The following is a 72,089-nucleotide window of genomic DNA, read 5'->3' on the forward strand; positions in this document are numbered from 1 at the left end:
ACTGCCACAGAATCATCAAATAACTATTTCTTCCAAAAAAGGTTCTTAGGATAAAAAAAGGTTAAAGGTTGAATCATATCCCTCTGGAAAGAACCCGTTGGGAACCTTTTTTTCTAAGCGCAGAGAAGATGGAAGATGAGGGTTCTGTAGATGAGGGCTCTGCTCTTGCTTCACTTGAATTATGAAACTACCAACTTCTTACCTTTCTAGTATTGATTATCACATTTAGTCTTTCCACACTGTCAATCATAGAAACAGTGATGCAAAGAGTGAAGGAAGAGTTCTTACCTAGCACAGTCAGAAGTATCTCTGTAGTGTATGCTCCACTGGGGAAAACACTGAAGATACATGTGAAGGTGCCTTCATCAAACAGTCTGACAGCTGTTATTCTAATAGATCCAAGGTTTTCTGATGGGTTCCCAATAAACTGGACTCTACCACTCAATCCATTCGGTGCAATAAATTTAGTAGCCCCATTGGGATAAATCAGCATAAAATTATGGTTCTGTGTTTCTTCCCAAGTACTTTTCTGCCATGTTATCTGTTCGAGGTCCTCAGTTGTCTCTATCAGTCTGCAGGATAAGTCCACATCCTCCCCCTGTACCACAGTCCTGCATTCACCAATGACCCGTGTACCTGTAGAGAAAACACAAGCCTAAAAAACATTCCAGAAGATACCTGTAGAATAGATGTTTATGAACTCTAATAAACAGAGATGATAACTAAACTAGACCATTATTAGTATTTAGCTGTGCTTATGAACTATGATATCCTATTGATGCTGAAATGTGGCTATTGCAACAACAAATGTGCCAATTACTCAATCTTTGACCCTAACCCCATTTGGACAGCCATAGTCAGATGAGATGGCTAAAGCACGGACTGATCTGGGTCCAGTCTAGGCTGAAATTAGTTAGTGAATATGTTATTAGAACAATACGCCAAAAGCCCTGACTCTATATTAACACTAAATCAAGACTAAGATATTCAATACATTCCCAGATACTTGTGAATGCTCAGCATGTCTCAAAACTTACTGAGATAAAAACATTGTCAACTTACTGAGCTGATGTGTGTGCCTTATGTACCCTAAAAGGACAAGGACTACAGTTGAATGGTGGGATTGTGTGTTTGGTGGGTGTTACTGTCTTGCCTTGTGTCAATAAGAAGAAAGAGACAATTGGAAACCTACTTTCTGTATCCCTCTGGATGATGAGTAGAATCACACAGCTCAGCTTCAGTAACATGCTTTGCTCTTCTCATTGCTAGGATCAGAGGGGAAATGTAATTATGTAATCATATTACATTTTAAAATTGGATCTATTCATTGTTTATGTAAGACAATTATGTAGGCTGAGCTGTATGTAAAATAATGTTCTATGCAATAAAATGTATTCAAGCATTGCTCTGCAATCATCACTCTTTGATGGAGACTATGCACATCTTGCAATGAAGCCAAAACCTTTTCTCCAAAATAAACAACAACATTGGTCAGTAATAATGGAACAAAACAGATGCATCTGTAAATTTAAGAGACCACTAACCTTTGATAAATAGAAGTTCCTCTGCTGAAATAGCAGACATTTGTTTTTGACGTTTGTGCTGACAGAAAAATGTCCTCCTACTGTTGGAAAACACTAATTCAGTAAGCCACAGCAGCTATAGCACAATGGGATGGATCATGGATGAGACAGTCTAGGCTCCACCCCACTCGCAGACTCCTGGCTTTTCATAGGCTGTGTGCTTCCTCTTTGGAGTGAGCTGTATGACGCCCACCCCCCTCCTCATTCACTTGTACCCCTACCTGGCGACCACGCACCCCGCCTAAACAGCAGTGGATACAGCACTAGGCCTCCTACCCACCTGCCTTCCAGACCCAATCAGCTATACTGGTTATGAAACATGAAACATACACATAGTCCTCACTACAAATAAACAACAATGATGGGACAAAATTATGTATTTTCGTTAAGAAAAACATAGTTATAAACAACAACAGGCCAGAATCTGTATGACTTGGGACCCCCCTCTCTGATGATACACTATATACACTACAGTTCAAAAGTTCGGGGTCACTTAGAAATGTCCTTGTTTTCCATGAAAACACACATGAAATGAGTTGCAAAATGAATAGGAAATATAGTCAAGACGCTGGCAAGGTTATAAATAATGATTTTTAATTGCAATAATAATTGTGTCCTTCAAACTTTGCTTTGTAAAATAATCCTCCATTTGAAGCAATTACAGCCTTGCAGACCTTTGGCATTCTAGTTGTCAATTTTTTGAGGTAATCTGAAGAGATTTCACAACATTGCGTCCTGAAGCACCTCCCACAAGTTGTATTGGCTTGATGGGCACTTTTTACGTACCATACGGTCAAGCTGCTCCCACAACAGCTCAATAGGGTTGAGATCCAGTGACTGTGCTGGCCACTCCATTATAGACAGAAGGGTATGGCATAGCATTACAAAATGGAGTGATTGCCTTCCTTCAAGATCCCTTTTACCCTGTACAAACCTCACACTTTACCACCACTACAGCACCCCAGACCATCACATTACCTCCACCATGCTTGACAGATGGTGTCAAGCTCTCCTCCAGCATCTTTTCATTTGGTCTGCGTCTCACGAATATTCTTCTTTGTGACCTGAACACCTCAAACTTAGATTTGTCTGTCTATAACACCTTTTTACAATCTTCCTCTGTCCAGTGTCTGTGTTCTTTTGCCCATCTTAATCTTTTATTTTATTGGTCTGAGATATGGCTTTTTCTTTGTTTTGCAGGTACAGTTTAATGAAGCTGCCAGTTGAGGACTTGTGAGGTGTCTGTTTCTCCAACTAGACACCAGGGCCTCCCACTCCTCTTTCTTTTCTGGTTAGAGACAGTTTGGGCTGTTCTGACAAGGGAGTAGAACACTGCGTTGTACGAGACCTCCAGTTTCTTGGACAATTTACGCCTGATATTCCATACAAAAAACAGCTGTTTCCAGCTACAATAGTCATTTACAACATTAACAATGTCTACACTGTCTTTCTGATCAATTTTATGTTATTTTATTATTTTAAATGACCTCAAACTTTTGAACGGTAGTGTACATATTACCTCAATTACGTTGACTAACCTGTGCCCCCGCACATTGACTCTGTACCCGTACCCCCTGTATATAGCCTCTCTGCTGTTATTTTACTGCTGCTCTTTAATTATTTGTTATTTACATTTTTTACTTATCTATATTTTACTCAGCACTTATTTTTTTTAAACTGCATTGGTGGTAAAGGGCTTGTAAGTAAGCTTTTCACTGTAACGTGAAATTTGATTTGATTTATTTCAGACATTTAGCCCAGGAGTCAAATAAAGTATTTCAATTCAGGTAAACAATCATGTTCATTTTCAATTGTTTGGGAACATATCCCCAATCCCCCACATCAAACACCCCCACATTTTACAATTATATTTATTGTACCAGCCGTTATAAGCCTATTTTCCACAGTAGTACTTCAGGGTGTGGTACTTGCAATAAGCAAGGAACTGCACACAAGGCTGTGTTACGACTCACACCTGTACTTGGTCATCTTCCTTTGTTTCTGTCATCGGGTAGATGTTAGACAGACCTTGCAATGTCCTCCTTGTGCGTTTTCCTTGCAGGGTGGTCTGAGGGACATCACTTGGAAAGTGGTGTCCAGTGAGGTGTAGAGGATTGTCAGAGGCAGGACGGCCCCCAGTAGATGGACAACAAGTAGTGTGGTGGTCCTCAAGGAGCTGCTGCATCAGGTTTATCCTGTACTTCTGGTATGAGATCATCTGTCCTGTGACCTGCCGGTGAGCAATGTAATATTAGCATTCCCTTCCTGTTGGATCTCACTTTGCCACAGGCCCCTGTGTTCTCCCTCAAAAAGGTACAGGAAAAGGGTAGCGCTACTGTAGCAGTGTACCCCTTTCCGAGGTAAGGCTGCAGCATGATGATCACAACTGATCCAGATATGCCAAGACCTTCAACATGCCTCATATCTGTGCTGGTGCCGGTGTAGATGATCAGGTCCTGAACACATCCTGTCAGACAGTCACGTAAAACAAAGAACTTGACTCCAAATCTGTGGTGCTTTGAAGGGATGTATCGGCAGAATGCAAGCCTCGCTTTCCAAGAAATGAGAGGCTTATCAATGCACAAGTCCTTGTGATGCACAGTCTTCCAAATGCCCCGGTCAAGCTGTCCAGGACATTCCTCATTTTGTGAATGGGGTTGGCGAGGTTGGCAGTGGCATTGTTCACAAAGTGGAGCGCTCTCAGAAAGACAAGGATGTGGGACAGGGAGAAAAGCTTGGGGGAAAAAGGGGTCTGTAGCATGGGGTCAGGGGTTCAGTAATCTCTCACAGAGCCCTTCTTCACTAGTCCCATCAGCAGCACCGTGAGCAAGAAGGTATACATTTCACTGATTGTAGTGTTTACACATGTTGAGAGCATTCATTTTACGCCAAGGCCAGTCTTCTCTTTCAGTTCATGAGAATACCTGCAAACAAATATGCTCACAGTGGCAAGAAAAAGTGTGTGAACCCTTTGGAATTACCTGAATTTCTGCATAAATTGGTCATACATTTTGATCTGATCTTCATCTAAGTCACAACAATAGACAACACAGTCTGCTTAAACTAATAACACACAAACAATTAAATGTTTTTATGTCTTTATTGAACACACCGTGTAAACATTCACAGTGCAGGTGGAAAAAGTATGTGAACCCTTGGATTTAATACCTAGTTTTCCCTCCTTTGGCAGAAATAAACTCAAGCAAGCTGTTCAGGATTGTATCTTTTAGAGATACTTTTTAACCCTTTCCAGCTTTATGCAAGTCAAGAATTCTTAATCTCAGGGTTTCTGAGATCTCCTTTGTTCGAGGCATGGTTCACATCAGACAATGCTTGTTGTGAATAGCAAACTCAAATTTTGTGAATGTTTTTAGTGTTCTGGTGTGGCAAGGTTCATTTGGGCAACAATCATTTAAGATGTGAGCTTGTTTTAAAACAATATGTGTAACAGTATTAGCTGTGTTGTCACTGCAGAACGTTAACGTTATGTATCAATGCACTTGTATGTTAAGGTGTATGATTGAGTAAGCTGGCATGGACAAACTAGACTTTAGTACATTACAGTAGAGCACAATAGAGTACAGTATACACCACTGTATTCACATTTAATGTGATAACTGTACTGTACTATACAAATTAAAAGACCATTTCAGTATTTAGGACCCTAATCATATAAATGCCATGTTATAGAAGGGTGAAGACAAAAAAAATTAAAGTCACTTACCCGCAGCAGCAGTTGTCTTCCTTATATGGAAATAGTAACAAAGGCTCCAAAAACACAGAAATACATAGTACTTTAACAAGCTGAAAAGTTATCATTATCATGGTGCAGGTCTGTACTGTAGATGTTGTAGAAATTAAAATTTTGTAATTCTAAGCTTTATCTCCAATGATAAGTTTGGCCTTCTTGAGACAATATCTGAAATGCACAAACTACCATTTTATATTTTTATTTTACCTTTATTTAACCTTCAAAATCAATTAAGAACAAATTGTTACTTACAATGACTGCCTACCTACAGGGTCAGCCCCTGGAGCAAATTAGGGTTAAGTGCCTTGCTCAATGACACATCCACAGGTTTTTCACCTGGTCAGCTTGGGTATTTGACCTTGTGACCTTCTGATTACTGGAACAACGCTCTAACCACTAGGCTACCTGCCACCAGTTTCTTCACCATGAAAACGAGATGTTTGCAGCTTGTTAAAGGATTTCTGTGTAAGTTTTATTTTGCCAACTTGCACCAAATTTCCAGAAGATGCTCAGGAAGACAAACGCTGCTTCAGGTAAGTTACTCAACCTAGTGATTTTTGTTGTTGTTGTTGTCTTCACCCTTCTACAACATAGCGTTTATGTGATAAATACAGGTAAGTGTCCTAAATGCTGAAATTGTCCTTCAACTGCTGTAATAATTGTGACTTGGTCCTGTCCGGACTAACCATATGTGGGGTTGTAGCTCAAAAATAGCCACATTGTAGTTATATCATTATATGTATTATCTTTTGCTTGTGAATGCAATGTACAAATCATAGTCCAACCCTGTCTTTATTGTTTTTCACAAGGCCATCTAGTCCAGACAAAGTGTCTCTTGGAATGTGCGGCCCAAATTAGGATTTCTTATGGCAGACCTCCAGTTTTATTATGGTAGTACGGCACTGTTTCGGCTAGAATAAGGGAACTATTGATGAGTTGTTGGCTAAAATGTGGTTGCAAGGTGGGTTAATTCTGGCTGAGTTACGGCTACCGCATCTGGGCCATCGCATCTGGGCCACTGTACGAGCAATGCCGTCAGAGGTAAACCAAATAAAAATGTGATTCACATTTTCAAACAGTCCATTTAGATTTTCCAACGGGGCTATACATCTGGGTGATGTTTTATTCTTGTCTCGTTTAGCCTCGTTTCACTGCCCAAAATAAAATTAAACCATCTGGTGTTCAGCAAAATAACAACACAATGTCAAATACAGGTAAGTCTAGTCAAATAATTAACATCCAATCACATTAACCATTACTCTCTTGCGAGAATTCCACTAACGGTCCGTATGTAGCCTAACGTAGCTGCTGCTCATTCAGTTTGCTCAAAGATGGATTCATGTTTTAAAAAAGTAAGGCCTGCGTCTGTAGAGACACATACCATCTCAACTGGTACTACTGCTACTTTGTTCATTTTTAAATTGACCCTTTTTTTAACTAGGTAAGTCAGTTAAGAACAGGGTTGGCAGGTAGCCTAATGGTTAGAGCATTGGGTCAGTAACCGCAAGGTTGCTAGATGGTATCACCTAGCAGACAAGGTAAAAATCTGTTGTTCTGCCACTGAACAAGGCAGTTAACCCACTGTTCCAAGGACATCATTGTAAATAAACATTTCTGCCTAACTGACTTGCCAAGTTAAATATAAAAAAAGAACGAATTCACAATGACGGCCTACACTGGCCAAACTTGGATGATGCTGGGCCAATTGTGTGCCAACCACGGCCAGTTGTGATACAGCCTGGATTTGAACCAGTGTGTATGTAGTGACGCCTCTAGCACTGAGATGCCGCTCACTGCTGAGCTACTACCAGCAGTACTACACCTGCACCTGTTTTTTTTATTTTACCTTTATTTAACCAGGCAAATCAGTTAAGAACAAATTCTTATTTTCAATGACAGCCTAGGAACAGTGGGTTAACTGCCTGTTCAGGGGCAGAACGACAGATTTGTACCTTGTCAGCTCAGGGGTTTGAACCCTTCCAGTTACTAGTCCAACTCTCTAACCACTAGGCTACCCCAACGACACAAGTTCTTCTGCTTCCACGAGCACATCCAATGCTAGCATCAGTAATTCTACATTTGTTGATAGCCCAGCTAGCATGGACACTTACAGTTGTGATATTATATTTATAAAAAAAATATTATTTACCTCAAATCTGTAATCCTCCATAGAAGCTAACCAGAAGCTAACCAGAAGCTAGCCAGAAGCTAATCCAGAAGCTAGCCAGAAGATAGCCAGAAGCTAATCAGAAGCTAATCAGAAGCTAGTTAGCTTCTTTACTGGCTAAAGTTTGTGGTCATCAGCTAGCTATCCTTTAGCTCGAAAATCTATCGGCAGTTTTGTACGGCGCGGCTCGGAACGGAACATACCGGACCTATTTTTCTCTCCATGTCCCTGGATTTCAACCGCTAACTCTGGACATTCATACCTGTATCTCGCAGCTAGCTAGCTGCTATCTGTGTGACTATCGGCTTTCGTCGATTCCGGAGCAAACATCAATTATTCCGGAGCTAGCCAGCGAAGAGTTCCATCAATCACTCCTGGGCTACAATCACCTATCCGGACCCGTTTTACTGCCAACGTGGAGCCCCACTGGGCCTTCACAACTGGACTGCCGATGTTATCTACCCGAAGAAGTTATCTGGCTGGCTCCTCCGTCGCGACGTTACCTGAACCCCCTTCTGCAGTCCGCTAACCGTTAGCTGTCTTATCGGCTGCTATCTGAATAGACCTATCGGACAATTAATGTATTATTTTTTTTCTTTTCTTTTTCTTGGGCCTCTATAACTATATCTATAGTTTTTTTTTTTGTTGTGTGATTTGGGTTCATCCCCTCTACCACACGGAACCCCACTAATCCTACCGACGGAAACGCACGAGGTGGCTAATAACAGACCTCCATCCTATGCTAGCTTGCTACCGATGGCCCGGCTAGCTGTCTAAATGGCTGTGACCCCAACCAACCTCTCTACTCACTGGACCCTTTTGATCACTCGACTAAGCATGCCTCTCTTTAATGTCAATATGTCTTGTCCATTGCTGTTCTGGTTTGTGTTTATTGGCTTATTTCACTGTAGAGACTCTAGTCCTGTTCACTATACCTTATCCAACCTATTAGTTCCACCACCCACACATGCGATGACATCTCCTGGTTTCAATGATGTTTCTAGAGACAATATCTCTCTCTTCATCACTCAATACCTAGGTTTACCTCCACTGTATTCACATCCTACCATACCTTTGTCTGTACATTATACCTTGAAGCTATTTTATCGCCCCCAGAAACCTCCTTTTACTCTCTGTTCCAGACGTTCTAGATGACCAATTCTTATTGCTTTTAGCCGTACCCTTATCCTACTCCTCCTCTGTTCCTCTGGCGATGTAGAGGTGAATTCAGGCCCTGCAGTGCCTAGCTCCACTCCTATTTCCCAGGCGCTCTCTTTTGATGACTTCTGTAACCGTAATAGCCTTGGTTTCATGCATGTTAACATTAGAAGCCTCCTCCCCTCCCTAAGTTTGTTCTATTTACTGCTTTAGCACACTCTGCCAACCCAGATTTTCTAGCTGTGTCTGAATCCTGGCTTAGGAAGACCACCAAAAATTCTGAAATTTTAATCCCAAACTAAAACATTTTCAGACAAGATAGAACTCCCAAAGGGGGAGGTGTTGCAATCTACTGCAAATATAGCCTGCAGAGTTCTGTCCTACTATCCAGGTCTGTACCCAAACAATTTGAACTTCTACTTTTAAAAATCCACCTCTCTAAAAACAAGTCTCTCACCGTTGCCGCCTGCTATAGACCACCCTCTGCCCCCAGCTGTGCTCTGGACACCATATGTGAACTGATTGCCCCCCATCTATCTTCAGAGCTCGTACTGCTAGGCGACCTAAACTGGAACATGCTTAACACCCCAGCCATCCTACAATCTAAGCTTGATGCCCTCAATCTCACGCAAATTATCAATGAACCTACCAGGTACCTCCCCAAAACCAGGCACCCTCATAGATATCATCCTAACCAACTTGCCCTCTAAATACACCTCTGCTGTCTTCAACCAAGATCTCAGCGATCACTGCCTCATTGCCTGCATCCGTAATGGGTCAGCGGTCAAACGACCTCCACTCATCACTGTCAAACGCTCCCTGAAACACTTCAGCGAGCAGGCCTTTCTAATCGACCTGGCAGGGGTATCCTGGAAGGATATTGATCTCATCCCGTCAGTAGAGGATGCCTGGATATTTTTTTTAATGCCTTCCTAACCATCTTAAATAAGCATGCCCCATTCAAGAAATTTAGAACCAGGAACAGATTGGTTCTCTTGGTTCTCCCCAGACCTGACTGCCCTTTACCAACAGAAAAACATCCTATGGCGTTCTGCATTAGCATCGAACAGCCCCCGTGATATGCAACTGTTCAGGGAAGCTAGAAACCATTATACACGGGCAGTTAGAAGAGCCAAGGCTAGCTTTTTCAAGCAGAAATTTGCTTCCTGCAACACTAACTCAAAAAAGTTCTGAGACACTGTAAAGTCCATGGAGAATAAGAACACCTCCTCCCAGCTGCCCACTGCACTGAAGATAGGAAACACTGTCACCACTGATAAATCCACCATAATTGAGAATTTTAATAAGCATTTTTATACGGCTGGCCATGCTTTCCACCTGGCTACTCCTACCCCGGTCAACAGCACTGCACCCCCCACAGCAACTCGCCCAAGCCTTCCCCATTTCTCCTTCTCCCAAATCCGTTCAGCTGATGTTCTGAAAGAGCTGCAAAATCTGGACCCCTACAAATCAGCCGGGCTAGCCAATCTGGACCCTTTCTTTCTAAAATTATCTGCCGAAATTGTTGCCACCCCTATTACTAGCCTGTTCAACCTCTTTTTCGTGTCGTCTGAGACTCCCAAAGATTGGAAAGCAGCTGCGGTCATCCCCCTCTTCAAAGGGGGGGGGTCACTCTTGACCCAAACTGCTACAGACCTATATCTATCCTACCCTGCCTTTCTAAGGTCTTACCTTCTCTGCTATGCATTCTGGTTTCAGAGCTGGTCATGGGTGCACCTCAGCCACGCTCAAGGTCCTAAACGATATCTTAACCGCCATCGATAAGAAGCATTACTGTGCAGCCGTATTCATTGATCCGGCCAAGGCTTTCGACTCTGTCAATCATCACATCCTCATCGGCAGACTCGACAGCCTTGGTTTCTCAAATGATTGCCTCGCCTGGTTCACCAACTACTTCTCTGACAGAGTTCAGTGTGTCAAATCGGAGGGTCTGCTGTCCGGACCTCTGGCAGTCTCCTTGGGGGTGCCACAGGGTTCAATTCTTGGACCGACTCTCTTCTCTGTATACATCAATGATGTCGCTCTTGCTGCTGGTGAGTCTCTGATACACCTCTACGCAGACAACACCATTCTGTATACTTCTGGCCCTTCTTTGGACACTGTGTGCCATGCCATGCAACTCTCCTTCCATGGCCTCCAATTGCTCTTTAATACAAGTAAAACTAAATGCATGCTCTTCAACCGATCGCTACCTGCACCTGCCCGCCTGTCCAACATCACTACTCTGGACGGCTCTGACTTAGAATACGTGGAGAACTACAAATACTTAGGTGTCTGGTTAGACTGTAAACTCTCCTTCCAGACCCATATCAAACATCTCCAATCAAAAGTTAAATCTAGAATATGCTTCCTATTTCGCAACAAAGCATCCTTCACTCATGCTGCCAAACATACCCTTGTAAAACTGACCATCCTACCAATCCTCGACTTCGGCAATGTCATTTACAAAATAGCCTCCAATACCCTACTCAACAAATTGGATGCAGTCTATCACAGTGCAATCCGTTTTGTCACCAAAGCCCAATATACTACCCACCATTGCGACCTGTACTCTCTCGTTGGCTGGCCCTCGCTTCATACTCGTCGCCAAACCCGCTGGCTCCATGTCATCTACAAGACCCTGCTAGGTAAAGTCCCCCCTTATCTCAGCTCGCTGGTCACCATAGCATCTCCCACCTGTAGCACACGCTCCAGCAGGTATATCTCTCTAGTCACCCCCAAAACCAATTATTTCTTTGGCCGCCTCTCCTTCCAGTTCTCTGCTGCCAATGACTGGAACGAACTACAAAACTCTCTGAAACTGGAAATACTTATCTCCCTCACTAGCTTTAAGCACCAACAGTCAGAGCAGCTCACAGACTACTGCACCTGTACATAGCCCACCTATAATTTAGCCCAAACAACTACCTCTTTCCCTACTGTATTTAATTTATTTATTTTGCTCCTTTGCACCGCATTATTTTTATTTCTACTTTGCACAATCTTCCACTGCAAATCTACCATTCCAGTGTTTTACTTGCTATTTTGTATTTACTTTGCCACCATGGCCTTTTTTTGCCTTTACCTCCCTTATCTCACCTTATTTGCTCACATCGTATATAGACTTGTTTATACTGTATTATTGACTGTATGTTTGTTTTACTCCATGTGTAACTCTGTGTCGTTGTATGTGTCGAACTCCTTTGCTTTATCTTGGCCAGGTCGCAATTGTAAATGAGAACTTGTTCTCAACTTTCCTACCTGGTTAAATAAAGGTGAAAAAAAAATATTGCAAATATATATAAATAAAACAACACGGTTTCACATGGCAGAAGATGTTTTGAAACATTTACTGCTTCTCATACAAGTCAGTGAACTCTATGCATTACAGCTGGATGAGTCAGCCTGGCACAGCTCCTGGTACAGTGCCTTGCGAAAGTATTCAGCCCCCTTGAACTTTGCGACCTTTTGCCACATTTCAGGCTTCAAACATAAAGATATAAAACTGTATTTTTTTGTGAAGAATCAACAACAAGAATCAACAACAAGTGGGACACAATCAACAATCAACAACCATCATGAAGTGGAACGACATTTATTGGATATTTCAAATTTTTTTAACAAATCAAAAACTGAAAAATTGGGCGTGCAAAATTATTCAGCCCCTTTACTTTCAGTGCAGCAAACTCTCTCCAGAAGTTCAGTGAGGATCTCTGAATGATCCAATGTTGACCTAAATGACTAATGATGATAAATACAATCCACCTGTGTGTAATCAAGTCTCCGTATAAATGCACCTGCACTGTGATAGTCTCAGAGGTCCGTTAAAAGCTCAGAGAGCATCATGAAGAACAAGGAACACACCAGGCAGGTCCGAGATACTGTTGTGAAGAAGTTTAAAGCCGGATTTGGATACAAAAAGATTTCCCAAGCTTTAAACATCCCAAGGAGCACTGTGCAAGCGATAATATTGAAATGGAAGGAGTATCAGACCACTGCAAATCTACCAAGACCTGGCCGTCCCTCTAAACTTTCAGCTCATACAAGGAGAAGACTGATCAGAGATGCAGCCAAGAGGCCCTTGATCACTCTGGATGAACTGCAGAGATCTACAGCTGAGGTGGGAGACTCTGTCCATAGGACAACAATCAGTCGTATATTGCACAAATCTGGCCTTTATGGAAGAGTGGCAAGAAGAAAGCCATTTCTTAAAGATATCCATAAAAAGTGTTGTTTAAAGTTTGCCACAAGCCACCTGGGAGACACACCAAACATGTGGAAGAAGGTGCTCTGGTCAGATGAAACCAAAATTGAACTTTTTGGCAACAATGCAAAACGTTATGTTTGGCGTAAAAGCAACACAGCTGAACACACCATCCCCACTGTCAAACATGGTGGTGGCAGCATCATGGTTTGGGCCTGCTTTTCTTCAGCAGGGACAGGGAAGATGGTTAAAATTGATGGGAAGATGGATGGAGCCAAATACAGGACCATTCTGGAAGAAAACCTGATGGAGTCTGCAAAAGACCTGAGACTGGGACGGAGATTTGTCTTCCAACAAGACAATGATCCAAAACATAAAGCAAAATCTACAATGGAATGGTTCAAAAATAAACATATCCAGGTGTTAGGATGGCCAAGTCAAAGTCCAGACCTGAATCCAATTGAGAATCTTTGGAAAGAACTGAAAACTGCTGTTCACAAATGCTCTCCATCCAACCTCACTGAGCTCGAGCTGTTTTGCAAGGAGGAATGGGAAAAAATGTCAAAATGTCTCTCGATGTGCAAAACTGATCGAGACATACCCCAAGCGACTTATAGCTGTAATCGCAGCAAAAGGTGGCGCTACAAAGTATTAACTTAAGGGGGCTGAATAATTTTGCACGCCCAATTTTTCAGTTTGTGATTTGTTAAAAAAGTTTGAAATATCCAATAAATGTCGTTCCACTTCATGATTGTGTCCCACTTGTTGTTGATTCTTCACAAAAAATACAGTTTTATTTCTTTATGTTTGAAGCCTGAAATGTGGCAAAAGGTCGCAAAGTTCAAGGGGGCCGAATACTTTCGCAAGGCACTGTATATGTCCATTACGTTTATGGGGGTCAATTAAGGAAGACATCCTCTTCTGCAAACCATTGTAAACCAAAACAACAGGATAGGATATGTTTAATGTACTGGACAGCTTTCTGACATCAAATGGACTTTGGAGGTCAAGATGGTATCTGTACTGATGGCGCAAAAGCCATGACAAGGAGACATAGTGTAGTGGTAATGAGAGTGCAAGCAGTTTCTCCCGACGCCACTTGGGTACACTGCAGCATCCACCGAGATGCACTTGCTGCCAAGGGAATGCCTGACAACTTGAAAGACGTTTTGGACGCTACAGTGAAAATGGTTAACTTTGTTAAAGCAAGGCCCCTGAACTCTTGTGTATTTTTTGCATTAGGCAATGATATGAGCGGCGACCATGTAACGCTTTTACAACATACAGAAAGGCGCTGGTTATCATGGGGAAAGTATTGACGTGTTTCTTTGAATTGCAAGACGAGCTTAAGGTTTTCTTTACTGACCATAATTTTCACTTGTCTGACCGCTTGCATGATGATGAGATTCTCCCACGACTGGCCTATCTGGTTTATGTTTTTTCCTACCTAAATCATTTGAATCTAGGATTACAAGGACTCTCCGCAACTATATTCAATGTGTGGAACAAAATTGAGGCTATGATTACGAAGTTGGAGCTCTTCTCTGTCTGCATTAACAAGGAGAACACACAGGTCTTACTATCATTGTATGTCAAATGTGATATAGCGAAGCACCTGAGTGAGTTGGGTGTGCAATTACACAGGTACTTTCCCAAAACGGATGACACAAATAACTGGATTCGTTATTCCTTTCATGCCCTGCCTCCAGTCCACTTAACGATATCTGAACAAGAGAGCCTCATCAAAATTGTAACAAGCGGTTCTGTGAAAATTGTATTTAATCAGAAGCCACTGACAGATTTCTGGATAGGGCTGCACTCAGAGTATCCTGCCTTGGCAAATCTTACTGTTAAGACACTGATGCCATTTGTAACCAAGTATGATTCTCGGCCCTCACTAGCATGAAAACTAAATATAAGCACAGACTGTGTGTGGAAAATTATTTAAGACTCTCTCCAATACAACCCTACATTGTAGTTATGTGCATCCTTTCAAGCACACCCTTCTCGTGAACCTGTGGTGAGATATTCACCATTTTTGATGAACAAATAAAGTATTATATGTCAGATGGCTAAATAAAGAGCAAAATTATTATTATGTGTTCTGGTCCTATAAGAACTCTTTGTCACTTCCAGCGAACCGGGTTGTAACAATAACTAACACTCATTCTTATGTTTAATAAATGTTAATAAATGTATGGTGTGTGTGTGGCAGGCTTACAATGGTGGCAAAAAAACAACATTTGAGTGCGCTGACTCTGGTGCTTAGAGGGTGTACGCAGCTGGAGGTTGAATGTTTGAAGGGGTACGGGATTTAAAAAGGTTTGGGACGCGTTTCCTTCCTAAGCGGCATGGTCCCATGGTGTTCATGCTTGCGTACTATTGTTTGTACAGATGAACGTGGTACCTTCAGCCGTTTGGAAATTGCTCCCAAGGATGAACCAGACTTGTGGAGGCCTACAATTTTTTTTCTGATTGATTTTCTGGTTGATTTCTTTTGATTTTCCCATGATGTCAAGCAAAGAGGCACTGACTTTGAAGGTAGGCCTTGAAATACATCCACAGGTACACCTCCAATTGACAAATTATGTCCATTGGCCTATCAGAAGCTTCTAAAGCCATGACATAATTTTCTGGAAACTTCTGACCCACTGGAATTGTGATACAGTGAATTAAAAGTTAAATAATCTGTCTGTAAACAAATGCTGGAGAAATTACTTGTGTCATGCAAAAAGTAGATGTCCTAACCGACTAGCCAAAACTATAGTTTGTTAACAAGCAATTTGTGGAGTGGTTGAAAAATTAGTTTTGATGACCATATTACCTCAATTAGCCCGACTAACCGGTGTCCCTGTATATTGACTCTGTACCGGTAACACCTGTATACAGCCTTGCTACTGTTATTTTACAGTAATTTTACTGTTTTATTTTCTTTACTTATCTGTTGTTTACCTAAAACCTAAATAATAATACCTAAATACTTAAAACTGCACTGTTGGTTAGGGCTTGTAAGTAAACATTTCACTCTACCTGTTGTATTCGGCGACGTGACAAATACATTTTCATTTGATTTGACAATCTGCAGAGCTGAGAAGGTTGTATCCCCCATATAAATATCATTCTGTTGGTTGCAAGAATTTTGAATAATAATTTAAATAAAAAAAATCAAAGTTTTGAATCTGATGTAGTTTTGGGTATCAGTTCATAAACCATGTGCATGGAATTGGTTCGTCAAAAATCTCTTCCCAACTATTTAGCAATCTATATAAACACCAGTGTATATTTTGTATACTGTATAATGTCTGAGTGTTGGAGTGTGCACCTGGCTTTCCGTAAAAAAAAATTGTACATTTTTAAACAAGAAAATGGTGCAGTCTGCTTCGCTTAATATAAGAAATTTGAAATTATTTATATTTTTACTTTTACTTTTGATACTTAAGTATATTTTAGCAAATACATTTAGATGGATACTTAAGTGTGTTTAAAACCAAATACTTTTATACTTTTACTCAAGTAGTATTTTCACTTGGTAACCTTCACCATTACTTGAGTAACTGTCTATCAAGGTACTATACTTTTACTCAAGTATGACAATTTGATACTTTTTTCACAACTGATGATTTGAAAAAGTTGCAAAAAAAAGGCAAGCTGTGTCATGACTTACTGCAGAAATTGGGCATCATTCCTAAGTGATAATACATCATTCACATGTGATAGGCTATTCGTGTCCCCATCAGACTGTTCTTAATTGAGTGTCATCTTTACATATACTAAATAATATAAGTGTGAAAGTAGTTTTTTATTTAGAATGGACCATTATCATGCACCTGTCTCGGGAACAGTGGCAATGGAGAAAACAAAATGTCATGTATTTGCTTAAATAGAAAAGGGAGGACGCTTTTCCTCTGGTTAATTTTCATGGCATTCAGGTAGGCTATACTCCTGTTGTAAAACGAAGCAATGTGCTTAATATTAGTAAAGTTGATAAATGAATACAGTAGGTCTAGCCTAGTGGTGGAAAAAGCACTAAAATGTCTTACTTGAGTAAAAGTAAAGATACCTTAACAGAAAATGACTCAAGTAAAAGTGAAGGTTACCCAGTAAGATACTACTTGAGTAAAAGTCCAAAAGTATCTGGTTTTAAATATACTTAAGTACAGTGTTAGAAAAGTCCTACATCGTCATACTTGAGTAAAAGTACAAAGTAAATGCTTTACATCAAATTCCTTATATTAAGCAAACTGTGTTCATATTAATTTTAATTAGGGAGAGACAGGTGCACACTCCAACACTCAGACATCATTTTCGGGCTCCCAAGTGACGCAGTGGTCTAAAACACTACATCTCAGTGGTAGCGGCATCACTACAGACAACCTGGTTTGAATCCAGACTACCGTCATTGTAAACACAAATTTGTTCTTAACTGACTTGCCTAGTTAAATAAAGGTTAAATAAAAACACATTATTTGTGATCATAGGCAGAAGGGATGACAAAGCATTATATAGGTTCCATATTCTGTCCACATTCTGTCCTGCTAGAGCATTCTAAAAGTAACGAGTACTTTTAGCTCAAAGGGAAAATGTATGGAGGAAAATGTACTTAATTTTCTTTTGGAATGTAGTTGGAGTAAATTTAAAAGTTGTAAAAATATGAATAGCAAAATAAAGCACAGATACCCCAAAAATCTACTTATGGCTGGGGGCCAGTATTGAGTAGCTTGGATGAATAAGTTGCCCAAAGTAAACGGCCTGCTCCTCAGTCTCAGTTGCTAATATATGCATATTATTAGTAGTATTGGATAGAAAACACTGAAGTTTCTAAAACTGTTTGAATGATGTCTGTGAGTATAACAGAACTCATATGGTAGGCATAATCCTGAGGAGAAATCAAAACAGGAAGTGAGAAATCTGAGCTTGGTATGTATTCACCACAGTTCCCATTGAAATCCCCTTGGAATATTAATGATGTTGCACTTCCTAGGGCTTCCACTAGATGTCAACCATCTATAGAAATTTGAATGAGACTTCTACTGTGTTGTGGGACTGAATGAGAGCAGAATCTATCAGGTGACTGGCAGTCAGCCATTTCCTGATCACGCGCATTCCTCATGGTATCCTCTTGCGTTCCATTGCTCATCAAGACACGTTGTCCGACGTAACGTTGACCAGAATGAGCGTTTGGATATGTATACCAAACGCGCTAACAAAATGAGGTATTTGGACATAAAGAACGGACATTATCAAACAAAACAGGCATTTATTGTGGACCTGGGATTCCTGGAGTGCTTTCTGATGAAGATCATCAAAGGTAAGGGATATATTTATCATGTAACTTCTTGTTTATGTTGACGCCAACATGGCGGCTATTATGACTATTTTTCTGAGCGCCGTCTCAGATTACTGCATGGTTTGCTAATTCCATAAAGTTGTCTTGAAATCGGACACAGCGGTTGCATTAAGGAGAGGTATATCTATAATTCCATGTGTATAACTTGTATTATCAGCTACGTTGAATGATGTGGTTTTGCAAAATCACTGGATGTTTTTGGAACTAGTGAATGTAACGCGCAAATGTAAACTCATATTTTGATAAATATGAACTTTATCAAACAAAACATACATGTATTGTTTAACATGAAGTCCTATGAGTGTCATCTGATGAAGATCGTCAAAGGTTAGTGACCAATCTTATCTCTATTTGTGCTTTTTGTGACTGCTATCTTTGGTTGGAAAAAATGGCTGTGTTTATTGTCGTTTGGTGGTGACCTAACATAATCGTTTGTGGTGCTTTTGCTGTAAAGCATATTTGAAATCGGACACTGTGGTGGGATTAACAACAAGATTACCTTTAAAATGGTATTAGATACATGTATGTTTGAGGAATTTTAATTATGAGATTTTTGAAGTTTTGAATTTGGCGCCCTGCACTTTCACTGGCTGTTGTAATATCATCCCGTTAACGGGATGTCAGCCCAAAGAGGTTTTAAGTAGTACTTAAAAGTGTTTGTACTTAAGTACTTTACACCACTGGTCTAGCCTATAGAAAGCTGATGGGGTCCTCACTATTTTTAATAGAGACCATCAAAACTCTGTTTTCTCATGCAATTGCATAGCCTATAGAAATATTACGCAATATGAGTTAATGGGCTCTCATTAAGTGTTTGATTAGATTTTTGATTACCTTTGCAATGATGTCAAAGGGATTTGAGGGACAGTAGTGTGCAGAGTACCAAAGAGTACCAAGCAGTAAGCACGTTTGGTAGGCTATTCATGATCTAAATGTGATAGAAATGCACACCTATTTAGGCGAGGTGCTGGCTAGCGGAGCAGAACACCTGAAAAATTAGAGGAGAGCTGCACACTCTAGGAGCTCAGATGCAATAATTTGATTACCAACGTTTCGACAGACAAGCTGTCTTCATCAGGGTATAATGACCAACACTGTGGGGTGACTAGTTTATATAGTGTCAAAGGACACACACAGGTGTCTGTAATCATGGCCGTGTATGGCCTGATATCATTGGTGAATGAATAACATACGATCATAGATACAATTTGGCCACACATGTGCCCCATTCTTCCTAACAGAGCTGGTGTAACTGAGTGAGGTTTGCAGGCTTCCTTGCTCGCACACGCTTTTTCAGTTCTGCCCACAAATCATTTTCGATAGGATTGAGGTCAGGGCTTTGTGATGGCCACTCCAATACCTTGACTTTGTTGTCCTTAAGCCATTTTGCAACAACTTTGGAAGTATGCTTGGGGTCATTGTCCATTTGGAAGACCCATTTGCGTCCAAGCATTAAAACCTCTTAAGGATCCGCCCCTTTTTTCAATTTTTGCCTGAAATTACATACTCAAATCTAACTGCCTGTAGTTCAGGTCCTGAAGCAAGGATATGCATATTCTTGGTACCATTTGAAAGGAAACACTTTGAAGTTTGTGTAAATGTGAAATGTAAGAGAATATAACACAATAGATCTGGTAAAAGAGAATACAAAGAAAAAAACAACTGTTATTTGTATTTTTTTGTACTATAATCTTTGAAATGCAAGAGAAAGGCCCTAATGTATTATTTCTGCCCAGGTACGATATACATTTTGGCCACTAGATGGCAGCAGCGTCTTTGCAACGTTTTAGACTGATCCAATAAACCATTGCATTTCTGTTCAAAATGTTGTATCTTGACTCCCCAAATATGCCTAATCTTTTTATGTTTAAAATTGTGCACTCTCATCAAACAATAGCATGCTATTCTTTCACTGTAATATCTACTGTAAATTGGACAGTGCAGTTAGATTAACAAGAATTTAAGCTTTCTGCCAATATCAGATATGTCTGTGTCCTGGGAAATGTTCTTGCTACTTACAACCTAATGCAAATTGCATTGTTTGCGATTAGAATTTTGATGCCCAAAATGGCGGAGCAGTAAGACGTGTTTGTTTTCATCCCATGTAAATATGATATTTTTTGTTGTTAACTTTCACTGCTATGCGGATGACACACAGCTGTACATTTTGATGAAACATGGTGAAGCCCCAAAATTGCCCTCGCTGGATGCCTGTGTTTAAGAGATATGGAAGTGGAAGGCTGCAAAAGTTCGACTTTTAAACTCGGATAAAACACAGATGCTTGTTCTAGGTCCCAAGAAACAATGAGATCTTCTGTTGAATCTGACGATTAATCTTGATGTTTGTACAGTCGTCTCAAATAAAATTGTGAAGTACCTCGACGTTACTCTGGACCCTGATCTCTCTTTTGACGAACATATCAAGACTGTTTCAAGGACTGCTTTTTTCCATCTCCTAATTGTCCCTAGAATTTCTAAGGAAACAGCTGGAGGCAGGGCTTTCTCCTATAGAGCTTCATTTTTATGGAATGGTCTGCCTACCCATGTGAGAGACACAGACTCGGTCTCAACCTTTAAGTCTTTATTGAAGACTCATCTCTTCAGTAGGTCCAAGTGTAGTGTAGTCTGGCCCAGGAGTGTGAAGTGTAGTCTGGCCCAGGAGTGTGAAGGTGAACGGAAAAGCACTGGAGCAACGAACCACCCTTGCTATCTCGGTTACTAGTCCAACGCTTTAACCACTAGAATTCCCTGCTGCCCCAGGGTAGCTGCAGTAGTTTATGTGTCGGGGGGCTAGGGTCAGTCTGTCATAACTGGAGTATTTCTCCTGTCTTATCCGGTGTCCTGTGTGAATTGAAGTATGCTCTCTTTCTAATTTTCTCTTTCTTTCTTTCTTTCTTTCTTTCTTTCTTTCTTTCTTTCTTTCGTAGGACCTGAGCCCTAGGACCATGCCTCAGGACTACCTGGCCTGATGACTCCTTGCTGTCCCCAGTCCACCTGGCCGTGCTGCTGCTCCAGTTTCAACTGTTCTGCCTGCGGCTATGGAACCCTGACCTGTTCACCGGACGTGCCACCTGTCTCAGACCTGCTGTTTTCATCCCTGTAGAGACAGTAGGAGCGGTAGAGATACTCTGAATGATCGGCTATGAAAAGCCACATTTACTCCTGAGGTGCTGACCTGTTGCAACTTCGACAACCACTGTGATTATTACTAATTGACCCTGCTGGACATCTATGAATATTTGAACATCTTGGCCATGTACTGTTATAATCTCCACCCGGCACAGCCAGAAGAGGACTGGCCACCCCTCATAGCCTGGTTCCTCTCTAGGTTTCTTCCTAGATTCTGGCCTTTTTAGGGAGTTTTTCCTAGCCACCCTGCTTCTACACCTGCATTGCTTGCTGTTTGGGGTTTTAGGCTGGGTTTCTGTTCAGCACTTTGAGATATCAGCTGATGAAAGAAGGGCTTTATAAATACATTTGATTTGATTTGACAATGACTTAAAGCACAGCTCCAAACTATGCAATAACTATTTACGGAAGAAAGCTGGAATTTTGTCTATAATGGAATGGCCAGCACAGTCCCCGGATCTCAACCATTTTGAGCTCTTGTGGGAGCAGCTTGACCTTTTGGTATGTAAGAAGTGCCCATCAAGCCAATCCATTACCTCAACAATTTGGTAACTAGAATGCCAAAGGTCTGCTAGGCTGTAACTGTTGTAAATGGAGGATTCTTTGACAAAAGCAAAGTTTTAAGGACACAATAGTTTTTTCAATTAAAAATCATTATTTATAACCTTGTCAATGTTTTGAATATATTTCCTATTCATGTTACAACTCATTTCATGTGTGTTTTCATGGAAAACAAGGACATTCTTAGTGACCCCAAACTTTTGAACGGTAGTGTATATAGTGTATCACCAGAGAGGGGGGTCCCAAGTCATACAGATTCTGGCCTGTTGTTGTATTTAACTTTGTTTTTCTTAAAGAAAATATATAATTTTGTCCCATCGTTCTTGTTTTTTTGTAATGAGGCCTATGTGTATGTTTCATAACCAGCATAAGGTTGTACAGGCTTTCAAAGAGGAAGCACACAGCCTATGAAAAGCCAGGAGTCTGTGAGTGGGGTGGATCATCCAAACTTACTGAATTAGTGTTTTCCAACAGTAGGAGGACATTTTTCATTTTTCAAAAACGAATGTCTCGGCTATTTCAGCAGAGGAACTTCCATTCATCAAAGGTTAGTGGTCTATTAAATTTACAGATGCAAATGTTTTGTTCTGTTCTTACTGACCAATATAAGCCTGTTTGTTTATTTTTGTGAAAAGGATTTGGCTACATTGCAAGATGTGCATAGTCTCCTTCAAAGAGTGTTGATTGCAGACCATTGAGTGAATACATGTTATTGCATTCAAGATTATTTTACGTGCAGCTTAGCCTACAGTCTTACATAAACAATGAATGGGTCCTCATTTTTACAAATCACCAATTTTAAAATGTAATATAATTCCATAATTACGTTTCCCTTCTGACCCTAGCAATTAGAAGAGCAAAGCATGCTACTGAAGCGTTGCTGTGTGATTCTACTCATCATACAGAGGGATACAGAAAGTAGGTTTCCAATTGTTATAAAATGTTGAGATCATGTTTTTTGTCTCTTTTTTCTTATTGACACAAGCAAGACAATAACACCCACCAAACACATAATCCCACCATTCAACTGTAGTCAGCACAGTGTGTTTACTATGCTTTTAACTCAGTAGTTTTGAGCTTGCACAAATATCTGGGAATGTCTTGAATATCTTACTCTTGATTAAGTGTAAGAATAGAGTCAGGGCTTTTGGCTTATTATTCTAATAACATATTCACAAAGTAGTTTCAGCCTAGACTGGACCCAGATCAGTATGTGCTTTAGCCCTTTGTTTTTACAATAGCCACACTTCAGCATCAATAGGATTTCATAGTTCATAAGCACAGCTAAATACTAATAATGGTCTTGTCTGTGTGTTTAGTTATCATCTCTGTTTATTAGAGTTCATAACCATCTATTCTACAGGTATCTTCTGGAATGTTTTTTAGGCTTGTGTTTTCTCTTCAGGTACACGGGTCATTGGTGAATGCAGGACTGTGGTACAGGGGGAGGATGTGGACTTATCCTGCAGACTGATAGAGACAACTGAGGACCTCGAACAGATAACATGGCAGAAAAGTACTTGGGAAGAAACACAGAACCATAATTTTATGCTGATTTATCCCAATGGGGCTACTAAATTTATTGCACCGAATGGATTGAGTGGTAGAGTCCAGTTTATTGGGAACCCATCAGAAAACCTTGGATCTATTAGAATAACAGCTGTCAGACTGCTTGATGAAGGCACCTTCACATGTATCTTCAGTGTTTTCCCCAGTGGAGCATACACTACAGAGATACTTCTGACTGTGCTTGGTAAGAACTCTTCCTTCACTCTTTGCATCACTGTTTCTATGATTGACAGTGTGGAAAGATTAAATGTGATAATCAATACTAGAAAGGTAAGAAGTTGGTAGTTTCATAATTCAAGTGAAGCAAGAGCAGAGCCCTCATCTACAGAACCCTCATCTTCCATCTTCTCTGCGCTTAGAAAAAAAAGGTTCCCAACGGGTTCTTTCCAGAGGGATACGATTCAACCTTTTAACCTTTTTTTATCCTAAGAACCTTTTTTGGAAGAAATAGTTATTTGATGATTCTGTGGCAGTCATACAATTTTGTCAGCCGGTTATTGCCATGCAAATAAAGACTGCATGTCTCACGGTAACTGACTGTTACTTAACATAATCATGTTTAGCTTCTCCGGACCTCCACACATACAAGTTGCTGATGTGCGCCTTTGGAATATCTACATAAAAAATATAAATAAGTTTAATATACACCATCACAATAAATAAACATATTATTTTAATCAGGTCTAAAGAAACATTATGATATGAAGAAAATGTATTTCAGAATAACAATTTCAGAATAACAAAATATGAGTTGGCCTACTGCGTGCTATGTGGCTATGCTCCATGCCATATGCTGTATTCTTGTTAATTTAGCTGACAAGATATTCTTTAAGTCCCGTGCCATTATTTTATTTTATATGATTTTATATTATGAAGAATGTAATTGAAGGATATTTTTCTTGAAACATGTCCTATATGCTAGATTTAGAGTTTAGTTGTGAATGATACCAACCTTAAAATGTCTTAGAAATCAAAACATATGGTGCAACATTAGGCTGTTGATGATTTGAGGGTGCACTTCCTCAGGGTGCACTGCTGTTCTCTCATCAAGTGATTTTCACATCAGACTATTCTCAAATTAATCTTGTCTTTACTAATGTGTAAAATACATGTCATCTGTATGCACTCGATTAGGGAATGGAGGCCGCCAGTTTTTCCCGACAGTCTGATATTCAATGATGATAGATAGGCCACTTCGGTTTTATAGTTGAGCATGTGCTTAAGAGCAGCTGAGAAATAAATACAATAACACTTATTTCACTCCACACATTATCCACTGTTTGAGGAGTATGCTGTCGCTGCCATGTTTTAAAAATATGAAATATGTTTTTTCATGTTTTAAAAATATGAAAAGGCTGTTTTGATGATGTGTTTGGTGTGATTTTCGATTGCACATGCACTGTTCTCAAAAGTGATTATGCATCTAATGGTTTATTATAAAGGTGCGTTTTTATGGTGAAAATTATCTTCCAAAACGTGAAACTCACCCTCAGCCTATGTATGCCAGTAGGCTATACTGGTTATAAAGCAAATTAATGTGCTTAATTTTAAGAAGTTACTTGGCCACTTTAGTTGTGATACAAACCTTATCAAAACATGTAGGTATATGGGCTAGGGTACATGAGGTGTGCGACTATGATTTGCAGTAGTGTAAAGTACATAAATAAACATACTTTAAAGTACTCCTTAATGTAGTTTTTTGGGGTATCTGTACTTTCCTTTACTATTTATATTTTTTATAACTTTTACTTTTAATTCACTACATTCCTAAAATATCATACTTTTTACTCCATACATTTTTCCTGACAACCCAAAGTACTTTTTCTTCAAGGGGTAGATCAGCTTTAATGTTGCAGATAGATTCTAACTTCCATCAATGTAATTGTCTGCATCACTTCCAATCCCCCATATATATTTGCAAAGAATACATGGGGGATTGGAAGTGATGCAGACAATTACATTGATGGAAGTTAGAATCTATCTGCAACAGTAAAGCTGATCTACCTCTTAATATACTGTATATATATATATACACACATACATACATACATACATACATACATACATATATACATACATATATACATACATACATACACACATAGATAAATACAGATCCCATTTTTTTAAATATATTTGACTTTATTACTTTCTAATCCTACCACCCGTCCCCTAATTGGAGTAAACTAGTGAATACTATATACATTTTATGTACGCAGTCAATTTTACAATAGTTCTATTTTGTTTGTTTTTACTCCTGTCTTTCTCTACCCTCAACCTCTCACTGTTCCGTGACAGGTGCACGATAATGATCCATTCTAAATAAAAACTAATTTCTCACATATATTATTTCGTATATGAAAAGACAACACTAAATTAAGAATAGTCTGATGGGTGACAATAATAGCCTATCACTTGTGAATGATGTATTATCAGTTAGGAATGAAGCCCAGGTTGTGCAGTAAGGCAAGACACAGCTTTCCTTTGTTTTGCAACTTTTTAAAATCATCAGTGATGGGAAAAGTACCAAATGGTCATACTTGAGTGAAAGTATAAATACCTTAATAGAAAGTTACTCAAGTAAAAGTGAAAGTTACCAAGTAAAATTCTACTTGAGTAAAAGTCTAAAAGTATTTGATTTTAAAAATACTTAATTATCAAAAGAAAATGTAATTGCTAAAATATACTTAAGTATGAAAAGTAAAAGTTAAAATAGAAATAATTTCTAATTTCTTATATTAAGCAAATCAGACTGCACCATATTATTGCTTTAAAAATGTACGGATAGCCACTGGCACACTCCAACAGTCAGACATGATTTACAAAAGATGCATTTGTGTTTAGTGAGTCCGCCAGAACATAGGCAGTAGGGATGATCACGTGTTCTCTTAATAGTGAGTGAATTTCACAATTTTCCTGTTTTGCTGAACATTCAAATGTATTGAATTGAATTGAATTTATTTTGGGTAACAGAATATAGTATTAATTAAAACGCTTGTTTCCAAAGTGGTCCTCAAAGGTAAAAACAATAACACACATAATATTAAATGTTAAGACAAACAAGCATGAATACATTCATTTATATTGACATCCTAAAAAGTGGCACTATTCCCTAACCTTAAAATTAACTCTACAAATTTCACATGAAAACAATCTATGTAAAGGGTACAAGAACAACAGAACAAATAATGCAACAAATATTGTGTTTAAACTCAAATACACTAATTGATAAAAAACATTTTTTTTTATAAATAAAAAAGGTCATCTTTGCAAATGATATCATAGGTCACATGCATCACATGCAGCTATCAAAAACATGTGGAAATGTCCGCTCTAACCAAAATTACAACCAAATAATTTCAGAAATAGCGCAGAAATTTAAGAGTAAAGCGGAAGGGGGAAAAAGTAAGGAACTTGTCTGTCTGCCCTGCATTAAAGACGAAAAACTTTGAATTGTTAAATTTAAATTATTATACAAAATTCTTGCAACCAAAAGAATGCTATTTATATGGGGGATACAACCTTCCCAGCTCTGCAGATTTTGCTGCGAAGAGACAGAATCATTAGATATTTTGTTTTGATACTGTCCATACGTAGCTTGTTTTTGGTCACAGGTCCAGGAATGGCTGAAGAATTGCAATATTTACCTGTAGCTAACTCTGCAGATAGCACTACTGGATGATCTGAAAAGTCATAGTCAATCGATCAATAATATAATAATACTGTCAGCAAACATTGTATTTTCAATGTATAATCTGTAGAAACAATGAGAATTGAAAGGTTCAGAACTGAAACATCACAGAACAGTTGAAAAATATATGGCAAATAGAAATCCAATATAGATGGTGTTAAGAGATTGATGGGAGGGGTTGAACACAAAATAACTAATGTAAAACATACTGTGTCCGTAATACGTATATAATAAGCACACATCATTTTGGGCTCCCGAGTGGCGCAGTGATCTAAGACACTGCATCTCAGTGCAAGAGGCGTCACTGCAGTACCTGATTCGAATCCAGGCTGCATCACATCCGGCCGTGATTGGGAGTCCCATAGGGAGGTGCACTCTGGGTTTGGCTGGGGTAGGCCATCATTGTAAATAATAATTTGTTCTTAACTGACTTGCCTAGTTCAATAAAGGTTAAACTAAATATAGGTTATAAGTTAAATATACTTAAGTACAGTGGTATAAAAAGTACTCAATTGTCAAAGTAAATGCTATACATCATATTCCTTATTTTTAGCAAACCAGAGGGCACAGTCTTCTTCTTATTTTTAATTAGGGACAGACAGGTGCACACTCAGACGTAATTTACAAACACGTTAGTTGTGTTTCGTGAGTCTGCCAGATCAGAGGCAGTAGGGATGACAAAGCGTTATATTGATAGGTGCCATAATTCTGGCCTTTTATGAGCATTTTAAATGTAAGGAGTACCTTTAGCTGCCAGGAAAAATGTTTTTTATGGAGTAAAATGTACATTATTTTCTTTAGGAAGGTAGTGGAGTAAAGGTAATACTTGTATTATTAAGTACTTTACACCATTGGTCTAGCCTATAGAAAGCTGATGGGATACCTCCTCCCATTTTTAATAGAAGCCATCAAAACTATTTTCTCATGCAATTGCATAGCCTATAGAAATGTGTTTGAATAGATTTTCAATTACCTTTGCAATGATGTCAGAGTGATTAGATGGACAATAGTGTGCAGAGTACCAAGCAGTAAGCACGTTTGGTAGGCTACTAATGACCATCAGCAGCATCAGAGCTTGGAGAAGACTAAACACCCAAAAACCATGCCCATCATTATCATATTTCCCAGCATTGTCTATTGCAGATAGATTTGTTTGTTTCAATATCTGTGTTTTTGTATCTGAAATGATTAGTTGATTAACCTTATGCTACACGGGAAAAAAATGACAATATTTGTCTCAATTTTTCAGATCTTTTAATAGTTGGACTTATAGCGCCCGTTACTGAGACAGTAGTTCCAGTTTAGATTATTTAGGTAGATATTTTATCAAATTTGCCTGACCTGGCAGTCTTTCTAAAATGCATGTTGTAGGTGATTAAAAGTTCCAATTGTTGGATATCTTCATTCTGGTTGAGGAAGACATTTAACCCTAATTTGCTCCAGCTGTGCTGTACTACTATGGCTGACCCTGAAAAACAACAAATCTCACTGCAATTATCCGGTGTATGTGACAATAAAACATTTTAAAATAGATTGTATTATTTATAGAGGGTTCTTGGCAGAACCATTTAAAGGGGGATCTTTGAAGAACCCATAGATATCCAATTCTAATTCGTAATTATATGGAAGAACCCTACGTAGAGAGTTCTAGGTAGACCAAAAAAGGGATCCCATATGGGGACAACTAAACAACTCTATGTGGTTGTACGTAGCACATTCCTTTCTGAGAGTGTATCCTCTTACTCAAGCTGTAAACCAGGAGAGTACAGGCATTAATAGTTTCCCTAATGGTGGAACAGATGTTGGAATATAGAGAATACACCATTATATCCTGCATTCCTTAACAGTATAATCACTGGGCTGTGAATGCTTTTCAGTGGAACTGCTGAAGCTGAAAAACAGATTTTGGGATGTGTGTGAAACTTAATCCCTCAGGTGCAGGTAACTCTCATCAAGGTGAGCTGAAACCTGTTAAAACTGTATTTGCCCAAACCTACAATACAGTAAATGTGTAGCTATTAATGATGTATATTGCAATTGACCAGATAGAGAACATGAAATGGTTTATTTAAAGTTTGTTGGACATATAACATGAGCATTTCATGTGATGTGAGGTCTGTTTTAGTAGTTTTTCCATGTATAGTTCAACATTTACAATGAGTGACTTGTTCATGTTTTCTGTTCTCTGTTCTTTTCTGTTCTCTGTTGGTTTGTGTTCTGGTCATAGTTCCTCCAGTAGTGAGTGTGACAGTTGATGTTCCTCCTGTCACTGGGGAAAATGAGGTTGTCTTGGCAACCTGTGTGGCTGCTGGTGCCAAGCCACAGGCAGAAGTGACATGGAAGACGGGTGCATTTGGCAGTTTGTTGAGGACGGTGACCAACTCCACCCAGCACACCAATGGAACCACCACAGTACTCAGCCACCTGCTAGGGTTGCCAACCAGAGCAGCCAATCAGCAGCAGGTCCAGTGTGTGGTCAACCAGTCTGCCCTGGCAACAGAAAGGAGCTACAACTACACCATAGACATCCACTGTAAGTATATACTCCACTAGTACTGCCCTACCCTATAGACAGACACTGTAAATATATTCTACTACCACTGTCCTACACCATATACATATAACGCAAGTATATATTATACTAGCACTCTCCTTCACTATAGACATCCACTGTAAATATATATTTGACTATCACTGTCATAGATCATAGACATCCACTGTATGTATAGAGTGTCACTGTCTTCACTGGCTGTAGCCTAGTAGCCCCTCTAACCAGTCCCTGTCTGTCTATACATTCTTAGAAAATAAGGTGCTATCCTAGAACCAAAAATGTTTTTTTTTGTCTGTCAAAATAGGAGAACCCTTTGAATAACCCCCTATTAGTTCCAGGTAGAACCCTTTTTGGTTCCAGGTCGAAACCTTTTGGGTTCCATGTAAAACCCTTTCAACCGAGGAAAGCCTTTGATCTAGCCCGTAACAACTGTTATTTTCTTTAGCTTAAACATAGTTCTGAGGCACAGAGTGGTATGGACCTTTACAAGGCTTTCATTGCTCTCTCTCTCTCTCTCTCTCTCTCTCTCTCTCTCTCTCTCTCTCTCTCTCTCTCTCTCTCTCTCTCTCATATATAGATCCACCTCAGACTGTGAACATCACACTTAGTGAGGCCTCTAAAACCACAGTCTTCCTATGTGTAGCAGATGGCAACCCACAACCCAGCTACACCTGGAGCAGGTACTCACTGCTAAACTAGTTCAAACCAGTTTAAATGTAATTGTTATCTGCACTTGTTAAGACATGATATCTAAATTAGCTAAAGGACAGTTGTTGAATTATGCTGGCAGTCAAATCATGCCATTGTCTTTAACACACACACGCACGCACACATGCACACACACAGTCACACACATATACTCAGCCCCTCTCCTCCTCTCTCTCTCCTCCTCAGAGTGGTCCAGCCATGGCCTGAGTCTTCAGTGAAAGCTGAGGGAGACTTACTGCAATTCCTCAGTCTCAGCTCTGAGCTGAATGGTCTTTATGTCTGTGAGACCTCCAACCCCTACGGACGGGCAACTGGCTCCCTCTATGTACACACATCCTCTGGTGAGATGCACCTGAGACACACACACACACACACACACACACACACACACACACACACACACACACACACACACACACACACACACACACAAACACACTATTCATACTAGTTGCTTATAATTGATTGATTGCCTGATTTATTGAATACTTTATTGTCCCATAGGGAAATGTGTCTGATAAATATACAGGCTTTCCTGGTATACACATAAAACACATACATGAGGTTGAGAAATATGTAGCATGGATAACAAAGTTGAGCAAGATGCTCACTTATCTTTCACTGCATGTGTTAGTATTAGACTTATGGCCTCATTATCCTTTCTATTGGAAGTTACTGTATAACCACTAACTAAGATGGTCATGATACACTTATCTCTTACTGCATGTGTACATGTCTTATAACCTGGTATTATCTTGTTGCTTTCTGCAGGAAGCGTTTGCATCAGAGCCATTGTGGTTGCTAGGGAAACAAGATTACATGTCATTGTAAATGAAGACTGTTTGTTAGATTAATTGTATCCCCTCTCTCCTCACAGAGACCTCTGCTGCCTGTTGGGTTCTACTTGTTGTCATTCTCTGTCTGATTGTTGCTGCGGCTGCACTCATTTGGTACCGGTGCAAATACGAACAGTTTCCTTGGTAATATCAACTACTGTAATATCATGAACAGAATTTTCCATTATGAATTTGTTATTTTTTAAAAATTTGATGATCATATATTTATTTGGATCAAATTCAGATTATATATTTTTCTTGACGATATTCCAGGAGTCCAATCATTGCCAATCACCAGTTCCAGGCACCACCACAGGTATGTGACTATGTTAAAGTCCACCATTGTTGTGTGATTAACCTATCTCATCAGCCACTTTTTGCTATGTAATAATACTGTTATAATATCTGATGACAAGGTTGAGGAAGATGAACCTGGGACTTCTGGGTTCTGACACTCCAAACCAGGAAGGCGGATAAGGGAGAAGTAACGTGATGTAAGGAACACACATTATTTTTATTATTATTTTGTATTTTTAACATGATTTATATCTTGTTTGAGGTATTGTCATTTCATGAGGTATGATTATTGTGCTTTTTTAAAGAAATCACCGGACAGGCTGAGGACAGATGCCAGAAGAATCTCAGACATGCACTGTATGGGGGAAGAGTTCCAGTCTGCACATTCTCCAACGCTACAGCCATTTGCAAAGAACAGGCACGTTCTCCAACTTTAAAATATATATTCAACCTTTATTTAACTAGGCAAGTCACTTAAGGACAAATTCTTATTTACAATGACGGCCTACACCGGCCAAACTCGGACAACGCTGGGCCAATTGTGCAACGCACTATGGGACTCCCAATCACAGCCAGTTGTGATACAGTCTGGATATAAAACAGGTTATCTGTAGTGACCTCTCTAGCACTGAGATGCAGTGTCTTAGACCACTGCGCCACTTGAGAGCCTAATGAACAGGGACCCTATGCAGTATTCTCTGTGACATTAGAAACCTCAGCTAGGCCCCTCCACCACAGCTTTAAATAGTGCTGGTCCTCTTTTCCGTTTTTTGTTCCCCTCTCATGAACTCCGACTTGCCGTGGTGGAGGGGCATTGTTGCTTCAGCGGCAACAATAACTCTCCTGTATGTATTTATATATGAATGGTGCATGTTGAAGCAAACTAATGGGAGGCCAGGGACAGTGGGGCAAAAAAGTATTTAGTCAGCCACCAATTATGCAAGTTCTCCCACTTAAAAAGATGAGAGACCCCTGTAATTTTCATCATAGCTACACTTCAACTATGACAGACAAAATGAGAAAAAAAATCCAGAAAATCACATTGTAGGATTTTTAATGAATTTATTTGCAAATTATGGTGGAAAATAAGTATTTGGTCAATAACAAAAGTTTATCTCAATACTTTGTTATATATCCTTTGTTGGCAATGACAGAGGTCAAACGTTTTCTGTAAGTCTTCACAAGGTTTTCACACACTGTTGCTGGTATTTTGGCCCATTCCTCCATGCAGATCTCCTCTAGAGAAGTGATGTTTTGGGGCTGTTGCTGGGCAACACAGACTTTCAACTCCCTCCAAAGATTTTCTATGTGGTTGAGATCTGGAGACTGACTAGGCCACTCCAGGACCTTGAAATGCTTCTTACGAAGCCACTCCTTCGTTGCCCGGGCGGTGTGTTTGGGATCATTGTCATGCTGAAAGACCCAGCCACGTTTCATCTTCAATGCCCTTGCTGATGGAAGGAGGTTTTCACTCAAAATCTTACGATACATGGCCCCATTCATTCTTTCCTTTACACGGATCAGTCGTCCTGGTCCCTTTGCAGAAAAACAGCCCCAAGCATGATGTTTCCACCCCCATGCTTCACAGTAGGTATGGTGTTCTTTGAATGCAACTCAGCATTCTTTGTCCTCCAAACACGACGAGTTGAGTTTTTACCAAAAAGTTATATTTTGGTTTCATCTGACCATATGACATTCTCCCAATCTTCTTCTGGATCATCCAAATGCTCTCTAGCAAACTCCAGACGGGCCTGGACATGTACTGGCTTAAGCAGGGGGACACGTCTGGCACTGCAGGATTTGAGTCCCTGGCGGCGTAGTGTGTTACTGATGGTAGGCTTTGTTACTTTGGTCCCAGCTCTCTGCAGGTCATTCACTAGGTCCCCCGTGTGGTTCTGGGATTTTTGCTCACCGTTCTTGTGATAATTTTGACCCCACTGGGTGAGATCTTGCGTGGAGCCCCAGATCGAGGGAGATTATCAGTGGTCTTGTATGTCTTCCATTTCCTAATAATTGCTCCCACAGTTGATTTCTTCAAACCAAGCTGCTTACCAATTGCAGATTCAGTCTTCCCAGCCTGGGGCAGGTCTACAATTTTTTTCTGGTGTCCTTTGACAGCTCTTTGGTCTTGGCCATAGTGGAGTTTGGAGTGTGACTGTTTTAGGTTGTGGACAGGTGTCTTTTATACTGATAACAAGTTCAAACTGGTGCCATTAATACAGGTAACGAGTGGAGGACAGAGGAGCCTCTTAAAGACGGAGTTACAGGTATGTGAGAGCCAGAAATCTTGCTTGTTTGTAGGTGACCAAATACTTATTTGGAAATAAATTCATTAAAAATCCTACAATGTGAATTTCTGGATTTTTTTCTAATTTTGTCTGTCATAGTTGAAGTGTACTTATGATGAAAATTACAGGCCTCTCTCATCTTTTTAAGTGGGAGAACTTGCACAATTGGTAGCTGACTAAATACTTTTTTGCCCCACTGTACAGTGATTGAGTGGGGATTGGAACCAGGTGTGTGCAATGATGACGAGACAAGTTCGGGGTTGATGATCAAGGGTGTTTGCCAGCAGCCGACGATGCCTAACGCCTGAGCTGGACAGACGCGCTGCTTCATCAGCTGGGCACTGCCAACCCTGGGGACGGCCGCAGAGATGCGGTTTGTGTTGGTCAGGACAATGCCTGCGGAAGTTCCAAATGAGAGAAAGGTCCAGGACATCCTTCATAGAAAGCCAGACGGAGTTTGCCATAGGGGAGGTGTCTTGGTGTTTTGCTCTGTGTACAAGTGGAGCAGGAGGAGACTTAAATCCGGAAGTCCTGTGCCACCAGTACTTGGAGGAGAGACAGTCGATAGTACGGGCTATAACTGGGTTCCCCGAAACAGGTACTGTGTGTTCCTAGGCGAGGAGACGATCCCGCACATCAGAGGGCACGTAGGTACGCCCCTCGGGACAGTGGGCAGGTGAGGAGGAAAAATGGGTGTCACGCCGATCCTCTGTATCATGCACCCGGGACAATGCATCGGCGTTGACATTCCTAGATCCCGGGCTGGTAGGAGATGGTAAAGTCAAACTTGGCGAAGAATCGGGCTCACCTGGCCTGATGCGGGTTCATACTCTAATATACTCTAGGTTCCGGTAGTCTGTCCAAACAAGGAATGGGTGTTGAGCACCCTCCAGCCAGTGCCGCCATGTTTTCAGCGTCTTCTTGATGGCCAGCAACTCACAATCCTCCACATTGTAATTCCACTCCACAGGAGACAGCTTCCATGAGTAGAAGGCACATGGATGGAGTTTAGGCGGCGATACAGTGCGTCGGGAGAGAACAACTCCTGCTCCAGCCTCGGAGGCGTCCACCTCCACGATGAAGGGCAGAGACGGGTTAGGATGAGCTGGAACAAGTGTGTTCGTAAAATGTTCCTTCAGTGCACGGAAGGCTTCGTTGGCCTCCTCAATCCAGCGCAGCTGTCGAGGACCTCGCTTCAGGAGGGTGGTGAAAGGGGCCACCACTGTGCTGAAACCCCTAATGAAGTGCCTGAAATAGTTGGCAGACCTAGGAAGTGCTGCACCCCCTTTAGGTTGGATGGAACAGGCCACGATGGTACTGGACTGACCCTCTGCTCTTCCATCTCCACTCCCACGGTCGATATCCGATAGCCCAGGAAGGAGACAGCCTGCTGGAAGAAAAGGCACTTCTCCGCCTTGGTGGATAGGTGATGCCCTATCAGCCTCTCCAAAATGGACCAGACATGATAGACATGTTGCTTGCGTGTTGTGGAGTACACCAAGATGTCGTCTATGTACACCACTGAACAGCAACCCAACATGTCTCTAAACACCTCGTTAACCTTTGCGTATAGGGGGCAGTATTTTCGTTTTTGTCTAAAAAACGTACCCATTTGAAACTACCTTTTTCTCAGCCCCAGAAACTAGAATATGCATATAATTGTCAGATTAGGATAGAAAACACTCTAAAGTTTCCAAAACTGTCAAAAAATTGTCTGTGAGTATAACATAACTGATATTGCAGGCAAAAACCTGAGGAAAATCCAATCAGGAAGTGCCTCTTATTTATGAAACCTCTCTGTTCCTATGCATGCCTATCCTGCACGTGCATTTGCAATATGTTTCAATGGGCATTTACCATCACGAATTTGGCATGCTCAAAAATCCTGCAGGAATGCAAAATTGACTGGCCCGATGAACTCGGGATGGCTGGGCAGTGATTCTGGTTCCTCTCCATCGCTCGTTGGGGTTGATTTCAGAATGTCACTTTGGTGATGGTACCTCACTGTTTAAACATATTGCAAATGGACAAAAGTCACCAGCAAGTCACCATCCATCAGTCAATTAGATGTCATTCTGACACCAAACTGATAACATCTGACACCAAACCCACTTTTTACAACTCATTTAGAAGCCAACTATCACATATTTCAGAGCAGGCCCATAATTCACAGCGCCTTCAGATTAAAACATAATACAAATGTAAAACACATAGTTACGTTCTAGCTGCGGGTCCAGCTCTGACATTATGTGTAGGCCTATGTGAGGCGACCCCGAATCCCGAGTTTCTGAGGTCGAATTGTGCTTCTCACCCTAACGGTTCTCTCACTGTCACCCAAAAGCAAATGACATTTAGGGCCAGGCTTCATTTTGGGCCTACTTTTTTCACGGTCGCTGCACGAGCGAGCTACGGTCAAGCGGGGCATCTCGTTGAACTCGGCATGGCATAGAGAATATGGAAATGCCATTGCAGGCTCTGTGTCTTTAAGCACCGCACTTTGTCACTCCATCCTTGCTGTGTGTGTGTGTGTGTGTGTGTGTGTGTGTGTGTGTGTGTGTGTGTGTGTGTGTGTGTGTGTGTGTGTGTGTGTGTGTGTGTGTGAGAGGTTTTCTTTGACATCTGTTGCGAGAAATGACTGACTTACAGTTCATGAGGGTTACCCAATCACACATATGAAGCTTTGAAAAGATTTGACCTTTTTAACCCTTCGAAACAGCACCTATGACCCATTTTAAGGCACTTCCGGTTTACAATTATTTTTGCAAGTAGTAATTGGACGCCAGTTATCGATGAGCAGCACTTCTTTTTTAGGCTTAGGTATCAGTGTTATTAACCCCTGACTCATTGTAGGAGGGAGAACATAGTATTAAAAACAATCTAAAAAAGACTTCAAATAGGAATAGCTACTTGTTCAGAAAATAATTTGTAAAATTCTGATGTAATTCCATCAACACCTGGTGATTTATTGTTCTTTAGATGTTTGATAGACTCTATAATCTCTTCAACTTTGATGGGTTCATCACACTGTTTAGATTCTATATCACTGGTAGAGTGAACATTATTCAGTGAGTTAAAAAACATATCTGTGGATTCCTGACAGTACGTAGAGCTATACAATTTTCTGTAAAAATTGCTGCAGTATTTAGCGATGAATTTTTGGTCATCTGTAATAACACCATCAATGTTTAATTTATGGATAGTGTTATTTTTAGAGTGACATTTCTCAAGTCACCTTTTCCTCCTCAGCTCTTCTGGTCTTAGCAAGATTACTACCATATTTTCTAAGGTATTTGGACACCTCAAATTTTAAGAGCGCCCAGTTTTTGCAATAAGATTTTTCTTCACAAGCCCTTTCCCAAAAGTGTGAGAGCAGATCTTTAACCTCAAATTTAACTATATCATTATTTAATAATAAGCTATTTAGCTTCCAGTAGGATGCTCTACCAAGGTTCGTATGAGGGGTAAATATTTTGATATCAATGTAAATAGCCCTATGGTCTGTGAGGGGAGTAGTACAAATATTTGTAGTAACACACTCAACATCAATGCATTTGGATATAAGCCAAAAGTCTATTCTGGATTGTCTGGAACCTGTTTTGTTACTCCAAGTGAAAGATCTTTCGGCCGGAAACCTCTCTCTCCATAAGATCAAACTTTTCCATAAAAAGTATTAAACCCAAATTCTGATTGGTTGGCCTACCTGGGGGCCATCTATCAGTTGAATTATCTATTGTAATGTTAAAGTCCCCTCCTATCAATAATAACGAATTGGGAAATTTAGATAACCAATGAAGTATATGTTTCTCTATAGATTCAAGCAGCTCATCATTCTCATGTTTGGTGGTGTACCTGTAGAAGTTTACAGTAATGAGTGTAATATAATTGTAACTGATCATTCTCATGTTTGGTGGTGTACCTGTAGAAGTTTACAGTAATGAGTGTAATGTCATTGTAACTGATCATTCTCATGTTTGGTGGTGTACCTGTAGAAGTTTACAGTAATGAGTGTAATGTCATTGTAACTGATCACACAACAAATAAAGTGACCAAAGGGGTCACATTCCGAGTGTAGAATATTACCACCAAAGGTATTTTTCATTGTAGTGACACCAGCAGTGCGTTCAGATCCATGGGAAAGCCAAATATCGTTGCCCCACTGTGACCTCCAGAAGTTGGCATCAGCCAAAATTGAGTGAGACTCTTGAAAAGAGCAAAAATCTGTTCGAAATTGTTTAGCAAATAAAAATAAGGCCTTGCGCTTCACATTGTTTCGTAACCCCCTAGCATTAAGAGATAATATAGGCAAAGACAAAACAACAAAGATTTATACAAAAGTATAAACTGTAGTAGGATGAGTCAAAGACGTAGGAGCAGTGAACGTAAACGATAAGGAACCGAGCTCTGCACCATTTAAGTCAATTTAAAGTGAAAATAGCTTATTCCATAACTTTTGAGCTAAACGTTATCTGGCTTTGAAATTCAACTCAACTGGAAATTATGTTCAAGACCAAACCAAGGGTTCTTGTAGTAAGAGAGACTAAAAACCCTCTTTAGTGTAATCAGGAACTATTCTGAGAAATAAAACAACAAATAATAATGTAAATAAAAGGGCACCTACTATTTTAAGTACATATGAAAACTGATCATAAAATAATTGAATAAAAAATGTTTTACATATAAACGTTCCTAAGACCTTTTTTGGAAATAAGTATTAATAACTAAATAGAACAATAACCGTGTAAAGTCAGAGCAGACCTGTATGCCCTTTAAAACAGTATCTTAGTTACTGTATACATACAAAATAAATACAGCTTTCAATCTTCTTCGTAAGTTTGTAAACAAAATAGGTCTTCTGGTCATACAAGAACAAACTAATAAATTGAAATACCTGAGTATTCCTGAAAAAAAGTCACCTGATGCTTGTTAGGTAAACAACCAGATCCCTATCTTGTTGGGAAAGGAAGGGGCGATGACGTCAAAGTTGACCCACATTCAGAATTTCACTTCCTGTTTGGAAGATTGCCTGCCCTATGAGTTCTGTTATACTCACAGACATAATTCAAACAGTTTTAGAAACTTCAGAGTGTTTTCTATTCAATAGTAATAATAATATGCATATATTAGCAATCTAGGACAGAGTAGGATGCAGTTCACTATGGGCACGCAATTCATCCAAAGTGAAAATACTGCCCCCTATCCTCAACAAGTTTTAACTCAGTATGTTTACTATGTTTTTAACTCAGTATGTTTACTATGTTTTTAACTCAGTATGTTTACTATGTTTTTAACTCAGTAGTTTTGTGACATGCTGAGCATTCACAAGTATCTGGGAATGTATTGAATATCTTAGTCTTGATTTAGTGTTAATATAGAGTCAGGGCTTTTGGCGTATTATTCTAATAACATATTCACTAAGTAGTTTCAGCCTAGACCAGTGGTTCTCAAACTTTTTATAGTCCTGTACCCCTTCAAACATTCAACCTCCAGCTGCGTTCCCCCTCTAGCACCAGGGTCAGCGCACTCAATTGTTGTTTTTTGCCACCATTGTAAGCCTGCCACACACACTATACGATACATTTATTAAACATAAGAATGAATGTGAGTTGTCGTCACAACCTGGCTCGTGGGAAGTGACAAAGAGCTCTTATAGGACCAGGCCACAAATAATAATATAATAATAATCAATAATTTTGCTCTTTATTTAGCCATCTTACATATAAAACCTTTTTTGTTCATCAACAAGTGTGAATAACTCACCACAGGTTAACGAGAAGGGTGTGCTTGAAAGGATGCACATAACTCTGCAATGTACGGTTGTATTGGAGAATCTCAGTCTTAAATAATTTTCCACACACAGTCTGTGCCTGTATTTAGTTTTAATGTTAGTGAGGGCCAAGAATACACTCTCACATAGGTACGTGGTTGCAAATGGCAAAAGTATCTTAACAGCACGATTTGCCAAGGAAAGATACTCCGTGCAAAGCCCTATCCAGAAATATGTCAGTGGCTTCTGAATAAATTAAATTTTCACAGAACGTTATTGTTGCAATTTCATTGAGGCTCTCTTGTTCAGATATCGGCAAGTGGACTGGAGGCAGGGCATGAAAGGGATAACGAATCCAGTTATTTGTGCCATCCGTTTCGGGAATGTGCTGTGTGTTCTTGTTAATGCAGACAGAGAAGAGCTACAACTTCTCAATCATAGCCTCAATTTTGTCCCGCACATTGAATATAGTTGTGGAGAGTCCTTGTGATAATAGATTCAGATCATTCAGGTCAGAAAAAAACATCAACCAAATAGGCCAGTCGTCTGAGATACTCGTCATCATGCCAATGGTCAGACAAGTGAAATTTATGGTCAGTTAAGAAAACTTTAAGCTTGTCTCACAATTCAAAAAATGTGTCAATACTTTGTCCCACTCCACTGTGTCTCCCTGTCATGGATTTTGCGGCATCAGTACAGATACTAACACATCCTGACCACGAAAGTCCATTTGATGTCACAAAGCTCTCCAGTACATAAAACATAACCTCTCCTGTTGTTCTGGTTTATAGTGGTTTGCAGAAGAGGATGTCTTCCTTAATTGACCTAGGGTTGATTTTTCATTGTAACATGTCTAGTGTTGATTCAGGAGTTGGTGTTAATAACCAGAATTGAGTGTTATTAATTTATTTTGTGTACAGCAGGGATGGGCAACTTTGTGAGGGAGGGGGTAGGGCTGTGGCAGTCATGACATTTTGTCACCTGGTTATTGTCAAGTAAAAACAGACTTCCGGTCTCACGGTAATTGACCGTTAATTAACATAAACACGTTTAGCATCTCCAGGCCTCCACACATACAAGCCACTGATTTGCGCCTTTGGAACATCTACATAAAAAAGTGTAATAAATAAATTTAATATGCATCACAAATCCATTATTTATTTTAGTCAGGTCTAAAGAAACATTATGAGATGAAGAAACTGTATTTCAGAAGATCAGAATATGAGTTGGCCTACTGTATGTTATCTGGCTATGCTCCGTGCCATTTAGTTGACAAGATAAACTTATAAGTCCCGTTCCATTATTATATTTTATATGATTTTATATTATGAAGAACATAATTGAACTTAGCTGAAAAAAATGGAAGGGACATTTTTCTTGAAACATGTCCTATATGCTAGATTTAGAGTTTAGTTGTGAATGATACCAACCTTAAAATGTCTTAGAAATCAAAACATATATGGGCTTCATGGTGCGACATTAGGCTGTTGATGATTTGAGAAAGAAGAATAAAAAGCTTGCGCTCTGTTCCTTTCCTCAGGGTGCACTGCTGTTCTCTCATCAAGTGATTTTCACTCATCAGACTATTCTCAATTTAATCTTGTTTTTACTAATATGGAACATTTGTTTCGATTTAGAATGGCAGCAACAGGGGCAGGGTAAAACAAATACATGTCATTTGTATGCACTCGAATAGTGAATGGAAGCGCCAAGCTTTCCCGGGTCTGTTTTGGAGGCTACTTCGGTTTTCTAGCAAAGAATGTGCTTAATACTTCATGCATCAATCACTGTTTGAGGAGTATGCTCTCGCTGCCCGAAAGGTGATATCTTGGATATCCAAGATGGCGTAGCAGTCGGACTTGTGTTTTTGTCTTGTCCCTTCCTGTCCCTTGTAAACATTGTTTTTCCTTGTTTTTTCCCCGGTAATATATATTTAATATTTTAATTTCACTTTCTATCTATGGACTGAATATACTTTCCCACAACCCGCCTCACCCAATGTGGTATGGATCTGCTATTTTTATACTTAAGAACTTATCAACTCATCAAAAGCTAACTGGCTACCAGCTAACTGGCTACTAGTTAGCCACGGCCCACTAGCTGTCTAAAGTACATTCCCGACTGTTAGCTTAAGAGGTCCATCTGACAAATTCTTATTTTTCTCCATATCTCCGGATTCCTACCACAAGCTCTGAACCTTTTTTTTCTTCACCTGGATCATCGCAGCTAGCTAGCTGCTATTCGAGTGGCCACTCCTGGCTAACGTCACTGTCCCGAAGCAAGAACCAATTAGCCTGGAGCTAGCCTTGCTAGGCCCATCTCCCGGCTAGCCAAAGAGGTCCATCACCAACTCCTTGGGCTACAATACCTATTTTTGCCAACGGGCTTGGACCCCTGCTGACTTATCACGACTGGACCACCGACGTGATTTACCCGAAGGGGTTTTTCTCAACTGGCTCCGCCTTTGCTTCGTCCCCTGAAATCCCATCCGACCGGACAAATTCTTTGTCCACTATACCTATTCTGCCAATTGGCCTGGTTTACCACACGGAGCCCTGCTGATCCATCTGCCGACGTAACAGCACGAGGGAGCCACAACAGACTTTCTTCCGTCGCGACGTCCCTCGAAGGCCCTTCTGTTAGCTTGCTGGCCCCGGCCCGCAAGCTGCCTGAAGCCACTCACTGGACTCCTATGATCACTCGGCTACGCATGCCTCTCGTTAACATCAATATGCCTTGTCCATTGCTGTTTTGGTTAGTATTAATTGCCTTATTTCACTGTAGAGCCTCTAGCACTGCTCAGTACGCCTTATTTAACACTTTAGTTCCACCTACCACACATGCGGTGACATCATCTGGTTTAAATGATATTTATAGGGATAATATCTCTTTCATCGTCACTCTATGCACAGGTTTACCCTCACTGTATCCGCATCCTACCATACCTTTGTCTGTACATGATGCCTTGAATCTATTCTACCATGCCCAGAAATCTGCTCCTTTTACTCTCTGTTCTGAACGTACTAGACGACCAGTTGTTATAGCCTTTAGCCGTACCCTTATCCTACTCCTCCTCTGTTCCTCTGGTGATGTGATGGTTAATCCAGGCCCTGCAACTCCACTCCCATTCCCCAGGCACTATAATTTGTTGACTTCTGTATCCTTAACCCTCCCGTGGTCCTGGGGTCAGGGTGACCCAGGCCCTGTGTGTGGGGGGCTCCCCTTTCTGTGCTCTGCGCTCGCGGGTCAGAGTGACCCAGGCCCTGTGTGTGGAGGGCTGGCGCTCTTGCGCTGGCGGGTCAGAGCGACCCTGTCAGCCACTGGCGAGGCGTGTGGCGTCGAGCGTAGTAGAGTGTCTGCGAGTGTGGCGAGGCTGTGCTCTGGGCTCCCCGCTCTGCGCCCTGCGCTCTGGGCTCACCGCTGCAAGCAGCTACACAGGTCCGGACGTGCCTCGCCGTGTGCTAGAGAGCAGCCGAGTGTTAGAGTCGCGCTCTTGCGCTCCTGAGTCAGAGCGACCCTGCCAGCCACTGGCGAGGCGTGTGGCGTCGAGCGTAGTAGAGTGTCTGCGAGTGTGGCGAGGCTGTGCTCTGGGCTCACCACTCTGCGCTCTGCGCTCTGGGCTCTGCTCTCATGGGTCAGAGCGACCCAGCCGGCCGCTGCACAGGTCCGGACGTGCTCCGCCGTGTGCTAGAGAGCAGCCGAGTGTTGTAGTTGCGCTCGTGGCTCAGAGCGACCCTGCCAGCCACTGGCGTCGAGCGTAGTAGAGTGTCTGCGAGTGTGGCGAGGCTGTGCTCTGGGCTCACCGCTCTGCGCTCTGCGCTCTGGGCTCTGGGCTCTGCTCTCATGGGTCAGAGCGACCCAGCCAGCCGCTGCACAGGTCCGGACGTGCTCAGCCGTGTGCTAGAGAGCAGCCAAGTGTTGTAGTTGCGCCCTGCGCTCTGCGGGTCAGAGCGACCCAGCCAGCCGCTGCACAGGTCCGGACGTGCTCAGCCGTGTGCTAGAGAGCAGCCGAGTGTTCTCGTGGCGCCCTGCGCTCTGCGGGTCAGAGCGACCCAGGCCCTGTGTTTCCAGGGCTGGCGCTCTGCTCTCTGCGCTCTGCGAGTCAGAGCGACCCTGTCAGCCACTGGCGAGGCGTCTGCCGCGGAGCGTACTAGAGCGTCTGCGAGTGTGGCGAGGCTGTGCGCTCTGTGGGTCAGAGCGACCCTGCCAGCCGCTGCACAGGTCCGGACGTGCTCCGTCGTCGTGTGCTAGAGTGACAGCCGAGTGTTCTCGTTGCGCTCGTGGCTCAGAGCGACCCTGCCAGCCGCTGCACAGGTCCGGACGTGCTCCGTCGTCGTGTGCTCGAGAGCAGCCGAGTGTTCTCGTTGCTCGGCTGGGGTGGGTCGACTGCACACGGCTACACAGGAGCGCGCAAGCGAGCCTCGAGCATTTTCGGGTCTCGGTCTCCCGCAGTAAGCCGGCCCGGCCGGCCCTACGTAGAGAGGATACTAATATTGTCAGCGGCACCCACCCGCGCACACCCGCACACACACACACACACAAAGTGACCGGCGCCCCACCCACCCGTGCCAAGTGCGCTCTTGCCCGCAGCTCAGCGGACCCGATCAGTGGAGTCGAGCGGCCATGGCCGCGCGTTTTACGGCCGCGCAGGTTCTAGAACAGATCTTGTCCAGCGTGGACCAAGAAGACTACTCGGATTGCCAGGAGGAGGAGGAGGAAGAGGAGGAAGAGGTTTCGGAAGACGAAGACGGGGAGGAATACAACCCCGAGCGCCGCGAGGTCGACGATGCCTCTTCTCCCTCTTCTGAGGGAGAGCAGCCCGAGGAAGAGCCGCCCGAGGACAAGCACGAGGACGAGCGCGAGGACCGCGGCGAGGAAGAGATCTCCTCGGCCCCGGACCAACGGGAGCCGCCGTTGCTGTCGAAAAACGGCAAAATCGAGTGGTCCCCCGTGGCCTACGGCCGCCGCCGCGGGGCCCTCGCCATCTGCCACGTCGGGCCGGACCAGACTCCGGGCCCCACGGCCTATGCCGCGACACAGGCCCGCGACATCGCGTCCGCCTTCCACCTGTTTGTCACACCGGCGATAGAATGGATAATTGTGGAAATGACGAACCTGCACGGGGCCAGAAAATACGGCGACGGCTGGCGACCCATGGACGCCACGGACCTGCGCGCCTACGTAGGGCTGCTGATCCTAGCGGGCGTCTACAGGTCCCGGGGCGAGGCCGCGGCCAGCCTGTGGGACGCCGAGAGCGGCAGGACCGTGTTCCGAGCCACCATGCCGCTCAAGGTCTTTCACAGGTACTCGAGGCTGCTGCGATTCGACGACCGCCAGTCGAGACCCGCCAGACTCGCCACGGACAAACTCGCGGCCATACGGGAGGTCTGGGACCTGTGGGAGGCGCGGCTGCCGGCCTTCTACAACCCGGGGCCCGACGTGACGGTGGACGAGCAACTGGTCCCGTTCAGAGGTACTGTGCTTGTGATTGCGCTTGCTTCGTGTGTGTGTGTGTGTGTGTGTGTGTGTGTGTGCGCGCGTGCTTATATGTCTATGCAGAGAGGCGGTGCTGCCGTAGCAGCGGCACAAGCAGCGGCTGTAGCAGCGCTGGCAGCGTGTGTAACACAAAAGTTGGCCCTTGTGTCTTGTCCCCTTTCCAAAAGGCCGCTGTCCTTTCCGTCAGTACATCCCCAGCAAGCCGGCCAAATACGGCATCAAGTCGTGGGTGGCCTGCGACGCCAAGTCCAGCTACGCTTGGAAGATGCAAGTGTACACCGGCAAGGCGGCCGGCGGAGGCCCCGAGAAGAACCAGGGGATGCGCGTCGTCCTCGATCTGACAACGGGCCTGAGCGGTCGCAACGTCACCTGCGACAACTTCTTCACCTCCTACGACCTGGGCCAGCGGCTCCTCGAGAGGAACCTCACCATGGTGGGCACGGTGAGAAAGAACAAGGCCGAGCTCCCGCCCGCGCTGCTCCAGTCCAGGGGCAGACAGGTCCTGTCCTCCAGGTTCGCCTTCACGCCCACCGCCACTCTGGTGTCCTACCTGGCAAAGAGAAACAAGAACGTGCTACTCTTGAGCACGCTGCACACAGAGGGCCACGTCAGCGATCGCCGCGACAGGAAGCCGGCCCTCATCCTAGACTACAACTGCAACAAGGGCGGCGTGGACAACCTAGACAAGGTGGTGGGCACGTACAGCTGCAGACGGATGACTGCCCGCTGGCCCCTGGTCGTCTTCCACAACATCCTCGACGTGTCCTCCTACAACGCCTTTGTCATATGGCGAGAGATCAAGCCCGACTGGATGCCTGGCAAGCGGAACAAGCGCAGGGTGTTCCTCGAGCAGCTGGGAAAGGCACTCGTGAAGCCGCTGATCCAAAGAAGGCAGCATCTGCCCCGCACCGAAGCGGCGTCAGCCCTTGTCAAAGTCCTACAGAGTGCTACGGTGGCGGCGGCGCCGGCTGCGGCGCCTCGTGATCAACAGCGCCAGGGCCCCGCCGCTGACACGGCCGCTGCCCCGCTCGTTGCCCCGGCCACCGGGGCAAGTAAGAGGAAGAGGTGTCAGCTCTGCCCACCCAAGAAGGACTCCAAGACACACACGGTGTGCTGCAGGTGTAAGAAATACATCTGCAAAGGCTGTTCACACGCCTACTGTCACACTTGCGCACATTGGGCCTTTAGCCAGGACGGGACAGGGTGACCCGGAGGACAAGGGGACTAGACACAATACCAGGACAACGGGAGGGTTAAATGCCTTGGTTTCATGCATGTTAACATGAGAAGCCTCCTCCCTAAGTTTGATTTGTTCACTGCCCTAGCACACTCTGCCAACCCAGATGTCCTAGCCGTGTCTGAATCCTGGCTCAGGAAGACCACCAAAAACCCTGAAATTTCCATCCCTAACTGTAACGTTTTCCGTCAAGATAGAACTGCCAAAGGGGGCGGAGTTGCAATCTACTGCAGAGATAGCCTGCAGAGTTCTGTCTTACTATTCAGGTCTGTACCCAAACAATCCGAGCTTCTACTTTCTGAGTAAAAGTGAATGTTTTTGGATTTTCAGACATTATTTCCTAAAGGACTTTATGATGAAATGCCTATGTATGTTATGTTGTGAATTTGAACATGAATTATGTGCCTATTTAAGATTACTCGGGATCGTTTTTCTTCATCTTGTTCAACTGTTGCCATGCACCTGCAAAAAAGTTTGCTCAGATGTGCGAGTGTCTTTTGAATTTTGAGCTTCTACTTTTAAAAACCCACCTTTCCAGAAACAAGTCTCTCACCGTTGCCGCTTGCTATAGACCACCCTCTGCCCACAGCTGTGCCCTGGACACCATAAGTGAACTGATTGCCCTCCATCTAGCTTCAGAGCTCATGCTGCTAGATGACCTAAACTGGGACATGCTTAACACCCCGGCCATCCAACAATCTAAGCTTGATGCCATCAATGTCTCAAAAATGGTCAATGAACCCACCAGGTACAACCCCAAATCCGTAAACATGGGCACCCTCGTAGGTATCATCTTAAACAACTTCCCCTCCAAATATACCTCTGCTGTTTTCAAACCAAGATCTCAGCAATCATTGCCTCATTGACTATATCGGTAATGGGCCTGCGGTCAAACGACCACCCCTCATCACTATCAAACGCTCCCTAAAACACTTCAGCGAGAAGGCCTTCCTAATCGACCTGGCCCGGGAATCCTGGAAGGACATTGACCTCATCCCGTCAGTAGAGGATGCCTGGTCAATATTTAAAAGTGCCTTCCTCGCCATCTTAAATAAGCACACCACATTTAAAAAATGTAGAACCAGGAAAAGATATAGCCCTTGGTTCTCTCCAGACCTGACTGCCCTTGACCAGCACAAAAAGATCCTGCGGCGTTCTGCATTATCATCGAAAAGCACCCGTGATATGCAACTTTTCAGGGAAGTTAGGAAATAATATTCACAGGCAGTTAGGAAAACTAAGGTTAGCTTTTTCAAGCAGAAATTTTCAACACTGTCACCACCGATAAATCCACAATAATTGAGAATTTCAATAAGCATTTTTCTAGGGCTGGCAATGCTTTTCTATGGCTGGCTACTCCCCACTGCAACTCGCCCAAGCCTCCCCATTTCTCCTTCACCCAAATTCAGATAGCTGATGTTTTTAAGAACTGCAAAACCTGGACCCATACAAATCAGCCGGGCTTGACAATCGGTACTCTCTTTTTTAAATTATCTTTCCAAAATTTTTGCAACCCCTATTACTAGCCTGTTCAACCTCTCTTTCTTATCGTCTAAGATTCCCAAAGATTGGAATGCTGCCGCGGTCATCCCCCTCTTCAAAGGGGGAGACACTCTAGACCCAAATTGCTACAGACCTATATCTGTCCTACCCTGCCTTTCTAAGGTCTTCGAAAGTCAAGTCAACAAACAGATTACCGACCACTTCCAATCCCACCGTACCTTCTCCGCTATGCAATCTGGTTTCAGAGCTGGTCATGGGTGCACCTCAGCCATGCTCTAGGTCCTAAACGATATCATAACCGCCAATGAATGATAAGAGACATTACTGTGCAGCCGTATTCATCGACCTGGCCAAGGCTTTCGACTCTATCAATCACCACATTCTTATTGGCAGATTCAACAGCCTTGGTTTCTCAAATGATTGCCATGCCTGGTTCACCAACTACTTCTCTGATAGAGTTCAGTGTGTCAAATCAGAGAGCCTGTTGTTCGGACCCCTTGCAATCTCTATAGGGGTGCCGCAGGGTTCAATTCTTGGGCCGACTGTCTTCTCTATATACATCAAGGATGTTGCTCTCGCTGCTGATGATTCTCAGATAAACCTCTACGCCGACGACACCATTCTGTATACATCTGGCCCTTTTTGGACACTGTGTTAAACTAACCTCCAGACGAGCTTCAATGCCATACAACTCTCCTTCCATGGCCTTCAACTGCTCTGAAATGCAAGTAAAACTAAATGCATGCTCTTCAACCGATCACTGCCCACACCTGCCCCCCCCGTCCCCCCCCCCCGTCCTGCATCACTACTCAAATGACAACTGCAAATACCTCGATGTCTGGCTAGACTGTAAACTCTCCTTCCAGACTCACATTAAGCATCTCCAATCCAAAATGAAATCTAGAATCATCTTCCTATTTCGCAACAAAGCATCTTTCACTCATGCTGCCAAACATACCCTCTTAAAACTGACCATCCTACTGATCCTTGACTTTGGAGATGTCACCTATAAAATAGCCTCCAACACTCTACTCAAGCCGGTGTAGTACGATTCAAATTGGATGCAGTCTATCACAGTGCCATCCGATTTGTCACCAAAGCCCCCATATACTACCCAATCTGGCGCAGTCCATGAAGAGGAGAACACTGCTGTTGGCCACACCAGATACTGACTGTGACTTTTGATTTTGACCCCTTTTTGTTCAGGGACACATTATTCTATTTCCATATTTCATATGGAAAGAAGTATGTTCAATAGGAAACCGATTTTAGCAGGTGCGTTTTATCTTCATCGCGCGCGCGCATACACACATTTCCAATAGTGTGTCCCAGTACGAAAAGTAATTATTCTTACTCGTTTTGGAAGAAACAAGCCTGAAATGTATTTACCACCCCAGATGGATTCTGGCACTTAGACCGCACTCAGTCAGCTGAAAAATGAAAAAAGGAAACTAGAAAACGCCAAGCCAGAAGCAGTGCTCCTAGTGGCTGGGGACTTTAAAGCAGGAAAACTGAAATCAGTCTTACCTAATTTCTATCAGCATGTTAAATGTGCAACCATAGGAAAAAAAACTCAAGACCACCTTTACACCACACACAGAGATACATACAAACCTCTCCCTTGCCCTCCATTTGGCAAATCTGAACATAATTCCATCCTCCTGATTCCAGCAGGAAGCACCATTGACTCGGTCAATAAAGAAGTGGTCAGATGACGCAGATGCTAAGCTACAGGAATCTTTTGCTAGCGCAGACTGGAAAATGTTCAGGGATTCTTCCGATGGCATTGAGGAGTACACCACATCAGTCACCGACTTCATCAATAAGTTCATCAATGACATCATCCCGACAGTGACTGTATGTACATACCCTAACCAGAAACCATGGATTACAGGCAACATCCACACTGAGTAGAGCTGCCGCCTTCAAGGAGCGGGACTCTAACCCGGATGTTTATAAGGTATCCCGCTATGCCCTCAGACGAACCATCACAGGCAAAGCGCCAATACAGGACTAAGATTGAATCGTACTACACCGGCTTCGATGTTCGTCGGATGTGGCAGGGCCTGCAAACTATTACAGACTACAAAGGGAAGCACAGCCGCGAGCTGCCCAGTGACACAAGCCTACCAGATGAGCTAAATCACTTTCATGCTCGCTTCGAGGCAAGCAACACTGATGCATGCATGAGAACATCAGCTGTTCCGGACGACTGTGTGATCACGCACTCCGTAGCCGACGTGAATAAGACCTTTAAATAGGTCAACATTCACAAGGCCTCTGGGGCAGACGGATTACAAGGACTTGTGCTCTGGGCATGTGTCGTCACTGACATTTTCAACATGTCCCTGATTGAGTCTGTAATACCAACATGTTTCAAGCAGACCACCATAGTCCCTGTGCCCAAGAACACTAAGGAAACCTGCCTAAATGACTACAGACCTGTAGCACTCACGTCGGTAGCCATGAAGTGCTTTGAAAGGCTGGTCATGGCTCACAATAACACCATTATCCCAGAAACCCTAGACCCACTCCAATTTGCATAACGCTCAAACAGATCCACAGATGATGCAATCTCTATTGCACTCCACATTGACCTTTCAAATCAAATCAAATTTTATTCATCACATGAGCCGAATACAACAGGTGTAGGTAGACCTTACAGTTAAATGTTTACTTATGAGCCCTTACCAACAATGCAGTTTAAAAAAAAGTAGATAAGAATAAGAAATAAATGTAACAAGTAATTCAAGAGTAAAAAAAAAAAGTAAATAACAATAGCGAGACTATATACAGTGGGGTACCGGTACAAGGTCAGTGTGCGGGAGCACAGGTTACTTGAGGTAATATGTACATATAGGTAGAGTTATTAAAGTGACTATGCATAGATGATAAAAACAGAGAGTAGCAGCGGTGTAAAAGAAGGGAGGGGGGGGGGGGGGGGCAATGCAAATAGCCTGCCATCCAGGACCTCTATAACAGGCAGTGTCAGAAGAAGGCCCTAAAAATTGTCAAAGACCCCAGCCACCCCAGTCATAGACTGTTCTCTCTGCTACCGCATGGCAAGCGGTACCTGAGCGCCAAGTCTAGGACCAATAGGCTTCTCAACAGCTTTTACCCCCAAGCCATAAAACTCCTGAACATGTAATCAAATGGCTACCCGGACTACTTGCATTGTCACCCGCCCCCCGCCAACACCTCTTTTACGCTGCTGCTACTCTCTGTTTATCATCTATACATAGTCACTTTAACTATACCTACATGTTTATCTTACCTCAATTAGCCTGACTAACCGGTGTCCCCGTACATTAACTCTGTACCGGTACCACCTGTATATAGCCTCACTACTGTTATTTTTACTGTCATTTTACTGTTTTTTATTTCTTTACTTTTCTATTGTTTACCTAATACCTATTTTGTACTTAAAAACTGCACTGTTGGTTTGGGCTTGTCTGTAAGCGTTTCAGTGTAAGGTCTGTTGTATTCGGCGAATGAGACAAATAAAAACTGCAGAGCAGAGAAGGTTGTATCCCCCATATAAATAACATTCTATTGGTTGCAAGAATTTTGTATAATAATTTAAAATAAAAAATTACATGTTTTGAATCCGGTGTCATTTTGCGTATCAGTTCATACACCATGTGCCATGGAATCAGTACGTAAAACATCTCTTCCCAACTATTTTGCAATCTATATGGGACTGCTGTCAATCCTTTGGCCTTTAAATGAAACTGGTATACTCTTTTATTTATCACAATAATTGTCTATAATGCAGGGCTGACAGACAAGATCCTTACTTTTTCCTCCTTCCACTTTCCTCTTCCATTTTTGCTGCAATGCTGATATTATTCAGTTGTAATTTTGGGTAGACCAGACATTTCTATATGGTTTGTCAGCTGCATTTGCGACATAACTTCTTACAGTCATACAGATATACATACAGATATCATTTACAAAGATTATACATATGTTTTTTAAAATCATTTTTTTAAATTCAATTATTATGTTGGAGTTTAAACAATATTTGTTGCATTATTTTTTCTGTCGTTTCTGTACTCTTTATATAGATTGTTTTAATGTGAAATTAATGGGGTTGATTTTTAAGGCTATTGAAAAGTGCGGTGAATAGTGACACTTTTTTAGGATGGCAATATAAATGAACGTATTTAATCTTGTTTGTAATTTGTCTTGCCATTTCATCATTATATGTGTTAGTGTTTTTACCATCGAGGACCACTTTGGAAACAAGCTTTTTAATTAATTCTATATGCTGTTACACAAAATAAATTCAATTCAATACATTTTGAATGATTAGCAGAACAGGAAAATTGTGAAATTGACACACTTATCTAGAGAACACACGATCATCCCTACTGCCTATGTTCTGGCGGATTCACTAAACACAAATGCATCTTTTGTAAATAATGTCTGAGTGTTGGAGTGTGCCCCTGGCTATCCATACATTTTTCCGTACATTTTTAAACAAGAAAATGGCGCAGTCTGCTTTGCTTAATATAAGAAATGTGAAAATATAAATATACGTTTTTACTTTTACTTTTGATTCTTAAGTATATTTTAAACCAAATACTTTTAGACTTTTACTCAAGTATTTTACTTGGTAACTTTCACTTTTACTAGGTAAAAGGTATCTATACTTTCACTCAAGTATGACCATTTGGTACTTTTCCTATCACTGATGATTTGAAAAAGTTGCAAAAAAAGGAAAGCTGTGTCTTGCCTTACTGCACAACCTGGGCTTCATTCCTAAGTGATAATACGTCATTCACAAGTGATAGGCTATTATTGTCCCCCATCAGACTGTTCTTAATTTAGTGTCATCTTTACATATACTAAATAATATATGTGTGAAATAAGTTTTTATTTAGAATGGACCATTATCATGCGCCTGTCTCGGGAACAGGGGCAATGGGGGGAAAAATATGCAATGTATGTGCTTAATTTTGTGGTTAATTTTCATGCCAGTCAGGTAGACTATACTCCTGTACTAAATTGTCATACTTGAGTAAAAGTAAAGATACCTTAACAGAAAATGAATCAAGTAAAAGTGAAAGTACCCTACTTGAGTACATGTCTAAAAGTACCTGGTTTAAAATATACTTAAAGTACAGTGGTAAAAAAAGTACTACATTGTCATACTTGAGTAAAAGTACAAAGTAAATGTTATACATCAAATTCCTTATATTAATTAAACTGTGTTCTTATTATTTTTTATTAGGAAGAGACAGGGGCACAATCCAAGTGACACAGTGGTCTAAGACACTGCATCTCAGTGCTAGAGAGGTCACTACAGATAACCTGTTTTAAATCCAGACTGTATCACAACTGGCTATGATTGGGAGTCCCATAGGGAGGCGCACAATTGGCCCAGAGTTGTCCGAGTTTGTCCGATGTAGGCCATCATTGTAAATAAGATTTTGTTCTTAACTGACTTGCCTAGTTAAATAAAGATAAATAAAACAATTTTTTAAAATTATGACAACATGAAGTGGATGATCAAGTGGATGATCAATAAATTATCAGGCTGATAACCATCTCTGGCTTTTCAGTGATGGTTATAAATAAGTAAGTGTACATTTTTCTGTGTTTTTTTCTGTTTTTTTATTTTAAAAAATGATAATGTGTTTTTAAAAACACAGAAGGGATGATAAAGCATTATATTGTTAGCTGCCATAATTCTGTCCTGCTTGAGAATTCTAAATGTAACGAGTACTTTTAGCTGTCAGGGAAACTGTATGAAGGAAAATGTACTTCATTTTCTTTAGGAATGTAGTACAAGCATAATTTGTCAAAAATATTAATAGTAAAGTAAAGTACAGATACCCCAAAAATCGACTTTAGTTACACTTAAGTGTTTTTACTTAAGTACTTTACACCACTGGTGTAGCCTATAGAAAGCTGATGGGATCCTCCCTCTTTTTAATAGAGGCCATCAAAACTCTGTTATCTCATGCAATTGCTTAGCCTATAGAAATGCTGTGCAATAGGAGCTCATGGGCTCTCATTAAGTGTGATTAGATTTTCGATTACCTATGCAATGATGTCAGAGGTATGAGAGGGACAATAGTGTGCAGAGTACAAAGCAGTATAAACGTTTGTTAGGCTGCTAATGACCATCAGCAGCATCAGAGCTTGGAGAGCTTGGAGAAGTCTAATATGTGTACTGTATATATATATATATATATATATATATATATATATATATATATATATATATATATAAACACAGGGTTTAAACCCAAACAAAAGAGTGAGGTGTACATCTCAACATAATCACAGCATGAGACCAGTAATACAAGTGCACATAGCACAAAAGCCAATACATTGCACAGGTGCTCACAGAACCAACAGACATGGTAACAATAAGGACAATGGGGCACAGAGGGCACATATCTAACATACTAATCAGGGGAAATGGGAACCAGGTGTGCGTAATGAGACAGTCCGGTCTTGGTGGTAATGAATCCAATTCAATGATGGCTAGAAAGCCGGTGACGTAGACCTCCGGAGCTGGTTCACGGAATGAGCAGCAGTACCGGGGTATCCGTGACATTAACCCTAATTTGCTCCATTGATGCTGTACTACTTTGACTGACGCTGTAAAACAACACATTTCACTGCAATTATCTGGTGTATGTGACAATATAACATTTTAAACTGTACGTTATTACATATAGAGGGTTCTAGGCAGAACCATTTAGAGGGGGATCTAGGAAGAACCCATATAGATCCTATTCTAATTCCTAATTATTATTCTAGATAGAACACTCTGCAAAGGGTTCTACCCAGCACCAAAAAGGGATCCTGTATGGGGACAAACCAAAGAGCCCTATGTGGTTGTACTTAGCAACTTCCTTTCTGAGAGTGTATCCTCTTACTCAAACTGTAACCAGGAGAGTACAGGCATCAATAGTTTCAACAATGGTGGAAAAGATGTTGGAATATATAGAATACACCACTGTATCCTGCATTCCTTGATGGCATAATCACTGGGCTGTGAATGCTTTTCAGTGGGACTGGTGAAGCTGAAAAACAGATGTTGTGATGTGTGTGAAACTTAATACCTCAGGTGCAAGAACCTCTCATCATGGTGAGCTAAAACCTGTTAAAACATGATTGCCCATACCTCCAATACAGTAAATGTGTAGCTACTAATGATGTATGTTGCAATTGACCAGATAGAGAACATTAAAGGGTTTATTTAAAGTGTGTTGATCATGTAACATGAGCATTTGGATAAGTTTCACATGACGGGCTGTGTGTGTTTGGGTTGTTCTTTCATGTATAGTTCCACATTTATCTTGGCCAGGTCGCAGTTGTAAATGAGAACTTGTTCTCAACTGGCCTACCTGGTTAAATAAAGGTGAAGTAAAAATAAAATTAAAAAAATTATAAGGAGTGACTTGTTCCTGTTTTCTATTCTCTGTTTGTTTGTTTGTTTTCTGGTCATAGTTCCTCCAGTAGTGAGTGTGACAGTTTATGTTCCTCCTGTCATTGGGGAGAATGAGGTTGTCTTGGCAACCTGTGTGGCTGCTGGTGCCAAGCCACAGGCAGATGTAAAGATGCAGACAGGTACAAAGTAGACCAGGATGACAAATAACAGAATTCTTTGAATTTTGCCTCATATGTAGATGAAAGTTCCATCCCTTCCCACTGCCCAGAGACTGTACTGTCATTGTTATAGGTGTAAGATATATGTCTTGGTATGGGTGTGTGAGTGTAGGTCTATTAATATTTTATACCTGCAGTAACTGTAACCACCTCTCTTTTTCAATCGCTCTCACTCAATGTCTCTCTCTCTGTCTAATCAAATAGAATGTTGCTTATCACATGCGCCGATCACAACTGGTGTAGACTTTACAGTCAAATGCTTGCTTACGATCCTTTTCAAACGATGCTGAGATTTTTTTTTTAATGAAATAGTAACTAACAAAAGAGGAGTAAAATAAAATACACAACAATGGAGCTGTATACAAGGAGGACCAGTACCAGATCAATGTGCAGAGGTACGAGGTACAGGTAGTTGAGGTAGATATGTACATGAAGGCAATGTCAAGTGACTAGGCATCCGGATGATAAATAATAATACGAGTAAAGTAAAGAACAGAATAGAAAATCTAATCAAAGTTTATTTGTCATGTGCGCCGAATACAACGTACGCACCTTACAGTGAAATGCTTACTTACGAGCCCCTAAACAACAGTGCAGTTTCAAAAATGCGGTAGCAGAGAGAACAGTCTATGATTAGGGTGGCTGGAGTCTTTGACAATTTTTAGGGCCTTCCTCTGACATCACCTGGTGTAGAGGTCCTGGATGGGTGGCAGCTTAGCCCCAGTGATGTACTGGGCCGTACACACTACCCTTTATAGTGCCTTGCGGTTGGAGGCCGAGCAATTGCCGTACCAGGCAGTGACACAACCAGTCAGGATGCTCTCGATGTCTGTTGAACCTTTTGAGGATCTGAGGACCCATGCCAAATCTTTTTAGTTTCCTTAGGGGGGAATAGGCTTTGTGGTGCACTCTTCACGACTGTATTGGTGTGTTTGGACCATTGTAGTTTGTTGGTGTTGTGGACACCAAAGAACTTGAAGCTCTCAACCTGCTCCACTGCAGTCCCATCGATGAGAATGGGGGCGTGCTCTGTCCTCCTTTTCCTGTAGTCCACAATCATCTCCTTTGTCTTGATTATGTTGAGGGATAGGTTGTTATTCTGGCACCACCCGGCCAGGTCTCTGACCTCCTCCCTATAGGCTGTCTCGTTGCTGTCGGTGATCAGGCCTACCACTGTTGTGTCATCTGCAAACTTAATTATGTTGTTTGAGTCATGCCTGGCCACTCAGTCATGGGTGAAAATGGAGTATAGGAGGGGACTGAGCACGCACCCCTGAGGGGCTCCAGTGTTGAGCAGCAGCAAATTATGTGTTAAAGTGTGTTTATGTTAGTGTGTGAGTGTACGTGTGTACATGTATTTGTGTGTTTGTGTTGTGTCAGTATGCATTTGTGTTATGTGTGTGTGTGTGTGTGTGTGTTTGTGTTGTGTCAGTATGCGTTTGTGTTATGTGCGTGTGTGTGTGTTTGTATGTAGTGTTTGAATATGTGGGGGATTTGTGTGGGAGTGACAGTGTAGTGTGTGAGTGAGTGTGTATATGGTGTGAATATAAAGTCTAGTTAGTGTGCATAGGGTCAGTGCAAGATGGAGTCAGTGCAGATAGTTTATGTACCATAAATTATTATTTGCTAGTCTTATGGCTTATGGGTAGAAGCTGTCTCTGAGCCTGTTGGTCCTAGAGCCGATGCTCCGGTACCGTTGTCCGGACGATGGCAGAGTGAACAGTCTATGGTTTGGGTGGCTGGAGTCTTTGGCAATTTTTCGGGCCTTCATCTGGCACCACTTATAGATATAGAGATGGCAGGGAGCTCGGTCCCTGTGATGTACAGTACTGTGCTGTCCGCACCATTCTATGTAGTGCTTCGTGGTCAAGGGCAGTGCAATTGCCATACCAAACAGTGATGCAGTCAGTCAAGATGTTCTCGAGAGTGCAGCTGTATAATTATTTGAGGATCTAAGGGCCCATTCTCTTTAGGACTGTGTGAGTGAGTGTGGACCATGTTACTTCCTTACTAATGTGGACGCCAAAGAACGGAAAGGTTTCGAGCTGCTCTACAACAGCCCCGTCAATGTGGATGGAAGTTTGCTCTCCCCTCTTTCTCCTATAGTCTACGAACAGCTCCTTGGTTGTATTGACGTTGAGGGAGAGGTTGTACTGGCACCACACTGCTAAGTCACTGACTTCCTCCCTCTAGGCTGACTCTCTCTCTCTCTCCCTCTCTCTCTCTCTCTCTTTCTCTCTCTCTCTCTCTCTCTCTCTCTCTCATAGATCCATCTCAGACAGTGAACATTACACTTAGTGAGGCCTCCAAAACTACAGTCATACTATGTGTATCAGATGGTAACCCACAACCCAGCTACACCTGGAGCATTTACTCACTCCGATGTAAACTAGTTCAAACCAGTTTAAATGTAAATGTCATCTGCACTTGATAAGACATGAGATCTAAATTTGCTTGAAGCTTCAGAATGTTCATATCTAAAGGACAGTTTTGAATTATGCTGGCAGTCAAATTATGCCTTTGTCTTTCACACACACACACACACACACACACACACACACACACACACACACACACACACACAGACACACACACACACACACACACACACACACACACACACACACACACACACACACAGTCTCAGCTTTGAGCTGAATGGTCTCTATGTCTGTGAGGCCTCAAACCCCTACGGACGAGCAACTGGCTCCCTCTAAGTACACACATCCTCTGGTGAGAAGCACCTTAGACACACACACATGCATACATACACACACACTATTCATACTGGTTGCTTATACTTCTTTATAAATTGCTTATAGTTGTTATGCAATTTATTGATTCATTGGTTCTTTGATTGATTGCCTGATTGATTGAAAACTGTATTGTCCCATAGTGAAATTTGTCTGGTAACAATACAGTCATTCCTGGTATACACATAAACACATATATGAAGTTATGAGAAATATGATGTAGCATGGATAACAACGTTGAGCCAGATGTTCACTTATATTTCATAGCATATGTTAGTATCATTGTTAGTATCAATGCATGTGTTAGTATCAGACTATGGCCTCATTCCCCTTTCGACAGGAAGTTTCTGTAATGGGTGCGTGTCGGTGGCAGGGAAGTTAGGCGCAGGAAAAAACAATTGGTATAAACAGAGTCATTTACTATGCGCTCATAAAACTCCAAAAACCAAAATATACAAAAATAATAAAAGTGGGTACAAAACCCGTCGCACACAGACACATACTAGCACACAACATACAATAAGCAATCTCCGACAAGGACATGAGGGGAAACAGAGGGTTAAATACACAACATGTAATTGATGGGATTGGAACCTGGTGTGAAGGAAGACAAGACAAAACCAATGTAAAATTAAAAATGGATCAGTGATGGCTAGAAGGACGGTGACGTCGACTGCCAAACACCGCCCGAACAAGGAGAGGGACCGACTTCGGTGGAAGTCGTGACAGTTACTGTATAACCACTAACTATGATGGTCATGGTACACACTTATCACTTACTGCATATATACATGTCTTATAGCCTGGTTTTATCTCTTTGTTTTCGGGAGGAACGTGTTTGCATCAGAGCCATGATGGTTGCTGGGCAATAAAATGAGATGTAATTGTAAATACAGATTGTTTCTTATTAACTGTATGCCCTCTCCTTACAGAGACCTCTGCTGTCTATTGGGTTCTACTTTGAGCCATCCTCTGTCTGATTGTTGCTGCGGCTGCACTCATATGGTACCGGTGCAAATACAGACAATTTACTTGGTATTATCAACCACTGTAATATTATGAACTGAATTTTGCATTATGAAAAAACATTTTTTTTCATTAGATGATCATATATTGATTTGGCTCAAATTAATATCATATTTTTTTCTGGATGATATCCCAGGAATTCAATCATGGCCAATCACCAGTTCCAGGCACCACCACAGGTATGTGACTATGTGTAATGATGTGCGCTGAGAGTCAGGAAGCAAGTTCAAGGAGTGAGTGTTTTTTAATAAATAAACACAACATAAAACAAAACAAGAAACACGAACAACGCACAGACTTAACACTGAAACAGAAACAATAATGCCTGGGGAAGTAACCAAAGGGAGTGACATATATAGGGAAAGTTAGTGGGAGGAGGCAAGTTCTCCCACTTAAAAAGATGAGAGAGGCCTGTAATTTCCATCATAGGTACACTTCAACTATGACAGACAAAATGAGAAAAAAAATCCAGAAAATCACATTGTAGGATTTTTAATGAATTTATTTGCAAATTATGGTGGAAAATAAGTATTTGGTCAATAACAAAAGTTTATCTCAATACTTTTCTATATATCCTTTGTTGGCAATGACAGAGGTCAAACATTTTCTGTAAGTCTTCACAAGGTTTTCACACACTGTTGCTGGTATTTTGGCCCATTCCTCCATGCAGATCTCCTCTAGAGCAGTGATGTTTTGGGGCTGTTGCTGGGCAACACTGACTTTCAACTCCCTCCAAAGATTTTCTATTGGGTTGAGAGCTGGAGAATGGCTAGGCCACTCCAGGACCTTGAAATGCTTCTTACGAAGCCACTCCTTCGTTGCCCGGGCGGTGTGTTTGGGATCATTGTCATGCTGAAAGACCCAGCCACATTTCATCTTCAATGCCCTTGCTGATAGAAGGAGGTTTTCACTCAAAATCTCACGATACATGGCCCCATTCATCTTTCCTTTACACGGATCAGTCGTCCTGGTCCCTTTGCAGAAAAACAGCCCCAAAGCATGATGTTTCCACCCCCATGCTTCACAGTAGGTATGGTGTTCTTTGGATGCAACTCAGCATTCTTTGTCCTCCAAACACGACGATTTGAGTTTTTACCGAAAAGTTCTATTTTGGTTTCATCTGACCATATGACATTCTCCCAATCTTCTTCTGGATCATCCAAATGCTCTCTAGCAAACTTCAGACGGGCCTGGACATGTTCTGGCTTAAGCAGGGGGACACGTCTGGCACTGCAGGATTTGAGTCCCTGGCGGCATAGTGTGTTACTGATGGTAGGCTTTGTTACTTTGGTCCCAGCTCTCTGCAGGTCATTCACTCGAGGGAGATCATCAGTGGTCTTGTATGTCTTCCATTTCCTAATAATTGCTCCCCCAGTTGATTTCTTCAAACCAAGCTGCTTACCTATTGCAGATTCAGTCTTCCCATTCTGGTGCAGGTCTACAATTTTGTTTCTGGTGTCCTTTGACAGCTCTTTGGTCTTGGCCATAGTGGAGTTTGGAGTGTGACTGTTTGAGGTTGTGGACAGGTGTCTTTTATACTGATAACAAGTTCAAACAGGTGCCATTAATACAGGTAACGAGTGGAGTACAGAGGAGCCTCTTAAAGAAGAAGTTACAGGTCTGTGAGAGCCAGAAATCTTGCTTGTTTGTAGGTGACCAAATACTTATTTCCCACCATAATTTGCAAATAAATTCATTAAAAATCCAACAATGTGATTTTCTGGATTTGTTTTTTCTCATTTTGTCTGTCATAGTTGAAGTGATGAATGAAAATGGTGAAAATTACAGGCCTCTCTCATCTTTTTAAGTGGGAGAACTTGCACAATTGGTGGCTGACTAAATACTTTTTTGCCCCACTATGGTGAAGCCAACTTACGGGAGGTCAAGTATAATCTAAATAACATGTACAAATAGAAAATATTGTCAGTAATGACCATCAAAACTCTGGCTGGTGGTGGTACTCTTTAGAACAGGAGTACAGCCTACCTGGCTGGCATGAAAATGAACCACAGAAAAAACGTCCCCCATTCGCTATTTAAGCGCATAGATGACATGTTATTTTATTCCCCTGCCCCTGTTTCAAGACAGGTGCATGATAATGGTCCATTCCAAATCAAAACAAGTTTCATGTTTGGGGAAGATCATTTTCATCCTAAAAATGCAACTTTATAATAAAAGCAATACATGCATAATCACATTTGCTGTTGATAATGGTGTTTCCCGCTAACTGAACATCTGCGCTTGTAGCCTAATACCGTGTACAGATTGCGTTGCTTATAATGTAAAGAAATAGCCTAATAGTTTATCAACATTTTAAGTTAAACGTTCTGACCTGTTGCGTCAACCTCATTGCGTGTGGTTAGTGGTTGTATTATCGCATCCCACAACTGTCCCAGACTAAGTTTGGAATATTTAAGTCTCACACAGACAAAATAGGTCAACTGTTGTACTATGGGGGGTAGTAGATTGACAAGGGCTAGTGCTTCTGCTGTTCGTTTGGCCTACTCATCTTGTTGGCTGCCATAAAGTAAATTTGGACCGTTCTTCCAATATCTTCAATATGCACCTCGGAATTGGATAAGGACTCGCGCAGATGTGTCCCCAATGTCTGTCTTCATTTACAGCCTGTGAGAAAGACCAGATCACGTGACGGGCATTGACTAATAAGAATTGAGCTATTTGAGAGAGCTACTTGAGTGAGAGGTGCTTTGGAGCATGCAGCATGCAGGGAGAATTTAATTACAATTATTATATTTAGCCTAAGGGCACAATGGCCAATGGCCGCAAAAGGCCTAGATTTTTTTCGAGGGCATTACGGCCACACAAAGGGGATGCGATCGGGACATTTTTGGCATTATCAAGTGTTTGACAAATTGTGAATGAGAGACTGAGGAAGTGTGTACAGCCTGCACAGTAAAACAAAGCAGAGCTCGTGCCTTTCATGCGACTTAAAAAAAAAATCATAATTGGAGTCGCATCATGCCGTCTTGGAATGTATTAAAAATGATAACATATATCCAAACGCTTCAATCATAACTACAGTGACATAAATAACTCTAAATTAAGCGTTTAGGAGTACCTGTTTCATTGTGAACCGCTCAACATAGAATAGTCGCATGTGCGCACTCTCAAATCGTTTCCATTTTATTCAGGTTTGTTCGATTGTATTCTTCATACTATAAAATACTAAAAAATAATGCCAAGAAATTCTACGCAAATCTTGTCTGCTAAATGAATTATATTAGCCCACAGCTTTATGGCCAGATCAGGACCTAACATCTGATAAACTGTTAAACCCTATGCTATTTGTTGTTTTAGCCTAGCGTTAGTGTAACATGGCATTTTGTCCACCAGTAGTTACTGTAGGTAGTTAGAATGCAGGTATTTTCACTACATTAGTAGTTAGAATGCAGGTCTTTTCACTACATTACTAGTTACAATGCAGATATTTTCACTAACTTAATAGTTAGAATGCAGGTTAGAAAGAGACTGTTAAGTCATGCCTTGATCAATGTTTACTCAAGGCCTTGCTTTGGTTAGTGCGCTGTCCTAAGTCCTTGTATTGACTAATTGTTGCCCACACACATTGACTCTGCACCGGTACTCCCTATATATAGTCTCGCTACTGTTATTTTACTGCTGCTCTTTAATTATTTGTTATTCAAATGTTTTACTTATCTATTTTTTTACTTTACTTTTAACTTATTTTTTAAACTGCATTGTTGGTTAAGGGATTGCACATTCGGCCCATGTGCCAAATAAAATTTGATTTCAGCCTTCAGAACAAGCTGTTGCTTGTTGGTTCTTTGTGGCTGTCTGCTTGATTGATGGAGCAACTATGCTCTTACAGACCAACTTTTTTTTTGTACCTTTATTTAACTAGGCAAGTCAGTTAAGAACAAATTCTAATTTTCAATGACGGCCTAGGAACAGTGGGTTAACTGCCTGTTCAGGGGCAGAATGACAGATTTGTACCTTGTCAGGTCGGGGGTTTGAACTTGCAACACATCTGGTTACTAGTCCAACGCTCTAACCACTAGGCTACCCTGCCACCCCAACATAGACCACCATCAACTGTCTTAGCCTCAACTTCCTCCCAACCCCATCTTCAAAAAAAACGTTAATTCTTATCAAGTTAAAGCATTCCTAAAGGTTAACCTAGTGTGCACTTCTGCCTTTTAATCAACAAGAAGAGACATGTCTATGGGTTTAGGGGTGTTAGTGGTAGTGGGTGGTGTGTGTGTACATTACTAGTGTACATTTCTTTGTGTTGGTTTTATTCACACATACTGATTGTTTGGATGCTTATTAAACCTACGCTATACTGAGTGGGACGCGCATTTCGTTCTTCAATGAAATAAACAATTATTCAATATCTGTAGTAACCAGGCACTGTAGCAAACAGTAGCTGTTAGACTACTCTAGGGGAAGGAAGTCAGTGAAAACCACAGTTTGGAGACAAATAATGACAGTTAGAATGGCTGTTAGATGGTCAGCAGTTGTTTCCTTCCTGAGAATATATTTTTTACTACACTTTAGTTTCAGTGCTTTTGATCACTATTCATAATCATGCAGAAGTTTGATTATGTTATGGTGACCTAGTATTATTTATTATTATCATTATTATAGTTTTTTAAATTATATATTATTATCATTATTATGTTTATTAATATATATATTTTAGTATTGTATTATTATCATTATTATTAGTAGTAGTATTAATATTAATATTGTATTATTATTATTATATGTTTACGTTTTGTGTGCAGTAATACTATTTTTATTTAACCTTTATTTAACCAGCCTCATTGAGGCCAGAAAAGGGAGACCTGGCCAGAACGTCAGCAGTAAATATAAAAACCCCACATAGAATTCAACAATTTCAGTGCAAACACAGCAAAAACATGACATCCTCACATGACTCCCCGAAGATGGGGAATTTCCCTTAGGGATGAGTAACCAGTTACAGAGTGGTAATACAGAGAGAGTGATGATAAACAAAACAGAAAACAGTAAAAATAACTATCAAGACAAAGAGATATCAGATATCGGATATTGAAGCTGTCCTCTTTCTCTCAAAGATGTCACTGTTTACAAGCCTCTGCCCTCTACACCAGATTCAGAACTGAATGATAGTAGCTAAGCCTCCAGCCAGGTTCCTAACTTGATTATTATGCTGTTACTCTGAGAACTGGACCCATGTAGTCTAATATGGACTAGTGACTGTGATGGAAAGTCCCGTGATGTAATCACTATGGTAAAGGCAGAGATCAGTAGATCATGGGAGTGCCTCAACCTCACTCACATGGTTTTATTTCTGTGAAGAATTCAGCTGTGTCTCTCTGCTCACTACTTTCTTTGTAAACAAATGAGAGAGAAGGCAAGAACAGTTGTACTGCTGTAAATACTGTAAATAATAATAACAATTTATGTTTTTATGAACTGGTGATCTATTTATCAAGTGCAGGAAATTATAAAATTTTGTATTCGGACGTGTATTCAAAAACAGAGTTTATTTAACAGTTTGACACATGCACAAACTCTTTCCCAGGCCTCTCTACCACTTCGTATTTCTCCCATCATTATGCAATGTGCATGTTTCTCTATATGTGTACACATTACTATAGTTGTCCTTCACTCATGTTGTTATTCATAATTGACATGATTTTCAAGAGGACATTTTATTGTTGCTGTTATTATATAGATCTAGTTCCTACCAGAACTTCTTGTTGCTTTATGTCTATTTCAGGGCCTGGACACATATTAACTGGGTGGATACATTATTTCAATGTTGTTCTGAATGGAAAAATAATGCAGGGAGGCCACTGCTATCTAGAAACAACGTGTGGCTTTCTGAGATATATTGCATTTGACCCATAGATAAAATCCCATTGGCTTGTTGTTTTTCTGTAAACAAGCCTTAGATTTCCATCTTCCATGCAAATCCTAGCCCACAACAGGCTCGCCAGCACTTAACCCTAAGCACCACCTTCTGGCTATAGAGTGCAGAGGTGTATCTGTCTCTCATGCTCTGGTACAAATGATGTCCATATATTTCCATCACAGCACTGTTGTTATCAGGTGGTCAATGCCTGAAATAGAAATGCTGTACATTCTCTTGTCCAAACCTCAACCCCCCTATGTTCTCCTCCTGTTTTCTCTGCCTCCTTTTCTCTGTGTTGTGGGTCCATATTAACAGTGTTGTGCAGCATCCGTTGCTAGACAGTTTTCATAAACCATTGCTTTCCTGCTGTACCTAAGAAAACAACCAAAGTAAATTACATTATGGAGAGATGGAAAACAAAGAGCAGACTGGGAGAAGACTGGGGAATTAATTTGGTTCAACATTGGTGTCGGTTTGCCGCAGGCTGATTTTTTAAATATTTGTTTATTTATTTAACCTTTATTTAACCAGGTAGGCCAGCTGAGAACAAGTTCTCATTTACAACTGCGACCTGGCCGAGTTAAAGCAAAGCAGTGCGACACAAACAACAACACAGAGTTACACATGGAATAAACAAACATGCAGTCAATAATACAAAAGAAAAAGTCTATATACAGTGTGTAGTGCGAAAAATTACAATATAGCAATAAAACACTGGAGGGATAGATGTGCAGAAGATAAGTGTGCAAGTAGAGATACTGGGGTGCAAAGGAGCAAAATAAATACAAAAATAAATAACAGTATGGGGATGAGGTACTTGGTGGACTATTTACAGATGGGCTATGTACAGGTGCAATAGTCTATGAGCTGCTATTACAGCAGGTGCTTAAAACTAGTGAGGGAGATATGAGTCTCCAGCTTCAGTGATTTTTGCAGTTTGTTCCAGTCGTTGGCAACAGAGAACTGGAAGGAAAGGCAGCCGAAGGAAGAATTTGCTTTGGGGGTGACCAGTGAAATATACCTGCTGAAGCGCGTGCTATGGTGACCAGTGAGCTGAGATAAGGCTCGGGCTTTACCTAGAAAAGACGTATAGATGACCTGGAGCCAGTGGGTTTGACGACAAATATGAAGCGTGCGCCAGCCAACGAGAGCATACAGGTCGCAGTGGTGGGTAGTATATGGTACTTTGGTGACAAAACGGATGGCACTGTGATAGACTGGATCCAATTTGCTGAGTAGAGTGTTGGAGGATATTTGTAAATGACATTGTCGAAGTCAAGGATCGGTAGAATAGTCAGTTTTACGAGGGTATGTTGGCAGCATGAGTGAAGGAGGCTTTGTTGCAAAATAGGAAGCCAATTCTAGATTTGATTTTGGATTGGAGATGCTTAATGTGAGTCTGGAAGGAGAGTTTACAGTCTAACCAGACACCTAGGTATTTGTAGTTGTCCACATATTCTGAGTCAGAACCGTCCAGAGTAGTGATGCTGGACGGGCGGGCAGATGTGGGTAGCGATCGGTTGAAGAGCATGCATTTAGTTTTACTTGCATTTAAGAGCAGTTGAAGGCCACGGAAGAAGAGTTGTATGGCATTGAAGCTCGTCTGGAGGTTTGTTAACACAGTGTCCAAAGAAAGGACAGAAGTATACATAATGGTGTGGTCTGCGTAGAGATGGATCAGAGACTCACCAGCAGCGAGAGCGACATCATTGATGTATATAGAGAAGAGAGTCGGCCCGAGAATTGAACCCTGTGGCACCCCCATAGAGAGTGCAAGGGGTCCGAACAACAGGCCCTCCGATTTGACACACTGAACTCTATCAGAGTAGTATTTGGTGAACCAGGCACTGCAATTATTTGAGAAACCAAGGCTGTTGAGTCTGCCAATAAGAAGGTGGTTGGCCAGGTCGATGAATACGGCTGCACAGTAATGTCTCTTATCGATGGCGGTTATGATATCATTTAGGACCTTGAGCGTGGCCAGCTCCGAAACCAGATTGCATAGCGGAGAAGGTATGGTGGGATTCGAAATGGTCGGTGATCTGTTTGTTAACTTGGCTTTCGAAGACCGTAGACAGGCACTGTAGGATAGACATCATATATATTGAAATGCCACACCTGACAAACGAAGACCTACAGATGCCTGTGCCAACCATTACACAGTAAAAGGTAATGACATGTAAAATCTTTTCCCTGTGTGCTGTTTCCTTGGCGTTTGTGGGGAAGCTTGCATGTTTCAGTGATCCTGAAAGCTATACAGGCTGGGTTTTGGCCCGAGGCAGGTTCAACCATGCCAGGTTCCAGGTGAGAGGCTAGACTAAACACAACACCTGGTCATCCAGGTTGGGTGTTGGGTGTGCGGCTAACAACCCCACCCTGTAAAAACACACATTGCTACAGAAACTAAAACAACTTTGAAAACGAAAGCAGCAAGGGACCCAACAGGAAACTCCAGTCAATCCATCGGCACTATGACGTCTTCAGATGAAATCCCTACCCGGGAAATCAGGAGCTCGATGAGGAGTTTTCTACGGATCATAACGACAGTCCATCTTGGAGCATGGAACCTCCGCACCATGTTTGAAACTTCAAATTCAGCTCAATATATATCAGAGAGATGGACAGGTACAATGTGGACATCCTGTATTAAAGCGAAAGCAAGTGGACTGGTTCTGGACACAAGGTGACAAGTGATGGCTCAACAAATACTATTTTCAGGAAAGGATGATTCCCACTCTAGTGATGTATCCCTCATTATCAGTAGAACAACTGCCAAATCACTCTTGGAATGGGAACCCATCATTGAGCAGGATTTGACTCCATGTACTGCAAGTTCACCATCCTGCAATGCTATGCTCCCACCAACGAGGCAGTGGAGGTGGACAAGCATGACTGGTGTGAGCAGCTACAAAAAGCAGTATCCAAGGTCCCACAACGCGACGTGATCATGATAACGGGAGGTTTGAATGCAAAGGTTGGAGCCGTTAACACAGACTGTGAACAGACTATGTGGCAACATGGCTGTGGTACCATCAATAACAACGGTGAAAGGCTTGTGGACTTCTGCCTCAATAACAGCTGTGTGATTGGTGGAACACTCTTCCCTCACAAACACATCCATAAGATAACATGGAGATCCCCAGATGGTCACACCATCAACCAAATCAACCACATCATTATCAACAAGAAATGGCAAAGGTCTCTGCAGTGTGTCAAGGTCCACCGTGGAGCAACAGCGACCACAACCTGCAAACAGCCCAGGTTAGGCTGAAGCTGTGAGCCACACACACACCATACAATAAGGGCAGAAAGTCTTTGACATCAACACGCTCACATCTCCTGAAATAAAAAAAAGATTTTAGCATCGAGCTAGGAAATCGCTTCAGTCCATTAGCCAATGCAGAGGAAGAAGACCAGGGCACAGCTGAAACTATGTGGAATAACATCAAGAATAATACACAGAAACACAAATGAAAGTTATAGGCTTTAGAAAGAAGAAGGGTAAGAAGTGGTTAACACATGATACACGGAAGAACATAGATGAGAGAAGGTTGGCCATAGATAAGCTGCTGAGTGCAAAATCACCCTGGCAAAATCACCCCTGATAGCACAGGAACAATATAAGACCAAGGACAAAGAGGTAAAAAACAACGCTCAAAGGGATAAGACCCACCATCCTCGGATATGACAGATGGCATTGACACCGGCCCACCAGTTGAAGCAGAGGTCCAAGCAGCCATCAAGGCTATGGAGAGTGGCAAAACACCAGGGATTGACTCTCTGCAGACTGAGCTACTTAAAACTGATATCGACACAGCTACCAAGGTGCTGACTGATCTCTTTTGCAAGATCTGGGAGCAAGATGTCATACCACAAAACTGGATTAAAGGCCTTATCGTCAAACTGCCAAAGAAAGAAAACCTCAGCGAATGTGACAACTGGTGAGAGGTAAAACTCCTCTCCATCCCTAGAAAAATCTTCTTCAGGATACTCCTCAAAAAGACTGACACTGCTGTCGATTACAAACTAATACAAGAATAAGCAGGTTTATGCAAAGGAAGAGGATGCATCGACCAGATCGTTGCCCTGTGCAACTTCGTCGAGATTTGCCTAGAGTGACATGCACCCCTCTACATCAACTTTATTGATTTCAAGTAGGCATTCAATCATGTTCACCATGAGAGCTTATGGAGGATTCTTGGAGCCTACAGAATGCCAACCAAGATTGTCAACCTCATTGGGAAGTTCTATGAAGACTTTGAATGTAGCATTATCCTTGATAGTCCTCTTAGAGTCAGTTAATAAGTCTGGTGTCAGACAAGGCTGCATTGTCTCTCCAATCCTTTTTCTTGTTACAATCGACTGGGTAATGCGTCGAACATATGACCATGTCCGGTGGAGATTTTTATGAATTGTTCAGCAGTGGGGGTGGAAACTTATGGCTTGGGGGTGGAAACTGTTGAGGAGCCTTTTGGTCCTAGACTTGGCACTCCGGTACAGCTTGCCGTGCGGTAGCAGAGAAAACAGTCTATAACTTGGGTGACTGGTGTCTCTGACAATTTTGTGGGCTTTCCTCTCACATCTCCTATTATATTGGTCATGGATTGCAGGAAGCTTGGCCCCAGTTTTGTACTGGGCTATTTGCACTTCCCTCTGTAGCCCCTTACGATCAGATGCCGAGCAGTTGCCATACCAGGGGAGATGCCACCGGTCAGGATGCTCTCGATGGTGCAGCTGTAGAACCTTTTGAGGATCTGGGGGCCTTGCCAAATTTTTTCAGTCTCCTGAGGGGGAAAAGTTTTTGTCGTGCCCTCTTCACGACTGTCTTGGTATGTTTGGACCATGATAGTTCGTTGGTGATGTGGACACCAAGGAACTTGAAACTCCATGTGCTGAGGAGGCTTCCAGAAAGGATCCCCAAAGTTGCCCTCAGATAGACACCAACTGGAAGCTCAAACAAGGCAGGCTCATTGGTTAGTATAAACAATACAAAATATATATATAATATCTACTGTATATATGTTCTGTTGGGCCATCCATGACCTGGGCCCAGGGACTTCAGCCATAATCCGCCCCTGCACACAATATTATCCACCTCAATGGACTCACCTTAATAACCACTGCAACTGCATCCCCAAAAGGAGGTAGGAAATAAGGATGTGTATTCAGCAGTACTTATGAGCATTTATCTGCACTTCTTTCCATTAATCTACACTGATATGAGACAATACCGTAGGACAGGGGTAAGAACACTCCCATTTGGCATATTGCATTTATCTGTCATGTGTTCTTAGACCAAAGCAGAAGAATGTGAGCGGAAGCTACATAAAACCACTGAAATGGACCCCAGATCCTAGAATATTTGATCCTAACCTGTGAGATAAGGACCTCTAGTGGACTCCATGTGAACTACATGGTGGTGTCGCACAGCAGTGGGACCCGTAGGTACGCAGGGGGTCCTGTAAATATTTTTGTTCAATGTTTTTATGAATATTGCTACATATAGACATACCTACAGTAGAAAGAGGAGAAAACATGTATTCTAATGATGTGAATATCTGGCATTACATTGCCTTACATTGCCTTCATAAACTATTTATACCCCTTGACTTATTCAACATTTTGTTGTGTCACAGCCTGAATTCAAAATGGATTAAATCAAAAGAAATTCTCAACCATCTACATACAATACCCATAATTACAAAGGAAAACATCTGAAAAATGTTTAGAAAATGAAATAAATATCTAAGGTACATAGGTATTCACACCCCTCAGTCAATCAGTGGTGGTCGGTGGCGTTTAAGATGAGGGAGGATGATTATTTTGTTTCTGAGCCTGGACTTATTTCTATTACAGCATATTGGATGACTGCCATTCATATTCCATTCACCCAGTTAAATGTAACATTGATTGGTTTAGGCTACTACATGATACTCATATTTTCCCTATACCCATCATGAGGTTGGTACAACCTAGCCTATGAATTAAAGCTTACTACATGATACTCACATTTTCCCTATACCCATCATGAGGTTGGTACAACCTAGCCTATGAATTAAAGCTTACAATGTAGATGCACACATGCTGAGAGAAAGATTTGAGGTGACACATAGTGACACATGGACAGACAGGGATACATTCAATACATCCTTGAACACTCTTGCCTGCATCTAGCTGATCTAGGGTGTAATCCTTAGTCCAAGAATTGCAAACAAGAGTTTCTGTTGGAGAAATTCAGGTATGCTTATTCCCGTCTTTTTCCCGTTTTGCTTCCGTTTTGCAAAAGGATTTACGGAATGAATACATTCATCCCTGAGAACACGCAAACAATTTCATAGCCACATACAAACAGCTTGTTGTATTCCTTCTCACATCTACTCACACTCCTCCTCTCACATTTTCCCTTCTCTTGTGGACTTGCACAACACATCAGCTGTCTGTGACCAGACAAACATATTTTTCAAAGCAAAACCATCATATCATAACCGCTACACACAGCCTACATCGTTGTCACCATATCAGCTAAAATAACGTCATAGTCAACATAGCTAATAGAACTATCGCGTTAGTAAACCCGCTACAATCATGCAAACCGGTATACAGTCAACAAGCAGTTTAGCAGTTACACCGGCAGGACCCAGTGGCAAAATAAAATGTAAAACCAAAAGCTTCCTTGAGTTGGAAGAGTTCCAGTGTTGGATAGTCATAGCCAGCTAGCTAACATAGCATCCTCTGTTTGAGCCGGGTGTTTGAGTAGGCTAAACTAGCTAGCTGCATTACATAGCTAAGTAAGCAAAAGTGAAAGTTTACCTTTTAAAATATATATATATAGTTAACGCTCTCCGCTCTCTCTCTCTCTCTCTCTCTCTCTCTCTCTCTATTGTCTTTTTCTCTCTTTGAGTCAACTACTCACCACATTTTATGCACTGCTGTACTAGCTAGGCATAGTTTATGCTT

General features: G+C 41.8%; 3 protein-coding genes and 1 long non-coding RNA gene across 4 annotated transcripts in view; 3 read left to right on the forward strand and 1 right to left on the reverse strand.

Annotated features, from left to right (window-relative positions):
* LOC139403765 (nectin-3-like) overlaps window positions 1–1,720 on the reverse strand; it is a 189,484-nt gene extending 187,764 nt beyond the window's left edge. The window contains exons 1-3 of the mRNA XM_071146980.1: window positions 1,545–1,720; window positions 1,193–1,265; window positions 289–636 (exon numbers count right to left, since the gene is read on the reverse strand). Coding sequence (XP_071003081.1) covers window positions 289–636; window positions 1,193–1,247 — 403 coding nt within the window. The 5' untranslated portion in view covers window positions 1,248–1,265; window positions 1,545–1,720. The remainder of the gene's footprint in view (window positions 1–288; window positions 637–1,192; window positions 1,266–1,544) is intronic.
* A 20,688-nt stretch (window positions 1,721–22,408) lies between these two features.
* LOC139386012 (nectin-3-like) lies at window positions 22,409–31,403 on the forward strand. Its single transcript, XM_071131346.1, has 7 exons — window positions 22,409–22,447; window positions 22,746–22,818; window positions 23,306–23,653; window positions 29,388–29,693; window positions 30,289–30,391; window positions 30,606–30,760; window positions 31,297–31,403. Exons 2-7 carry the CDS (start codon window positions 22,764–22,766, stop codon window positions 31,401–31,403), a joined length of 1,074 nt encoding a protein of 357 aa, XP_070987447.1. The 5' UTR covers window positions 22,409–22,447; window positions 22,746–22,763.
* A 124-nt stretch (window positions 31,404–31,527) lies between these two features.
* On the forward strand, window positions 31,528–32,450 carry LOC139406131 (uncharacterized). The gene is made up of 3 exons (XR_011633936.1): window positions 31,528–31,571; window positions 31,672–31,749; window positions 31,858–32,450. It is a non-coding gene; the product is annotated as an uncharacterized lncRNA (long non-coding RNA).
* An 8,954-nt stretch (window positions 32,451–41,404) lies between these two features.
* On the forward strand, window positions 41,405–57,640 carry LOC139386017 (uncharacterized). The gene is made up of 10 exons (XM_071131362.1): window positions 41,405–41,424; window positions 42,795–43,238; window positions 43,333–43,524; window positions 43,651–43,795; window positions 43,894–44,055; window positions 44,195–45,077; window positions 45,268–46,303; window positions 46,876–47,119; window positions 49,512–49,697; window positions 57,443–57,640. Exons 1-10 carry the CDS (start codon window positions 41,405–41,407, stop codon window positions 57,638–57,640), a joined length of 3,510 nt encoding a protein of 1,169 aa, XP_070987463.1.
* Window positions 57,641–72,089: the final 14,449 nt, after the last annotated feature.

Source organism: Oncorhynchus clarkii, chromosome 3 (genome assembly GCF_045791955.1).
Source record: "Oncorhynchus clarkii lewisi isolate Uvic-CL-2024 chromosome 3, UVic_Ocla_1.0, whole genome shotgun sequence".
In the NCBI taxonomy this organism is placed as follows: Eukaryota; Metazoa; Chordata; class Actinopteri; order Salmoniformes; family Salmonidae; genus Oncorhynchus; species Oncorhynchus clarkii.

Excerpts from the sequence above, each read along its gene's own strand:
- LOC139386012 (XM_071131346.1), top strand. The coding sequence starts at position 22,764 with ATGCTACTGAAGCGTTGCTGTGTGATTCTACTCATCATACAGAGGGAT. Across the intron at positions 23,654-29,387 it reads GATACTTCTGACTGTGCTTG|TTCCTCCAGTAGTGAGTGTG; the intron begins GTAAGAACTCTT and ends TTCTGGTCATAG. Across the intron at positions 30,392-30,605 it reads CCCAGCTACACCTGGAGCAG|AGTGGTCCAGCCATGGCCTG; the intron begins GTACTCACTGCT and ends TCTCCTCCTCAG.
- LOC139386017 (XM_071131362.1), top strand. The coding sequence starts at position 41,405 with ATGCTCTCGCTGCCCGAAAG. Across the intron at positions 43,239-43,332 it reads TCTGGGCTCTGCTCTCATGG|AGCGACCCTGCCAGCCACTG; the intron begins GTCAGAGCGACC and ends CTCGTGGCTCAG. Across the intron at positions 45,078-45,267 it reads GCAACTGGTCCCGTTCAGAG|GCCGCTGTCCTTTCCGTCAG; the intron begins GTACTGTGCTTG and ends CCTTTCCAAAAG.